The following is a 72,089-nucleotide window of genomic DNA, read 5'->3' on the forward strand; positions in this document are numbered from 1 at the left end:
CTGTAAAATATTTAGCACAGTATATGTGTTTAATATACAATATTAAGCAGGAATATAATAGATGATTAATAATTGCTTACTCCTTCCCCACAGAGAGGGGATGATACAAGTGTTTCCCCAGAATCCTGTCATTAGTAGTCATAGAAGGGGTAAAATAAGACAGAGGGCCTAAAATAATTTTCTTGTTTTTTTTTAATTAATTGATTAAATTAATTTTTACAAAAAATTTATGCATAGGTAATTTTCCAGCATTGACAATTGTAAAACCTTTTGTTTCAACTTTTCCCCTCCTTCCCCCTACCCCTTGCTCCAGATGGCAGGCTGACAAATACATGTTAAATATGTTAAAGTATAAGTTAAATACAATATATGTATACATGTCCAAACAGTTACTTTGCTGTATAAGGAATCGGACTTTGAAATAGTGTACAATTAGCCTGTGAAGGAAATCAAAAATGTAGGCAGACAAAAATGTAGAGATTGGGAATTCTATGAAGTGGTTCATAGTCAACTCCCAGAGTTCTTTTGCTGGATGTAGCTGGTTCAGTTCATTACTACTCTATTGGAACTGATTTGGTTCATCTCATTGTTGGAGAGGGCCTTGTTTATCAGAATTGATATAGTATTGTATATAGTATATAGTATATATAGTACATCATATAGTATTGTTGTTGAAGTAAATAATGATCTCCTGGTCCTGCTCATTTCACTCAGCATCAGTTCATCAGTCTCTCCTAGCCTCTCTGAAATCATCCTGTTAGTCATTTCTTACAGAACAATAATATTTCATAATATTTGTACACCACAATTTATTCAGCCATTCTCCAATTGACGGGTATCCATGTAGTTTCCAGTTTCTGGCCACTATAAAGAGGGCTGCCACAAACATTCTTGCACATACAGGTCCCTTTCCCTTCTTTCAAATCTCTTTGGAATGTAAGCCCAGTAGTAAAACTGCTGGATCAAAGGGTAGGCATAGTTTGATAACTCTTTGAGCATAGTTCCAAATTGCTCTCCAGAATGGCTAGATGTATTCATAATTCCACCAACAATGTATCAGTGTTCCAATTTTCCCACATCCCCTCCAACATTCTGTATTATTTTAGCCAATCTGACAGGTGTGTAGTGGTATCTCAGAGTTGTCTTAATTTGCATTTCTCTTATTAATAATGACTTGCAGCATCTTTTCATATGGCTAGAAATAGTTTCCATTTCTTCGTCTGAGAATTGTCTGTTCATATCCTTTGACCATTTATCAATTGGAGAATGGCTTGATTTCTTATAAATTAGAGTCAATTCTCTATATATTTTGGAAATGAAGCCTTTATCAGAACCTTTGACTATAAAAATGTTTTCCCAGTTTATTACTTCCCTTCTAATCTTGTCTACATTACTTTTGTTTGTACAAAACCTTTTTAATTTGATGTAATCAAATTTTTCTATTTTGTGATCAATAATGACCTCTAGTTCTTCTTTGGTCGTAAATTCCTTCCTATTCCACAGGTGTGAGAGGTAAACTATCCTATGATCTTCTAATTTATTTATAATCTCATTCTTTATGCCTAGGTCATGAACCCATTTTGACCTGATCTTGGTGTATGGTGTATGGGTCAATGTCTAGTTTCTATCATAATAATTTCCAATTTTCCCAGCAATTTTTGTCAAACAGTGAGTTCTTATCCCAAAAGCTGGGGTCTTTGGGTTTGTCAAACACTAGATTATTGAAGTTATTGGCTGTTTTTTTTTTTCTTTGAACCTAACCTATTCCACTGATCAACTAGTCTATTTCTTAGCCAATACCAAATGGATTTGGTAACCACTGCTTTATAATATAATTTTAGATTTGGTAAAGCTAGGCCTTCTTCAGTTGATTTTTTTTCATTAATTCCCTTGAAATTCTTGACTTTTTTTGCATATGAACTTTGTTGTTATTTTTTTCTAGGTCATTAAAATAGTTTTTTGGGAGTCTGATTGGTATAGCGCTAAATAAATAGATTAGTTTACATAGTATTGTCATCTTTATTATATTTGTTTGCCCAGTCCAAGAGCATTTAATATTTTTCCAGTTGGTTAGATCTGACTTTATTTGTGTGGAAAGTGATTTGTAGTTTTGCTCATATAGTTTCTGATTTCTTGGCAGATAGATTCCTAAATATTTTATACTATCAGTAGTTACTTTAAATGGAATTTCTCTCTGTAGCTCTAACTGTTGGATTTTGTTAGTGATATATAAGAATGCTGATGATTTATGTGGGTTTATTTTTTATCCTGCAACTTTGCTAAAGGTGTGGATTATTTCTAATAACTTTTCATTAGAATCTCTGGGGTTCTCTAAGTATAACATCATATCATCTGCAAAGAGTGATAATTTGGTTTCATCATAACCTACTCTAATTCCTTTAATCTCTTTCTCCACTCTTATTGCCAAAGCTAGCATTTCTAATAAAATATTGAATAGTAATGGTGATAGTGGGCAACCTTGTTTCACTCCTGGTCTTATTGGGAAAGGATCCAATTTATCATCATTATATATGATGCTAGCTGATAGTTTAAATAGATGCTCCTGAGTATTTTAAGGAAAAGTCCATTTATTCCTATACTCAAGTGTTTTTAATAGGAATGGATGTTGGATTTTATCAAATGCTATTTCTGCATATATTAGATGATCATATGGTTTTTGTTTATTTGGTTATTAATATGGTCAATTATACTGATAGTTTTCCTAATATTGCACCAGCCCTGCATTTCTGGTGTAAATCCTACTTGATCATGGTATATTATGCTGGGGATGATTTTCTATAGTCTTTTTGCTAATATCTTATTTACGATTTTATCATCCATATTCATTAAGGAGATTGGTCTATAATTTTCTTTCTCAGTTTTCAACCTACCTGGTTTAGGTATCAGTATCATGTCTGTGTCATAAAAGGAGTTTGGTAGGACTCCTTCATCCCCTAATTTTTTCAAATAATTTATATAACATTGGGGCTAATTGTTCTTTAAATGTTTGGTAGACTTCACCTGTAAATCCATCTGGTCCTGGCTATTTTTTCTTAAGGAGTAGATTAATAGCTTGTTCTATTTCTTTTTCTGAAATGGGACCATTTAAGCAATTTACTTCCCCCTCTATTAATCTGGGAAGCCTATACTTTTGAAGGTAGTCATCCATTTCACTTAAATTATCAAATTTATTGGCATAAAGTTGGGCAAAGTAACTCCTTATTATTGCTCTAATTTCCTCTTCATTGGTGGAAAATTCCACCTTCTTATTTTTAAGACTAACAATTTGATTTTCCTCTTTCCTTTTTTTGATCAGATTTACCAAAGGTTTATCAATGTTATTGTTTTTTCATAAAACCAACTCTTAGCTTTATTCATTAATTCAATAGTTTGTTTTACTTTCAATTTTATCAATGTCTCCTTTCAACTTTAGAATTTCAAGTTTAGTATTTGATTGGGGGTTTTTAGTTTGGTCTTTTTCTAGCTTTTTAAGTTGCAAGCCCAATTTATTGATCTTCTCTTTCTCTATTTTTTTGAAGTAAGCTTCTAAAGATATAAAATTTCCCCTTATTGCTGCTTTGGCTGCATCCCACAGATTTTGGTATGATGTCTCATCATTGTCATTATCTTGAGTGAAATTATTGTGTCTATAATTTGCTGTTTCACCCAATCATTCTTTAAGATGAGATTATTTAGTTTCCAATTAATTTTTGGTCTCTTTACCCCTAACTTTTGTTGAATGTAGTTTTTATTGGATTTTTATCTGAAAAGAAAGCATTTACTATTTCTGCCTTCCTGCATTTAATTTTGAGGTCTTTATGTCCTAATATATGGTCTATTTTTGTATGCTTCATCAAACTAAAAAGTTTCTGTACAAATAATACTAATGCAAACAAGATTAGAAGGGAAGTAACAAATTGGGAAAATATTTTTACAGTTAAAGGTTCTGACAAAGGTCTCATTTCCAAAATATATAGAGAACTGACCCTAATTTATACGAAACCGAACCATTCTCCAATTGATAAATGGTCAAAGGATATGAACAGGCAATTCTCAGAGGAAGAAATTGAAACTATATCCACTCACATGAAAGAGTGTTCCAAATCACTATTGATCAGAGAAATGCAAATTAAGACAACTCTGAGATACCACTACACACCTGTCAGATTGGCTAAGATGACAGGAACAAATAATGATGAATGTTGGAGGGGATGTGGGGAAACTGGGACACTAATACATTGCTGGTGGAGTTGCGAAAGAATCCAGCCATTCTGGAGAGCAATCTGGAATTATGCCCAAAAAGTTATCAAACTGTGCATACCCTTTGACCCAGCAGCGCTACTACTGGGCTTATATCCCAAAGAAATACTAAAGAGTGGAAAGAGACATATATGTGCCAAAATGTTTGTGGCAGCTCTTTTTTGTAGTAGCTAGAAACTGGAAGATGAATGGATGTCCATCGGTTGGAGAATGGTTGGGTAAATTGTGGTATATGAAAGTTATGGAATATTATTGTTCTGTAAGAAATGACCAGCAGGAGGAATACAGAGAGGCCTGGAGAGACTTAAATCAACTGATGCTGAGTGAAATGAGCAGAACCAGAAGATCACTGTACACTTCAACAACAATACTGTATGAGGATGTATTCTGATGGAAGTGGAAATCTTCAACATAAAGAAAAACCAACTCACTTCCAGTTGATCAATGATGGACAGAGGTAGCTACACCCAGAGAAGAAACACTGGGAAGTGAATGTAAATTGTTAGCACTAATATCTGTCTGCCCAGGTTGCATGTACCTTCGGAATCTAATGTTTATTGTGCAACAAGAAAATGATATTCACACACATGTATTGTATCTAGACTATATTGTAACACATGTAAATTGTATGGGATTGCCTGTCATCTGGGGGAGGGAATAGAGGGAGGGGGGGATAATTTGGAAAAATGAATACAAGGGATAATATTATAAAAAATATATATAATAAAAAATTATTAAGTAAATAAAAAAAAATTTGTATGCTTCCATGAACTGCTGAGAAGAAAGTATACTGCTTTCTATCACCATTGTTTTCTCCAAAGATCTATCATACCTAATTTTTCTAATATTCTATTTACCTCCTTAATTCCTTTCTTATTTGTTTTGTGGTTTGATTTATGTAATTCTGAGAGTGCAATGTTGAGATCTCCCACTATTATAGTTTTGCTATTTCTTCTTACAACTCTCTTAACTTCTCCTTTAGGAAGTTAGATGCTATACTATTTGGTGCATACATGTTTAGTATTGATATGGCTTCATTGTCTATGCTACCCTTTAGCAGGATATAGTTTCCTTCCTTATCTCTTTTCATTAGATCAATTTTTGCTTTTGCTTGATCTGAGATAAGGATGGCTACCCCTGCTTTTTTGGCTTTACCTGAAGCATAATAGATTCTGCTCCAACCTTTTACCTTTATCTGTATGTATCTCCCTGCTTTAAATGTGTTTCCTGTAAACAATATATTGTAGGGTTCTGAATTTTGATCCAGTCTCCTATCCACCTCTGCTTAATGGGAGAGTTCATCCCATTCACAGTTATGGTTAAAATGACTAATTCTGTTTTTCCTGCCATCATATTATCCCTAGATTATGTTTTTTTTTTCTTTGCCCCCCCGAACTCCTTTCCCAGTATTAAACTTATGGGCCCCACTTGTGTCATGCAGCCCTCCCTCTTTAGTATCTCTCCCCTCCTCTCTTTAAATCTCTTCCCCTTTCTTGTACCTTTCCCTTATTACTCTTTTCCTTTTCCCTTTTCCTCTCCCACTTTTTAATGAGGTGAGAGAGAATTCTCTGTAAAACAAATATGTCAATTATTTTCTCTTTGAGCCAACTCTGATGAGAGTACGATTCATAGTGTTCCTCCCCCTTTCTAAATTCCCTCATATATTTTCCTTTGCCTCTTCTTGGGATGCAGTTTCCCTCTTTTTAATCTCCCCTTTCCCCTTTTTCTGACACTATCCCCTTTCCCTTTCTACTTCCCTTTTTTATGTTATATCAGTAAAATCAAATTATACATGTGGTCTTTATGTATATCCATAACAGAAATACAGTTCTCAAGAGTTCCTTTTACCTTTTTTCTGCTTCTCTTGAGTCCTGTGATTGGAGATCAAATTTTTTTTAGATCTGGTATTGTCCTTAGAAACAAATGGAATTCATCTGTTTTATTAAATGTCCATTTTCTTCCATGGAAGAAAATGCTCAGCTTAACTGGGTAGTTTATTCTTGGCTGCATTTCAAGTTCTTTTGCCTTTTGGAATATCAGATTCCAGTCCCTTTTGATTCTTTAATGTGGAGGCAGCCAGATCTTGAGTGACCCTTATTGTGGCACCTTGGTATTTGAATTATTTTTTCCTGGGTGCTTGTAATATTTTTTCCTTAGTCTGATAGTTCTGAAATTTGGCCACAATATTCCATGGAGTTTTTATTTTAGGGTCTTTTTCAGAAGGTGTTTGATGAATTCTTTCAATGCCTATTTTCCCTTCTGTTTCTATTATCGCTGGGCAGTTCTCTTTGATGATTTCCTGTAAAACCGTGTGTAGGCTCTTTTTTTCATTATAATTTTTGGGAAGTCCAATAATCCTCAGATTCTCTCTCCTAGATCTATTTTTCCAAGTCTGTTGCTTTTTCCAAGTAGATATTTAATGTTTCTTTCTATTTTTTTTTTCATTTTTTTTTGTTTTGATTGACTGATTCTTGGTGTCTCAATGGATCATTCATTTCTATTTGTTCAGTTCTGATTTTTAATGAGTTATTTTCTTCATTAGCTGTTTTACTTCTTTTTTGTATGTGTCCAATTAAGTTTTTAAATGAGTTTTTTTTGCCCTATGGAATTTTTTTCGATTTCATTAATTTTTTTAGTGGGTTATTTTCTTTTTCTAATTCACAAATCCTACTTTCCTGGCAGTTCTTTACCTTTTCCAATTCACAAATTCTGTTTCCCTGCACTTCCTGGGTGTTGTTTACTTTGTCCAATTCACATTTCAGGAAGTTATTAGTCTCTTTGAGAGCCTATCTTTCTTTTCCCCATTTTTCTTCTAGCTCTCTTTTAAGGTTTTTAATAGCCTTTTGTGTTGGGGACCAACAATTGTCTGGAGACTGTCTGCTCTTAGTCTCCTTGGAGTTGAAAACCTGCTCTGTTTCTGTATAGAAGCTATCACTTGTCCTTTTCATGGTTTTACTCATTTTTTAAAGCTTGTAGGGTCTGCCTCCAGGGCCAGGAGGTTACTAGCTTCCTCTGCAGAACAGGGATAGGTGTATGGACCACCTACCAACTGGCTATAAAGAGTGGCCAGTTACGTGAGTGTTCTGGGAAATAGTTTCCCATCAGAATTGATTCAGGCCTGCACAGCTGAGCTGTCAATGTGTCCTGTAAAGAACCCCTGCTGTGCAGATTAACAACTGTCCTGAGGCAAGAGGCTGAGCAGTGAATGTGTCACTACCCCAATCCAAAAAACTGCTGTGGGTATTAGCAGTTACCAAGCAAATAGTTCCCCAAGGTACTGGAAGTGGCTCTACCCAGGGAAGCATAGTTGTGCTGGGGAAGTTCTATTGCCCTAAGCCGAGCCCCCACTGTGCAGATTAGAGGCTGCCCTGCGCTGCACCCCCCTGCTGTGTAGATTTGCAACTGCCCTGGCCCTGCTGCAGAATGCAGCTGCACAGCTGTGCTGCTCTATGCTGAGTCACTTCCAGTTTGGGGTGGGTACAGCCAGATCCTGTTAGATTCTGGCATTTTTAGAGCACCTTGTACCTCTGGCTCTAATCTCTCTGCTGGTCCACTGCTTTACAATCAAGGTAAAGCAGTCAGCTTGATGATTTTTAAATAAGAAAGATAGGGTAAAGACCATAGAATTATCCCTTCTACATTGTAGGGGCTGGGGCCATGGTAGCCCCTCAATTCTGGAACATCCAAGTAAACATTTTTGCACCTTCCTTCCTACCAAAGTAGGAATGGGGTGTTTATAAAAGTATACATATATTTTAAGCACTGCTGAGTTTCTAAACTTTTCTTTATTATTGGCTGGCCTTCACCTATCATCTGTGGCTTCTGCAAAGTTTCCCCCAAATTACCATTTAATTTCTCATGCCGACCTTTGATATACAGAAATATGAGGAAAGTCTTGAAGTAGAAGGGATAACACTGAGGAGGAAAAGGCAAGAAATTGGGGAACTTATCTTATATAATGATGAGTAGTGCAACTAGAAATCTTTAGAAACAAGTTAAGAGGCCATTTGAACTTCACTTTTATTGGAAATGATAAAAAGAAGATAGAACACACACATACAAAGGTTAGTATATCAGTCTATTTACATCAACAAGGAAACAGGAAAGAACTTAGAGAGGGGAGGCAGGAATGCAAAAAAGACAGTCATAATTCAGGGAGAAATTAGTCATAAACAAAACAAACCCTAAGCTCCAAGTTGGGGTTGTAAAGACAAGTTTAAAATGTAAAGAAAGGTGAGATTGGGGTCTGGCTGAAAGGAACAGAAGAGGGGGAAGGGAGGGGAAGCTGACTGCAACAAGCATAAGGCATTGGTGCAGAAATTATTTCTGGTCCACAACTCTCCTTTGTCCAGGAACAAATAGTATACTAGAATAAGATAAAGGGAAATACACAATCAATAATCCTAACTATAAATGTGAATAGGGCAACAATAGTTTGGAAATCTCTGTAGATTTTCAGGATGAAAATGCAGGCTGAAGAAATCACATTAGTAACATAAATGTCATATTCTTTGCCACAGCAATCCCATTTTCAGGCTCATACTCTCAAAAGGTTAGTGAAACAAAAAAAAATCAAGATCTATCGGAACAAAATTATCGGAACAAATATTATGCATGATAATAGATGATAAATATGAAAAATCAAAAGAAATATGTGAAGACATTCAAGTGACATTGAGTGACAGTAGCAAGAATACAAACATTAATCTCAATTATGTAAAAGAGATATAGTAAATAGTGTAAGTCCTAGCAAATAAGAACATTGGCCATCATTGGTGCTACTTGTTCAAAGTTAATGTCCACGTTCACATTTTAAAAACCAACTGGTAGATGGCAGAAAGGCATAACTATTCGAAATCATTTCTACAATGTTGTTTTTTGCTGGAATTGTTTATAGGTTTTAGGCTTTTTCTGCTGTTGCTTTTGTTTTATGATCGGTTTCATTTCAGAAAAAAACAATTTTTTTTTAAATGAAGGGGCTAAACTAGACAGCATTGAAGGTCTCATTCAGTTCCTATGAGTGCAGAGATGGAATACTCAATACATTTTCAAGAGTACACCAAACTAAGACAGAGAGCTACAAAGTTGGGATTCAAAAAGATTTCGCCAGTCCAGAGAATTGGGTTGAGTTTAATCAGATGAAATTCAAGAGGGATCAAATTAGGCTCTAATAATCATCTTCATGAGTATAGGATGGGGGAAGAGCATGATTACATAGAAGTGTGCCTGAAAAAGATCTTGGGGTTTTAGTGAACTGCAAACTCTGTAGGGGCCAACAGTATATCAGTATAGTATAGCACAGAATCAAGAATATAATAGATGCTTAATAGTTTTGTATTCTAGGAGTTAAAGATCTGATAATTCTTTTGTAGTCAGTACCTGGACCCCAGGTGAGCTACAGTGCTCAGTTTTGGGCAGCACAATTTACTTGGATAACTACAAATTGGAGTGTCCAGAGGAAGAGCAAACAGGATGATGAAGAGCCTCTAATAACGATTCAGTTGAAAGATGTAAGGAGCAGGATGACTTCAAAGAGGCCTGGAGAGACTTACATGAAACTAATACTAAGTGAAATGAGTAGAACCAGGCAACAAGAAGACTATACTCTGATCAATTCTGATGGACGTGGCTCTCTTCAACATTGAGATGATTCAAATCAGTTCTACTTGTTTAGTGATAAAGAGATCCATCTACACCCAGAGAGAGAAACATGGGAACAGAGTGTGGAACACAACATAGCATTCTCACTCTCTCTGTTGTTATTTGCTTACATTTTGTTTTCTTCCTCAGTTTTTTTCTTCCTTCTTGATCTAATTTTTCTTATGCAGCAAGATCATTGTATAAATATGTATACATATATTGGATTTAGCATGCATTTCGATATATTTAACATGTATTGGACTATCTGCCAGCTAGGGAAGGGGGTAGGGGAAGGAGGGGAAAATTTGGAACAAAAGGTTTTGCAAGGATCAATGTTGGAAAAATTACCCATGGATATGCTTTGTAAATAAAAAGCTTTAATAAAAAATAAAAAAAAGAAAGATGTAAGGAAATTTTGATTTGGGAAGGGAGTCGGGGAGGACATATAATTTCAATCTTCAAGGATTTTGGAATAGATGGATTAGAATTTTTCTTTTTGGTCCTAGTAAGCAAATGCAGAAGGAACAGGCAAACATTATAGAGAGGCAGATTTAAGCTTGAGGTCAGAAGTGTTTCAACAAATAAGTCATCTGGAAGTGGAACAGACCATTTTGGGGATACTGGATATTTTTGAAGCCCTAAAGCCCCAATGCAGCTACTTGACTCTTCTTAGTTAGGTCTCATTGCCTCACTGGGATAATGTAAGTGTGTGGACGGAGTCAAAACCATTCTACTATATTTTAGCCTTCATGACCTTAAATGAAAACATATCTCTCTCCCTCATGTCTCAGACTAATTCTAAAGGGCACCTGACACAGAATGACATTGCATAAGGAAACCTAGCCATGCCCTAGGCATCATCTATAAATATTGTGAGGTGAGAAGGGATTGAAATCTACAAATTGAACCAGAATCCTTGAAAGACCCATTTGGAGGAAGCCTCAGTTTAAGTCTTTGCCAGGTCTCCCTGGCCAAAATGTCACATTTCAACCACCACAAATAAAAAGTAGCTGACATCATATTCTAATAGATTATTAGCAACTTGGGAGCTAGGACTATGTCTTAAACACCTTTTGAAGCTCTCACAGACAATAGAACCCTCTGTTTTATCTCATAATATATAGCTCTTTAAAGCTCTTTCCTCACAGCAACATAAGGAAATAGGTATATAAACATTATTATGGAGATTCAAAGAGCCTGCAAGAGTTTGGACTCCCCCTCAATGTTCTAGAAGCATACCTCCAACAAGTGGCAGCAGTTTCTGCACTGGGAGCCAAGTCCAGATGGATAAAGATTTGCCAGGCTTAAGGGAAACTTTTTGAGTTCCTTACATTCAGGAGAAAATTACTTCCATTTAACCAAGTGCTATGTTACCCTTTTGTGCTCCCTAAGCTTAAATCCACTTTCCCCTGAACTTTGCGCGTACTTGTGGGAGGGTGGCACAGACTTTGAGGAGGAGAGATGTCTTGTACCAATTGTTCTTACCTGACCACCTTTCTAAAAGCTGAATCACTAAATGATAACTGATAATCTTGGGGCAAAGCTCATTGTTAGGGGTTCAAGCTGATGATATTACAAGATTACCCTGGTCCATTCAGGGCTACTCCTAGTACTCCTCCTACTGAGGTGGGAAATGTGGAAAATGTAACCAAGCATTAGGGACCTGACTTAGCAGTAGAAATGGGAGTTGGAATAAGAGCATACATGGGCCACATAAGCAAGTGATCAAACCATGGCTGATCATTACCTACAGAATGGTCACATAAGCCCAGAGCCCAAGGAAATAAGAGAAAACACAATGAGGAACAGAATCCATTCTTCACATGTATATTGTACCAACAGGAAGCAAATGGGAAAGAATTCGTATTTGCATATTTAAAATATTCCAATGTGATTTGCAAGATGGTAGTTTCAATAACTCAAAAAACTCATGAAAAGGAGTCGTGTGTCAGTTAAACAGTAAATAAAATCCATAAGGCAGAAAAACCACATAAGATAAGAAAAAACCTGCCAATTTTTGGTTCTCATACCAAAGAAATTAAATACTTAAAAGCTCCCACTAAGCATCCTTACCTTCACCCCCACTCCATTGCCTTCCAGAATAATAGGCACAGTAGGTGTAAGCAACCTCTCAGACTTGTAATTCAGGGTCAGAATGGGAAGACTATTGCCTAGTGCTTTCCCCAAGCAGAATTAAGCCTTAATTCTCTCTTACCCAACAAGATTTGGAAAACACTGATTTTGCCCAACTACTAAAAGGAAAGGAAGAGGATGGAGTGGAGTGGGTAGCAAAGAACACAATGCAGAGCTAAAGGGGAAAGGTGCAAAAAAGAAATCCACTGAGGGTTCTCTCTCTCTGTCTCTGTTTCTTTCTCTCTATCTTTCTCACTTGGAGGCACACCAATCAACCTTGCCCATTCCAAGACAAAGATGCCCAGCATGGTCAATTATGGAAGGCTATGCTACAATAGAAAGGGGTGAGGCGCAAAGAGTGAGATAAATCATAGAGAAGTAATGGAAATATAAAAGTAGGTCTGAAAGGCAAAAAAAAAATTCAAGGAGAAAGCCTGAATAAAAATGGCCCTTAAGCAGCTAAACCAATGACAAGAAGGATGAATGAGTAAAGCCTCAAAGAGAATCCAAAACATTATGAGGTATTATTAATATACTATTAAATAAAAAGTACACAATTATACAATAGAAAAAGATAACCCTATAGAAATCACTGAACAAGAAAACACAGAATAATTCAAAAGAGAATCAAAATGTTTACCAAAAAATAGGAATGAAATTAGGTCAGAAGGCAAAGATTGCAAAGCAGAATTAAAACACAAAGAGCAGAGTAGCAAAAAGGAATATATGACTGAGAAATTCTCCACAACAGCAAAAGTTCTGAGTGAAACCGTGTTTATAATACAAAAATAAAGAAACAGAAGAAATTACAGTGGAAGATAAGCCAAAGTCAACAACATTATGAAAACTATGCAAGTCAAAGCAACTGACCCTGAGCATAGATTTGCTGAGATAAATAGAACAAAAAATAGAACAAAATATTGCAGGAAATGACAGGAGAAAGCTATCTATAACTTTTGAAAGAGACAGCAAAGCAAACCCACAGATTTTGGAGAGAGGGTTGGGGAGGGCATGCTTTAGAATTCATACACAGTGGCTAAATTTTACCATTTCAATAACAAAGACATCTTGTGAGCAGTCAGGAAATAAGAATCAATATAATAACTAACCAGGATTCCAGAGGACCCATTTATGATGAAGCATGCTACCCTACCTTCTGACAGAAAGGTGAAAGATAAAATGGAGGTGTAGAATTGGATAAAGCCAATGTTGGAACTTGCTTTGCATAATGAAAGAGGCAGGGAAAAGAGAAAGAGGAGAAAGATGAGAGATGAGATAAGACAGAGGAAGAGAGAGAGAAATAAAAATATGAAGGAATAACAATTCAAATAACATAGAATTATTCCGCATTGAGAAATCACAGCAGAATGGAATAATATATTGCAAAAAGCTAAAGAATTGTAATCCAAAATCATGTACTCAAAAAATCTAAGCTTAATCAATGAAAAAGGATGGACCCAAGAACAACAAAAAATACATTTTGGGCATTCTTGATAAAATTAAATAAACAAAAAACACAAAGGAGAGCTATTTGACTTGTAAATACTTTCAATGATAGGAACATAAGGAAAATAGTACAATTATCAAAAAACAAAACAAAACAAAACAAACAAACAAAAAAAAAAACCACTGACAAATAATTTGCTGGTGTATTAAAAAAAGATTGAATTGTGTGGTTTAAGAGGGCTTATCAAGAGAAAAAAGACCCCTAAATATTTAAAGGGAAAGATTTACGGGGAATTAAAGGAATCAGGAGAAAGGAAGGAGGAGGAGATGAATGACTAGACTTTCAAGTCTCTGAATTCGCTGTAAGTGAATAATATATATGGAAAGAGCAAAAAAATGGAAATTAATCCCTGTATAATTAAAATGGCCAAACTTTGTCCTGAAGGCACGTGCCTCCCTCAATTGAAGAAGTGGAGATGAAGAATATCACATGTATTGTCAACCATAGTTGAGGCACTGGTTAATTTTACTGAACTGTTTTCCCCATTCTTTAAAAAAAAATCTGGGTTACAGGGAACTCCTTGGGTAGGAGAAGCGGGAGGAACATATTCAGAAATAAACATCATAGAAAAGCAAAAAGTAACAATATAAACAAAATAACCTTTCAAAATAAATTAAAGAAAATTTCCAGGGAGTGATCACGGGTAATTCCAGTTGAGTATACCCTTGGGTCATGTATCTTTCCTTGTCACAGATTATGAGGCTTGGTGGAGCTGAGCCTGGATTCACAGTCACGGCATCTGTAAAAGAAAGTCACAGCATCATACTTATCCCTTTCCCATCCTTCAGCCTCATGGAACTTGTTTTATTTTTTGGGAAAGATGAATTCATTTCTTTGCTTATAGGGCTTTGAGATGATGGGCCAGGAAGCCTCTTTCCAGGAGGAGGGATTCCAGTAGGGAATAAGAAAATTGCATATTCTGAATGAAGCCAGCTCGGGAAGCAAGCCTGAGGGTTTAAGGGCACATATGACATTTGTCCTTTTAAGGTTATGACTGTTTTTTGTTCCACGTCTGGCACACAGTAGATACTTTATAAATGTTGAATTCAAAAATAAAATTCAAGAAATCACCTTCTTCTATTAAGACCTAGAAGTGAATAGCATCTTCCAGCTAAACAAGCACTAGAAAGAATGAAGGGGGCAGGGAGATAGGAAAAATCAGAGTATTCTATTATGTGAAACAATTTTATTTTTAATCTAGCTGGTTTCATTTTCAGAAACAACTCTTTTCCTTAAGACACATTCTCCTCAGACTTCAATGAGAATCCAATAAGAGTATGTTCTGGGGTTTCTTTGTCTAGTTCTTTCCCATCTCCCCCACAGATCCTCAAAAGGAGTCCTGGTAGAGTTCCCTTCCAAGCAATATCAAGGCATGCTCTAGGAATGGGCTATTTTTAAAGTTTGCAAACTTCCCAAAAGAAGCAGTTACTTCTCCACATGTACATATGCCAATTTTGATTCTTTAATCAATCTTTAATAATGTGAAAAAACAATGATAGGCTAAAAACAACCAGGTACTTTTGTCACAGTAAGACTTTCTGGACAGTTTTCTAGATGTGGAAAATAAGGGATTAAATCCAAAAGGAAAAAGCGGCATAGGATGTGACTTTCCTTCTGATAGGATCATTTATTGAGGAACTCAGACTGGTGGGTAAGTCATTGGCCAAAGCAATGACATTTTCAATCCCCATCCCCCCAACCAAGGAGATTGAAGGAAAGCTTCAATAATTCTGACTTTACTAATTTGGAAGTGAGCATAACTTAATTTGGCTTGCACATTGGCAAACTCTATGTCTCTATGAATGTCTCTAGAACAGGGCGACCTGGATAGATACCGTTTAAAGAAGGGATATGGGATTTTCATTGTGGAGAAGATTGGGGAGTTGGAGGATGAAGAGTTATAATGACAGTCTTTGTGTTCTGGTAAGGTCACCATGGCAGGAGAAATTGGGCATGCTCTTCTTAGTCCTCAGAGGACTGAATAAGTACCAGAGTTCAGTAATAAGGAAGCAGATTTGGACTTGATGTAAAGACCTTCCTAGCAATAAGGAGATTGTACAGAGATAATACGAATTTTCATACTTGGTAATGGGCAGGAGCCCATTAAGACTGGGAATCCTCAAGTGGAGGCTAGATTGATTCCTTACTAGTGATGGGGAAGATGTTAAGGATGGACTGAATGACCTCTGACATCTCTTTGCATTTTGAGATTTTTGTCACTTCTTTGTACTATTCTGGAGAAAAGAAGTTATTAAGCAAATGAATGTTCTATGGGATTTGGGGGACTATAAAATCTTTCTCTAGGTCTTTTCTGATGCTTTTAAAACCTGATATTGAACTAGCCTTGCATTCCTGGTATAAATCCCACTTGGTCATAGGTATTATTCTGGTGATAAGTTGTTGTAATCTCTTTGCTAATATTTTTAAGATTTTTGCATCAGTATTCATTAGGGAAATTGATCTATAATTTTCTTTCTCTGCTTTGTTCCTTTCCGGTTTAGGTATCAGCACTATATCTGTGTCATAAAAGGAATTTGGTAGGACTCCTTCTATTTTTCCAAACTGTTAAAATAGTATTGGAATTGTTCTTTAAATGTTAGATAGAATTCACTTGTAAATCCATCTGGATCTAAAACCCATCTGCTGCCATTCATGCTAGAATGGTGGTTAACAATTATTATTACCTATGAGTCCCCTCTATTCATTAGGTAAGTACTGGAAGAAGTATGAATTCTTGCTGTGCATTGCTGTATGTCTTTCAAAGTAATATTTTTAAATAAAATACTCTAAATTCAGAATTCTCCATTGAAAAAAATTAGCACAATTTTACTGTATTGTTAAATATTAATATAATGACTCCATCTATTCCAGGTTGAGTCAGTGAGGGTAGAGAAGAAAAGAGATGGAAAGAGGGTGGTAGAAGTAGCTGGGGTTTTTTTTTTTTCTGTGCGGCTTGGGGGCAAACAAGGAATTTCTGACTGAAAATCCCATTCTAATACAATGGCACATTTTCTTCCTCATTTCTATCTCCCACAGTTTGGCATGTGTACACGGATTGCTTCATCTGCAGGGAGTAATGGGATTAGCTTCCTTCTCTGGACTCCAAATAGGCCCTTAAGAAGAATATTCTGCCCATCACCAGTTAAGTCAATGACCTTAGACAGAAGGACAAAGATTAGTCAGGGAAGTTTGATTATATTTTTCTATTTCACTGTACCCCAAAGGCGTACATTTCTTCTTGATGCCGGCCTTTAGTTCCAGAGCCAGCTGGCTGGCTTGAGGTGAACACAGACTGTTTTTGCTTTGGGGCCAGATCAGGCAATGCATCTCCTTCCCCTGTTAGGCTCCCATTGGGGAACTCGGCAGGTAGCAGCTGGTCACAGCTCCATGGGGTGTCAGGCAGTGGATTTTTCAGAGGCTTACTCAAGGCACTTTCAGTTGTAGGCTGAATACAAGTATCTTCCATGGAGAGAACATTGAGGTCTGGTAGTTTCTATCTTAGTAAAAAGGAATGGTGGGGGAGGGGAGAGAGAGAGGAAGAGAGAGACAGAAAGAGAAACATGAGAAGAAACCAAACAGTCCAGACAGGTGCTGGAACAATCTCCCCTGCTGGCACTTGCTTTGAACCCCTGCCCCACGCCCCCAAAACATTTCTACCACTTGCCAAAGATCTTAAAATTTCCATCCATACAGATTCATTCTTTTGGGATAAGACACTTTACCCAAGAATATTCTTTTAAAACACAGCCTGGGGAGGGAGAGAATTCAGAATTCAACATGTAAAAAAATGAATGTTAAAATAAAAAAAAAACCTCATTAAAATAAGCAAAATGAAAAATGGATAAATAAATAAAACAGTTTGTCTCCAAGATGAGGAAATACATTAATGCACAGACACGACTTGAGTGAAGCAGTAGGATAGCATTAGGAAGCCAGTCACGTCTCAAGGCTCCATGGGAACAAGACAGAACAAAGAAGCTTTAATAAGAGTTAGCAGGGAGCCATTGAAATGGCACAAAGGATGCTGGTCTGTGTGTGGGGCCAGAGTGAAGCAAAAGGGGGAGGGGAAAGGAGGTAAAAAGCTCCTTCCTTCTAAATTCTGCCTTAAACTAGTTCTAATGCAGATTCATCTCATGATAATAGGTGGGCTGTCAATCTTTCAGTTATCTTTTCCCAACTTATTGAGGTTTTTTTCCACTCCCAGCAATATATCCAAAAGCTGAGAGGAAACGGGATCTGATATGCTCAGGATATATCTAATTTTTAGAACAAAAAAGAGTTTCTTGCTCAGTCACAATGAACAGAAAAGCAATGCCTTACTCGAACAGAACTGATTCACTCCTACAGTACAAGGAACACGCCTTGATAAAGAATTCTCTTTCACAGGGGTCTTTCGCTCCCCTTCTCCCTTCCACACCTGTCTCTATTTTGGCCTGTTCTCCATCAGCTTCTTTATTTTGGACAGCATACTGCTATTATTAGAACAGACTAGGACAAAATTAGCTTTTTTTTGGCTGCCAAGTCGCCTAGTAACTTACACTAAGCTTAGTGTCCACTGAAACCCTCTAGCTTTTAATACATGGATTGGCATTAAGCAATAGCTTCCTCACCCTTCAGTTAGCCTGTGAATTTTCAGAATCCAAGTGCAGGACTTTCCATTTCTCCCCATTCTATATCACTCTAAGGGAACCTAACTGATGTGAATTTGAATGCAATGCCTAAAACCACTTAAAATTCTGCATTAAAAGGGAGCACTTAAGGGAGCAACCTTGTAGGTGGGCTAGCCATGCTAACTGAGGAAAGAAAAAAGCCCTTATCTTTGAAGGGCCCCAGACACTCACAGTCTCTAAGTGTGTCATGTCCTCCTTTATCTTCACTTGCTGATTGAGAAGATGGAGGAGATGGTTCAGCATGCTCTGTTTGGGATGCATCCCTTTGTCAAACCGATGGTACATTCCACACCAGAATCTTCAAAAATACAAGGAAAGTTATGAGGGTAGCCACCCATACTGGGGCAGAAGGTCACAGATAATTCTTAATGACCAATTTCCACCCACCAAAAAGAGTCACTGAGGAAGATTCCAAACAGAAGTTAAAAGGAAGACTTTTCAACAAAGCCTTCACCACAAGATATTTCTAGAGGAAAAAAAAATGATTCAATGAACATTTCAGTTGTGAAATATTTTTATTGATGCCCTTTGTTTTTATGTCACATTCTCTCTGAATAGATCCTTCTTTCCTTTTCTCCTAACCAGCAAGCAATTCCTTATAAAAGGGAAAAAAAGCAAAATGAATGCATGGATTGTTGATGATTGTAAATGTAGTACTTCACACCCATGGTCCTTCACCTCTGTAATGGTGTATTTTCTCACCTCGTCTCCAGGGCTTTGCTTTCCCTTTCCATAGTTTGCATAGTTGTACTGTACTTTGACTCCCACAGAATGATGCCATTTGGGGGCCTGGAGTCAGAAAAGTCCCAAATTCATATCTGGCCTCAAATACTTATAAAATTGTGTGAGACCCTGCCCAAGTCACTTAACGTGCCTGCTTCAGTTTCCTCAACTGGAAAATGGGGATTATAATAGCCCTACCTGACAGAGTGGTTATAAGGATCAAATGAGATAATATTTGTAAAGTGCTTAGCACAGTGCCTGACACTGGTACTTCATAAATCTTTATTTTATCTCTCCCTCCTCACAATTCATCCATTTCCCCGAACAATAGAGCTTTATTTTGCTTCCAGTTCTTTGCTTCTACAAAGTGTTCTTATATGTATCCAAACATTTAAGCCATTAAAGCTTTAAAAGCTTCAAATTGCACTCAGGCTTTGGGGAGACTCAGTATTTTACCTTCTTGGAATATATGCCCAGTAACAGAATTTCTGTGTCTAAGGCTATGCGCATTTTGGTGACTTTTTAAAAAAAGCATAATTCCAAATGGTTTTCCAGAATGATTGTGCCTCAATAAATATTGATTAATCAATCACTCACCATTTGCAGAAACCGCAACCCAGATATTGAGGGAAATACAAAATTCAGATAGGACAATCCTAAACTTCATAGCACTTATAGTTTAATAGAAGCATAGAATTTACACAATTAGAATATTCAATAATACATGATAATTATGTTCAAGAAGTACAAAGCAAAGTGTGTGCCATGTAATTAAGGAGTTTTAGATAATATTGGCTGAAGAATCAATACTGCTATTTTGAATGCACAATAGTAAAGTACATATTATTTTTAAACACAACTAATTCTGACTTAATCAAAGTTCAGAAGAAGGTGGTAGGTAAAAAGGTCCTTTGTGTTTCTTCTTATATTTGCTTTCTGGACATTAAGCAACTAGCTATACCCTTAGGTGAACAGGTATGGGGAAAAGACCCCAGATCAGGCCATTCTTCTACTCTGCTAAGAGAATAAGTAAGCAGAGATTTAAATGACTGAAATTACAGAAAGATCAGGCTTCCTACCTCTGGTATACCCACACTCATAATTCACTGTTTTCTTAGTTTCTTAAAATGTGGTTCATGACCTGATATGGAGTCTTTTTTTTTCTGAGGCAACTGGGGTTAAGTGACTTGCCCGGGGTCACACAGCTAGGAAGTGTTAAGTGTCTGAGGCCACATTTGAACTCAAGTCCTCCTGAGTTCAGGGCTGGTACTTATCAACTGCGCCACCTAGCTGCCCCTCCATATAGACTCTTGTAACTAAATGTGGGGTTGCAAAATTATGGTTTATTATCAGTAAATGTTTAATTTCTATACATATTTTATGTACCTGGGGTCATGTAAATATTTCTTGGTCTTAAAAGGGTCATGAGTGGAAAAAGTTTCAGAAGCCTTGCTCTATGTCAGTGGTTGAGCAATTTTCCTAATAAGAGAGGATGACTGTTAATTGTTACTTAGAGAAAACAAAACAAAACAAAAAATCTCATCAGTGACTCTCCATAGCCTACTGAACAAAGTAGCATTTTACTGCTATAGCATTCTACATTCTGGCCCCATTCTATTTCTCCAACCACATGTTCTGGTCAAATGGAGTACTCTTCATTTCTCTTTCTTATCCAACTCCCTCCCACATTCACATCTTTGTTCACATTGGCTCTCTGCCCATAATGGGCTCCTCTTCCTCCATATCTATTTGCTAATATCCTTCCCTCATTTTTCAAGGTCCAACACTCTGAGGCCACATTCTTTTTTTTTTTTTCCTGATACTTCCCTATCTCTTTCTTTATTCCTCATATGTTTCAGAGTATTCTGCCTGGATGTCTCATTTACATAATGTATTTCTGTCTGTATCTAATAGTTATTTGTGTATTTGACACTACTCCATTACTCTTTGAAGCTTACTATCCTTTATCATGTCCATTCATAGCACTTTGCAAACATTATCATGTACTTCATAAATATTTGTTGAATCAAAATTACTTTCAAGGTTAAAAAGAGATATGTGGATTTCCATTTATTGCTGTTGAGTTGTTCAGTTATGTCTGATTCTACCTGCTCTCATGGGCAAAAATCCATGGGGTTTTCTTGGCAAAGATACTGGATAGGTTTGCCATTTCCTTTTCCAGAGTCACCATTTTACAGAAGATGAATTGAAACAAACAGGAATTAAATAACTTGCCTAGGGTCACACAGCTAGTCTGAGAGTCTGGATTTGAATTCAAGTCTTTCTGGCTGCAAGCCCAGTGCTCTATCTACTGTACCATCTAGCTTCCCTTAATGGATTTCTATTAGCCATGGCTACTTTGGCACAGAGATTAAGTTAGAACTATCTGCAGAACCTAATTTTTTTTTTCCATGCAAGGTATGACCATCTAAATCAAAGCTTACAACCCCATTTGGAGTCACATGGCTGAATGTGGGGGTCACAAAAAATTTAGCAAAAGTAAAAGGTATCAAATATGTTGCCAAGATTTAATTCTTTATGTAAAAATAAACAAGCACATCCACTTCAATAGTATGCAAATTTTCTTTCATCTTTAATAAATATTTTAAAATAAATTATAATTTTTATCAGTAAATATTTGATTTGTATGCCTATGCTACACACACACACACACACACACCAGGGTCACATAAAAATTTTGCAGGGAAATGGGATCATGAGTGGTAAAATTTTAAGACGCTCCGATGTAAATGAAGCTGTCAGTAAATGTGGCCCCTGTGTTGTGCTTCTTGATACGGCTGACATGCTGACCAAAAAAGTCAATTTACATTTATTTTCCTTTCTTTTAAATTTTTTAGAGATTAGTCTCCCTATCTCACCCACTCCAATCTCACTGTTGCTTGGCACAGAAGCTTTGACCTGCCCTGTTTCTGCCTTGGGCCAGCTTAGTTGACTATAACTCAGAACTCCACCAGCTTCAGCTTCTTCCCAAGCAAGGTGCTCAGCACCATGTATTTTATCTCAGTATCTTCCATGTATTTTAGCTCAGTGTTTATCTTTTCCCAATTCTGGCAAAGTGGTACTTATGGGGGAAAGTTGGCAACTTACAAAAAGTTGCTGAATCCCCAAAACAAAACAAAAAAAATCATTATCTTTACTCATTTTACTCTGAAAGAGGACAGGAGAAACACAAATTAAGAACTTACTGGAAGCTGAATGGTAAGGTGTTGGGATGAAGTACCCCATAAGCAGCAATGCCCTTGTACAGTGGATTCCTGAACTCCGTTTTCTTCTGTAACAGGAAAGGCCACAAAGAATGGGTTCTCTCAAAGATTCTGTTTAAAAAAGAAGCAACAAAGTCCAGTTGAACTGGCAAATCAATCAAGTTTTTGTAAGAAGTGATATAACTCAAGTGGAGGGGAGAGTGAGGGCAGACAGGGAAATAAAGTGAGAGATATCATCATTTGGAACACTTATTAATAACATAGTATTGTCAAAAGTGCCCAACCCAATACTTAACTAACCATGGGATTTTGGGAAGTCTTGAAAACATTCTAAGTTTGGGGCAGCTAGGTGGTGCAGTGGGTAGAGCACCAGCCCTGAAGTCAGGAGAACCTGAATTCAAATCTGGCCTCAGACCCTTAACAGTTTCTAGCTGTGTGACCCTGGGCAAGTCACCTAACCCCAATTGCCTCAGCAAAAAAAGAAAAAAAGAAAAAATTCTAAGTTTGAGATTATCTGTCCAAAAAAATGCACTCTCAAATATTCCAAGATAGGTTTTGTCATTGATATGGATATGGCCTCCAACACATTCATGCTCTCAATGTCTCTGAGTCCTCCCATTGGTTCACTCTGGGGCTTCACACAATGTTCTGTGGTCCCATTCCTTGATCTTGCTTGATGTCAAAGAGAGAGCAGCACTCTTGCTCTTGCCACATGACAAGCCTATCTTCTTATCCCACCTTACATTTTTAATAGCATCTATTGCTCCATTTCTCCCGGTTCCTCTGCACCTCCACCTTATACACTGTGGCTGATACTAATTTTAATGTCAATTTAATTCAACAGGTACTGTGTTAGGTGCTGGAATTCAAAGACAACAATAACGTCTTCTTTGCCTTCAAGGAGCTTATCTTTAACTTGGGAGATACAACATGAACAAAGACAAGTAAATATAAGATGCATACAAAGTAATTTCTTTAGTGGACGCACTAACAACAGGGGTGATCGGTAAATTAGGCCTTTTGTCAGAGGTGGTACTTGATCTGAATCTTGAGAAAAGCTAAGTGTTCCAAGAGTATTTCAGGCATGGGAGGTAATATATATCCTACCCATCTACCCACAGAGCTGGGTGATGAGATATCATGTATAATAATGGTGTTAAAAACAAATAGGAACTAATCCCTGTGAACTGCATATTGACTGAGAAAACCACAATTATCTATGTCTTATTGTATTTGTATTTATTTTGTTAAACATTTTTTCAATTAGACTCTAATCTGGGTCAGACACAAGGGCCACAAATTCGATACTTCTGATATACAGTGGACAGCATTAGCTCAATATGGCCAGAAAGAGAGTACATATGCCTGGAAATAAAGATTAGATGTACATTGTGAAGATGTATAGGCATTCACAGTGACTTGTGACCAAATACTGCCACCAGTAGAAGAAAGGCAGAATGTCATTTGAGAAAATACATGAGGTCATTAAATGAAGTCTGCAACTTTCCAAAGCCAATTCAGCTTGTTGCTCTGTATTTCTGCAATTCTATAAAGCTATATTTTGTTCTACAGAATCAACTTTCCATTTTTAAGAGCTAATAAACAATAAAGACGACAAGATTTTGTATCCTCCAAATCTCCCAGTTATATGATGGTATATACTGTGACAGTCTGCCTATTTTTTGGCTCATTAAAATATTTTCAGTACATATATAGTTTATTTTCATAAGCAATTTTATATGGATATGAAAGAAGGATATACGCCAACTGTTGCTGGCATTCCCTCAGTCAACTTGTGGGTTATTTACGAGGTCTGGAGTCTATAAGTACAGACAGGGACAGTGCCAAATTCAACAGAATTTTTCCAGCTATATGGTCACCAGTGGTCATTAGAGAATGATCTCACATTTAGAGTAGCAACAGTTAAGTTGAAGTGAATAGATGGCGTGAGTTTTAGCATCCTCTGCTTTCTTTCCCACCACCCCATCACTCTCAAAAGAAGGTTGCATGGCACTGAGGACAATTTTAAAATCCTTTGTTTTATGGATTACCATAACAAAAGAATCCATAACCAAATAGCTGGCTGGATGACAACAAGCCTAAGCTGGTCCTCCGAAGGCAGATGTAAAACTATTGCTGAGAGGGAGCTTGCATGCTCCTACCACTTCAGAATTCACTTGGACTTACAAGCAGCAGGCAGGTTGTTTGTGAGTTTGCTGATGAACCTCTGATTCTCCATCTGTAAAATGAAGATAACACTACTCCTCTGACCTATGTCCCAGGACAATAAGGGAGAGAGGCTGGGTCAAAATCCAGACCTTGAGTTTCCTAACTGATCATCCTTTGACTTCAGGGTAATTATTCAATATTTCCATGTGTACTGTGGACATGTTGTTGCTCGATTTGTAAATAAGCTACAGACAAGTCATCAGCTTCCAAACCTCCTTCTCCTTGGTACTTCCCTCTCAGGCTCTTCTCTAAAATCAGCCACAAAGGTCTCAGATGACTACACCCCAGAAACCTCTTCCTCAACTCACCTCAGCTCCTCTCGCTCCTTGTGGCAGGTTCCTATGAAGTTTCCAAATTGGCAGGAGAAAATGTGATCATGGATCTCCAGTAAGAAAAGCTCATTAAACTCAAAAGCACAGGGAAATTGCTCCATCAATTGCCAGATACACTCCAAAAATTGGGTGAAGACAGGGGAGACTTCTTTGGGGTCCCCATCCAAGTGACCACATCTAGAAATTAAAAATAAGTGAAAAAGTCATAAGCCTCAACATTATATCTTGTCCAGGAGAGAAGACTGGATTTTAATGCCTCAGGTTACTAATATACCTAGATGGTAACAGATTAGAAATCCAGCTAAAATAAAGAAGAACAATATCCAAGAACCAATCTAGAACCAGCCAAAAAACTCCTTCTAGGCAGGGGTCATATCTCATATTTCCTTTGAACTGTCTATAACACAGAATACATAGTACCTTTAGCCCTTTCATGTTGTCTTTCCCAATCATGATTTCAAGTTACTGCAGGTCAGCAAAAGAAATTAAATAGGAATCTTTTGGGAGTTTTGTGGAAGCCACAGATGACACAGAACCAATGACTACATATTTAATCAAAATTTTACAATGAGGTACTATAAACACCCCATAAAAGAAAAAGAAAACATCTAGACTTTTTCTCTGGTTTGAAAGGAGAACCAACATTTTTACTCAAGATTCCCCAGATTGTGATGGTGCTGATCCCCTAATCCCCATGATGTGGAAGGGATAATTGCAGGTGCCACGAAGTATATAGTAGGAATCAAATAAATATTTGTTGATTAATTTCTTTAAGAAATGAACAGTGACAACAGAAATTTGCACTCAGTTTTTTTTCCTCCAAAAGGAATTTATCCTTAAAGAGGAAATATGCTCCATTCAAATTTAAGGCTGTCCTGGAATTTAAAAGGCTTTCGATAATTCAAGCATTACTTTGCCTAATATCCTTATCTGGTTGCAAGAAAACCTGACAGTAAGAGAAATAAGATTACAAGGGACTAATAGTTCCAAAGGAACAATGTTTTAAATGGACAATTGCCAGAATTGGTTATGATGTAATGCTCCTGAGAAATTAGGTTGGGTCAACTTTATGTAGAATATGCTTGTTCTTATTTTACTACCAATACTACTGAACTCCCACCTCCAACAATATGTATATGTTTTTACCTTTGTGAAAACTTGTGGCCCATAGAGATCCATTCCCTTTCTATGAGGACCTGATGTTTCATGCCAAAAGAGAAAAAGAGTTAACATCAGGGAGATGCTCTGACTGTGATTGAAATATTCATGTGATTTTCCTTCAATGAAGTTCTCACAACTTGAAGCTGCATTACTGATGGAATATAGTGAATTTCCCAAGCAACAACTAAGTTACTTAGAATTCATTTAAAGGGCTCAATATGCTCCCCATAAATTTCAGATTCCTCCAAGAGAAAAATATTCTGCATTAAATATAGTACGGTTTCTTTTATCTCTTGTACTATGGTAGGTCAGGCCATTTAAGTCATCATTAAATGCAATTCCAATGAACACATTAAAGTGAAGCTTTAAAAAACAAAATAAAAAAAAGCCAAAGCAATATTTCTGTTGAGAACTTATACCAAGAATGAAATAATTTTTATAAAAGATTAGATTAAATGCCCTTACCATAAAGACAATGAGAATAAGCCTCTCTATTAATTACCTACTGTGTTCTGGGCACTGTACTAAGCACTTTAAAAAAAATCTCATTTAATCTTTATAGCAATCCTGGAAGATTTTTATTATCATTATTGCCTTTTTCCAGATGAAGAAACTGAAAGAGATAGGAGCAGAGTCACTTGCCAGTGGTCACACAGCTAATAAATGTCTGAGACCAAATCAAGGTATCCCTGATTCTAGGCCCGACAGCCACTGTAGCCCCAGTTGCCTCTGAAGAAAGTAAAGCTTTTCTGTTTTGATTTCAGGTTTTTAGAAATCAATTAAATGTGATTTTCACAGTAAATGTAAGATCTCTAGTTGTAGCTGTCTGGAATTCAAAGATCAGACATCTGAGGCATGATGCCCATGTACCCATTTGAGGGAGCCATATTCCCTGCTCCCCACTCTTTCCCTAAATTTTCAATTGCTCCCACAGCCCTGCAAATATCTTTACAGGAGGGCCTCTGCACAAAACTTTTGTGTAATGGATGAGATCATGTTAACTATATGTGCCTGACAAAGGAAAGGCAGCGATAGCCAAAAATCTAAAATAAGCCAAAGAATCTGAAGGCATCATAGACATGATGTAGTCCAATCGCCTCATTTTACAAAGAAGGAAACACGCCTTGCCAAGGTGAAGCGGGTACTTTGAAGAGAGGTCAAGTATACAGTCATCCCTTCTAAATTGGGATTTTCTCCCCATCAGAGTTCCTATATATTGTGGGTCAACATAAGAAATTAAATGGCAATTTTTGAGTTTTGTGGAAGCTACAGATGACACAGAGCCTATGACCAAATCGTTAATCCAAATTATATTGTAAGGCATGAAAGAAAAAGAAAAAAATTCAGACTTCTCTGGTATGAAGGGAGGACCAAAATTTTTTATGTGGATTTTCTAGGTTATGGAAGCACTGTACCCTGGTGATGTGAAAGGGAGTTAGGAAGATTTGGCTTCAAGTTTGCCTCTGACACATACTACCTGTGTGGCCAGACACAAGCCAATCTCTCACTGATGCAGGCAACAGCCAAAACCTTTATGTTACAGGCAAGGTGCTAATCCTTCTAACAGATGAAATTAGAGATCTGGATCAAAATAAAAATTTTCAAAGGCCAAACTATCTCCCTAGAGGTAGACTATTTTGGTAAGAGTCAACTTAGAATTCCTCACAAACAGAAAAAAGGATTTCTTACCATTAGACCATCAAATGTCCGATAAAATGGATCAAGAAGGATGCCAGCCAGGGAGCATACTTGGGCCGTGCGGTCCCAGCCATCAGAGCAATGGACCAAGACACTGGATTTTTCCACTTTCACTGCCTGAAAGGAACAAAGAGGGTGGAAAGGAAGCATGATAACTTCTGCATGGCATACTGACTTCACCAATAGAAAAATGAATGTTGAAATGACCTGTGCTAATCAACCAGTAAGAACCTATTATGGCCTTAGCAACAAGCTAGATGTGGGAGAAACAAAGTGAAACAGTCCTTGCTGTAAAACTAATAGTAATACATAGTAATACAATAGCAGATACTGAATACATACAAGAGCTAATACAAGGTAGCCCAGGAGAACCTACTGGTAACAGAGGAGACCAAGAAAACATTCACAGGTAAGGTGGTAATTGAGGTATTTCTTTTTTTTTCTTTTTTATTATAACTTTTAGTTGACAGAACATATGTCTAGGTAATTTTTTACCACACTATTCCTTGCACTCACTTCTGTTCCTACTTTTCCCCTCCTTCCCTCCACCCCCTTCCCTAGATGGCAAGCAGTTTTATACATATTAAATATATTACAGTATATCCTAGATACAATATATGTGTGCAGAACCAAACAAATCTCTATGGAAGAATTGGATTCAGAAGGTAAAAATAACCTGAGAAGAAAAACAAAAATGTAAACAGTTCATACTAATTTCCCAGTGTTCCTTCTCTGAGTGTAGCTGCTTCTGTCCATCATTGATCAATTGGAACTGAATTAGATCTTCTCTTTGTCCAAGATTTCCACTTCCATCAGAATATATACGCATACAATATTGTTGCTGAAGTGTATAATGATCTCCTGGTTCTGCTCATTTCACTCAGCATCAGTTGATGTAAGTCTCTCCAGGCCTCTCTGTATTCCTCCTGCTGGTCATTTCTCACAGAGCAATAATATTCCATAACCTTCATATACCATAATTTACCCAACCATTCTCCAATTGATGGACATCCATTCATCTTCCAGTTTCTAGCCACTACAAAAAGAACTGCCCACAAACATTTTGGCACATACAGGTCCCTTTCCGCTCTTTAGTATTTCGGGTATGCACAGTTTGATAACTTTTTGGGCATAGTTCCAGATTGCTCTCCAGAATGCTTGGATTTGTTCACAACTCCACCAGCAATGTATCAGTGTCCCAGTGTTAGGATTATTAAGTGAGAACTCAGGTTTTCTGGACAATTACAAGGTGAGAACTCAGGTTGACTTGATAGAGGGGGCAAGCTCATTGGCTGGGGTGGTTCTTCCCAGAAGCCCTTGCATTATCCCACGCCCATTCTCTGGGAGAATAAAAGAGAGGACTCTCAGAGAAAGAGGAGGACTCTGAATTGCATCAGGCTTGACGGGGCTCTCTGCAGGAAGGGAAGTCACTTCTTTGGACAAGAGTTAACAGCAACTGCCTGGAGACAACGGTTCATTACAGGAAGAAGAATCTGTCGGAGAGATTTGAGTAGAAGACACAGCAGATCTCTTCCCAGAGAGCGATCCAGCAGCTTCTGGAGACGACAGCTCGTTACATCCCAGTTTTCCCACATCCCCTCCAACATTCATTATTATTTTTTTCCTGTCATCTTAGCCAATCTGACAGGTGTGTAATGATACCTCAGAGTTGTCTTAATTTGCATTTCTCTGATCAGTAGTGATTTGGAACACTCTTTCATGTGAGTGGATATAGTTTCAATTTCATCATGTAAAAATGTCTGTTCTAATTTCCTCTTCATTAGTGGCAAGTTCTCCTTTTCATTTTTAAGACTAACAATTTGATTTTCCTCTTTCCTTTTTTAAATCAGATTTATTAAAAGTTTGTCTATTTTGTTGGTTTTTTTCATACAACCAACTCTTAGTTTTATTAATTCAGTATTTTTTTACTGTCAATTTTATTGATCTTTCCTTTTATTTTTAGAATTTCAAGTTTAGTGTTTGACTGGGGGTTTTAATTTGTTCTTTTTCTAGCATTTTTAATTGCAAGCCCAATTCATTAATCTTCTCTTTCTCTATTTTATGCAAGTAGGCCTCTAGAGATATGAAATTTCCCCTTATTACTGCTTTGGCTGTATCCCACACATTTTGGTATGACGTCTCATTATTGTTATTTTCTTGGGTGAAGTTATTAATTATGTCTATGATTTGCTGTTTCACCCAATTGTTCTTTAGTATGAGATTATTTAATTTCCAATTATTTTTTAGTCTATTTTCCCCTAGCTTTTTATTGAATGTAATTTTCATTGTATTGTGATCTGAAAAGGATGCTTTTACTATTTCTGCCTTATTGCATTTGAATTTGAGGTTTTTATGTCTTAATATAATGGTCAATTTTTGTATAGGTTCCATGAACTGCTGAGAAGAAAGTGTACTTCCTTCTGTCTATATTTAGTTTTCTCCAAAGCTCTATCATATATCTAACTTTTCTAGTATTCTATTTGCCTCTTTGACTTCTTTCTTATTTATTTAGTGGTTTGATTTATCTAATTCTGAGAATGCAAGGTTGAGATCTCCCACTATTATAGTTTTGCTGTCTAGCTCTTCTTGCAGGTCTCTTAACTTCTTTTTTAAGAATTTAAATGCTGCACCACTTGGTGCATATGTTTAATATGGATATTGCTTCATTATCTATGCTACCCTTTAGCAAGATATAGTGCCCTTCCTTATCTCTTTTAATTAGATCAATTTTTGCTTTTGCTTGATCTGAGATCAGATGGCTGCCCCTGCTTTTTTTACTTCACTTGAAGCATAGTAGATTCTGCTCCAAGTTTTACCTTTACTCTGCTTTAAGTGTTTCCTGCAAACAACATATTGTAGGATTCTGGCTTTTAATCCAGTCTGCTAACTGCTTCCTCTTTCTGGGGGAGTTTACCTCATTCACATTTATAGTTAAAATTACTAATTCTGTATTACTTGCCATCTTGTTAATCCCTGCTTATGCTTTTCTCCCTTCCTTCCCCCTTCCCCCCCCCCCCCAGTATTAAACTTACGAGCACCACTTGCTTCTCAAAGCCCTCCCTTTTTAGGATCCCTCCCCCGACCTTAGAGTTCCCCCTCTATCTTATCCCTTTTCCTCACAATTTCTGTATTCCCTTCCATTTAGCTTATTCCTTCTCTTTTCACTTTTCCCCTCCCACTTTTCAATGAGATGGGAGAAGTTTCACCATAAATCAAATATTTCTAATATTTTTCTCTTTAAGCCAATTCTGATGGCAGTACGATACATACCATGTTCATCTCCCTCCGTTCTTTCTCTCAGATGTAATAGGTTTCCATTGCCTCTTCATGAAATGTAGTGCCCCCACTTTACCCTTTTCTAGGTACAATTTCCTTTCCACCTCTAGTTTCTAGAAGAATGTATACATGTGTTCTTTATATATATCTTTATAGCAGAAATATAGTTCTCAAGATTTCTTTTTGCCTTTTTAGGTTTCTCTTGAGATTTGAGCTAATTCTTGAAAAGAACTGAGGGATTGATTCCCAAAGGTCAAGGTGAGAAGGGAGATTGTTATTGCTGTTGTTCAGTCATGTCTGACTCTTTGTGACCCCATTTGAGGTTTTCTTGGAAGAGGTATTGGAGTGATTTGCCATTTTTTTCTTGAGCTCATTTTATAGATGAGGAAATTGAGATAGACAGGATGAAGTAGTGACTTTCCCAGGGTCACAAGCTAATAAGTATCCTAGACTGGATTTGAACTCAGTACTTCTTGACCACTGGCCCAGTGCCCTATCTACTGTACCAGCTAACTGCCCTGGAGTAAGGAGTACCTTTTAGGAAAAGGAGGCAGGCAAATAAGAGATGGGATGTCTGTCATATGTGAAGAACACCAAGGAAATAAATTTGGCCAGACCATAAAGTGAATGGGAGAATAATGTGCAATTAGGCTAGAAAAGTAAGACAGATTGAGGTTGTAAAGAGCTTTAAAAGCTGAACCAGAGGGAGCCAATGGAGTAAGGAAGTGATGGCTGAACCTGAACCCCAGGAATACCATTTTGGAAGGTATATGGAAAAAGGACTAAAGTGAGGAGAGACTTGAGGAGACCAGTTAGGAGGGCTTTGCTAACATTCTCGGTGAAGAGATGAGGGCTTGAGTTAGGGTTCTGGCTGTGTGAGTGCAGGAAAAAGGATGTATAAAGAGATGCTGCAGAGAGAGGAAAAAATGTAGCTACTGAGTGGGCTGAGGTGATCTAAGGGGATCTAAGGTGATCTAAGTGGGCAGAGGAATCTAAGATGACTCCTAAGGCTATGAATCTAGAGGGTGCCAATAACAGAAATAGAGAACTCAAGAAGTGGTGTGGTTTTTTTAATGGATAAAATATCATGTGTCAAGGACAATGCTAAGTACTAAGTATACAAATCTAAAAGTAAATACTGTCCTTGCCCTCAAAGAGCCTATATTCTAATGGGGAGATGAGTCCATGGCCCAGGAGGGAAACTTTATGTTAAGAGGAGGTACAGAATTTTGTTCTGAACATCACTGAGCTAGAGGAGGATAGGAGGACATGAATTGGTAACATATTTGAGAGTTAAAAGCTGGACAGACTAAGTGGATTCTCTGGATATATTACTAAAAAAATGTTCAAGTTCTAGAGCTAGAAAAGGCCTTTGGAGCTATATATATATCAGTGCAGTCATGATATTTATCTATTCTTTAATTATAATTTTTCTCAAAGAAGATCCACCTTCTCTCCCTCCCATCTCTTCCCATCCTCCTTGAGAAAAGCAAGAAAGGCAAAAGCTCTATTATAAATATGCATGGATTCCTTCAGTGGTCATATCCAAAAAGAAGTGCCCCAATCTGCACCCTGAACCCCTCACCTCTCAATCAGGAGGTGGTCAGCAGGTTTCATCGTGAGTCCTCTGGAATCACAGGTGGTCCTCTAGGATATTTCAAAGTATCCCTGGTGCATTATGTTTTTGCAATGCTAGTACTATGTTATAAAGATGAATTCAGACAAGAGGATAAGGAGAGTGGCAACCACTACTTCTGGCTACTCAAAATAGCTAAAAAAACTAAGCATCTCTGTTTTTGACTAAGAATCTGAAACCTTACTTCCCCTCAGCAAAAAAAAAAAAAAAAAAAAAATTCTGCTTTCATATAAGTGACCGAAAAAGTTTGTCCCTAAGCTAGGATCTCCTTTCCTAAAGAAAGCCAAGTAGGGAGACTGGGAGAAATACTAAAACCATGCCTGTCTATAACTCTTTACAATTGATTATACCTTGTAATATTAGCATGATTCCAACAGTACAGAAGTGACTTTATGATAAAGCCAGGCTTCTCTAATCAATCAATTGCTGATGAAATACATATGCAAATGTACTGAGAATTACCTTTGCAAGGAAGATTCCAGCATCCATAATGGTTTTAATGTGTCGCAACCACCCTGAGTTCTCCAGGCCAGCAAGAAAGTCACTCATAGAAGGAACTTTCATTTCACAGACTTAAGAAAGAAAAAAAAAAACAATGACTGAAATGAAGTATTTCTAGTACCGCCCTTGCCCCCAAAAGCAAGACAAAGGAACACAGGCTACAGAGTCACAAGGTCTGAACAAAAAAAGACTGTAAATAAATCACTGGGGATACCAAAATATGGCATGGTATAAGCCAAGATGTTTTTTTTTTTTTTTTTCCCTGAGGCAATTGAGGTTAAGTGACTTGCCCAGGGTCACACAGCTAGGAAGTGTTAAGTGTCTGAGGCCACATTTGAACTCAGGTCCTCCTGACTTCAGGGCTGGTGCTCTATCCATTGCACCAGCCTAGCTTCCCCGTACCTTGTGAAAAATCTTGACAGTATGAAGAAAATTCCCTAAGACAAGGGTTCAATAGGATCCCAAGTTCCTTTTCTTTTCTTCATATTTTTCACAAATTTGTTATTGTTACTCTGCATTTTCATGCCCATCTTCTCAGCAATAAGCAAAATAAAATGACCTTAATACATATTGTCTAGCAAAACCAATCCCCACATTACCCAAATCTCAAAATGAATGCTTCTTGTTATGTTTTAAGTTCATCACCTCTCTAACATGAAGTGAATGGCACTATTATCCTTCCAAGTTCTTAAGCCTTCCAAAGTTGTTTTTCTGTTATTGCTAATGTATAGACTATTCTAACTCTGCTCACTTCAATCTGTATTAGTTCATGAATGTCTTCCCAGTTTTCTCTGAAACTGTTTAATTTCTTATGATTCATTAATATTCTATTACATTCATGTGCCACAGTTTAGCCATTCCCCAATAGCACACCCCCTAGTTTCCAATTTTGGTTATTATGAAAAGAACTGTTATAAATATTTTTATATATACATATCTCTTTCCAGTTTCTTTGATTTGTGTTGGGCCACAGGTCTAGTAGCAGTACAGGTGGGTCAAAGAAAATAAACAGTTTGGCAATTTTCTGACCATAGTTCCAAACTGCTTTCCAGAATGGCTGAACTAATTGACAGTTCCATCAAAAATGCACTTGTTTTCCTACAGCCCCTCCCACATTTATAACTTTTTTTTGGTATTTTCCCTCACCTGCTAAGTATGAGGCAGAATCTTTAAGCTGGTAGTGTTTTCATGACTGTTAATAGCTTGGATTTCTTCCTTTGAAAATTGCATGCTCATATTATATTGAAAGATGGCTAAGTCTTTTAGATTTGAATTAATTCCTTGGATGAGATCCTTTTCAGAGAAACTAGGTACAAAGATTTTCTCCCAGTTGTGTATCCCTTTAAATTTTTATTACACTGGATTTGTTTGTGCAAAAACTTATACAATTTCATAAAAACACAATTTTCCACTTTATCTTGTGTAGTCTTTTCTATGCCTTGTTTAGTCATGAATTCCTCCTTTCTGCACAATCTGGAAGAAATTTTCTAAGACCAGAATTCTAAATGATTGTCCATCTTTCCTGAAAGATTCTGTGGTGATGGCAGGTGACCAAGATTATGCTCAAGGCTTTGTTTCTTACCCAGTAGAGCAAAAAAATGCAGATGTAACTTGGGGAGCATTCTCCCCTAACAAAGAGGTTAAACCACAAAATTCACATTTCTTTTGCCACAGGACTAGGCTACCATTCCTGTAGTTTAAGTATTCTATTGATCTCCACAAACACAGATGCTCGCTTGTTTCTCAACTATGGTGTGAAAATCAATGGAAAACATTGAATAATAGATTTTGAATAACAGAGTTGGAACAAAACCCGTAAGGCAGTCTATTCCAACCATTATGTGACAAATGAAGCATGAATCCTGTTAGCAAACTCGAGATCATAAAAATTTAGAGCTGGAAGAAACCCTTTAATTTTTTAAAAAATTTTTCATTTTTTTAATCAATAAGCTCTCTCTCTCTCTCTCTCTCTCTCTCTCTCTCTCTCTCTCTCTCTCTCTCACACACACACACACACACACACACACACACACACACACACACACACACACACACACACACCCCTTCCCAACTGGAAAAAGAAATAAAAAGAAAAATTCTTGAAATGAATATGCATAGTCCAAGCAAGATAAAATTCCCTCATTGTAGAAGAAACCCTTTACAAATCATCTAGTCAAATTATAGTTATCCCTTCCACACTTGACTTTCCCCTATCATGGTCTCAAAAACATTGCAGGTCACCATAGGAAAATTAAATGAGAATTTTTGGGGGAGTTTTTGCAGAAGCCATAGAGGGACATGTGAATGCCAGCAGACAACAAAGAAAAAAAGTGAAGAGACTCAGAAATGCATAAAAATACATGAATATGCAGTATTGCATAATATCAAACATGTTTTCATCTTTTAATGGTATTTTAATTCAGATTTCTTCTCTGGTACAAACGGGAGAGCCAAAAAATTTCATGTGGATTTTTTCATATTGCAGGGGGCATCTGCCCCTAACCCCTCTCAATGTGGAAGGGATAAACTACTTTATTTCAGAGAGATAAGCACCTAAAATCAAGGCTACATGGATGGGCATCAGAAGTCAATATTGTGGGCTACTCAATTATGTGGGCTATCATCCAGATTCCCCTCAAATGTGTTAAAAGATGAATAAACCTACTGGAGCACCTCACCTCATTTCCAGACGGTTCTATCATTATTGATTTTACTCCTGACTATACTAAGTTGAAATCTGTTCCTACCTGGCCCCTACATCATAAACTAATCTAGCCACACTTCAGGACCATATTGACCAGTAACAGTGATGAGGTCCTGAGTAACTAGATGGGTTGGTAGAGAAAGTCTGAAATACTGATAAGATTACTTTCTGAGGCAAGCAGGAAAGGGCACTAATGGGGATCAGCTCAATCTTACAGGTCTACCCTCCTGGAGGTCTTGGGTAACCCTACCCAATCAGGAAGCCAAGTTATGTCAAACCCCCAAGGTTAAATTTCCTCTCTAAACCTGCCCGTGGCCCACACTATCTTCGCTGAATCCCTTTTGAGTTAGCCTGCCACAGCATTCTGCCTCGTGCCTTCCCCCTTCTCTCTCCCCTGCTTCATGGTGTCTAACCATAGACTCTCCCAAATATACTCCATATTTTACCACTCCTGATGTCTATTGTATCTCTTCATTTTGTCTGTAACCTCTTCTCCTAAGTAAATGTCCCTTTGGCAAAGAGAATAGCCATTGTAAATTCATCACATGACCAAAACCCAACACTTGGTGTCAAGTGCTCTCCTCAATCTCAATATTTGGTGTGCTGAACCTCAAACATATTAACGGCACATTACATCAGATGCTACATGGCAACTGATTCTCTTCCTCTGGTTATATCTCTGGCTCCACCTTCAAAGCACATGCTTTTTGTGTGTATATTAGGAGATATACTATGGCAGATTCTTCTAGATCCCAGTTCTTCCTTCCCCACCTCCCCCTATTTAAGACCAAGCCTTCATACCTTCTAGGAGTTTCTGTAGGCTGCTCCGCATCACATGGATATTTTCAATACCAATGAACCTGAATCGAATATTGGTATAATTATCCTCATTTTCATAACCCTTGCCAGCTGCTCGGTTGGCAATGGCATTCAACTGTAAATCAAGAACATTATAGGGCAGGTATCAACAGGCTGGGTGAAGAAAGGACAATGCTTGTACATCTAGGAGCCTCAAGGATGTTGTTCTTTAGTTTCCAAATCATTTGAAATGCTGCCCATAAAAGGGAAAATCAACTAGGGCCTAAATTAGGGGTTAGGGTAAGATTTCACAGGTTCTTCAATCTGAAACTTTAGGAAATAGCAATATACTTTCACCAATATGTTATGCTAATTGTGTCCTTGTGTATCACTGTAGCAGTGCAGATGCTAAGTTCTATTGGCCTTATCAGATAGGCAACTACACAGACTGAGTGGTTCATATTAATAAGAAATATGCAAAACACCTAAGGTTAACTTATGTACATTAACTTGGGAAGAGAGAAAACAAATGTGCTCTAAAAAGAGACAGTGGCTAATTAAGATCTCTTATCTTAGAGACACTGGGGAATTAAGGAGCCATTAAATAAATAACAAATAGAATATAACACAGGGGAAGAAAAAGTCATGGCTGCAGTGGGTAGCAAGTGATCTTGTTAGGACAAATGTTACTATAAATCAGAAATTCTTAATCTTATTTCTGTCATGGATCTCTTTGGCAGTTTGGTGAAACCTATGGGCCTCCTTTTCAGAAAAAAAAATATTTTTAATCAAAGGAAATGCTAAATTCATTTAGCAGTGAGAAGAGGGAAATTTGATTCCCATCCCATTCCTGGGTCCCCTCAAATCTATCCATGGATCCTTTGAGATGGTGTCTGTTGACTTGAGGCTAAGAACCCTTTCTACAAATAAAACAATAATTACAAGCCACAACAATAGAGCAGGGGTTCTTAATATGTGGTCCATTAACTTGGGTTTTTAAAAATATTGTAATAATTGTATTTAAATATATTCAGTTTCCTTTGTAATCCTAAGGATTTTCTTTTATGCACTTAAAAACATTATTCTGAGAAAGGGGGTATGGGCTTCATCAGACTTCCAAATGGAGCCAGGATGGGAAAAAAAAAGTAAAAGTAAGAACTCTTGTACCAGAAAAAGTAGCTGCTAAAGACATTTGGCTGCCATTTCTAATATGTCTAAATGGTGGACAAAGTACTGGACTCTAAAGTCAGGACAACCTGGGATTGTTTTCCACATCAGACATAGCCGTGAATAGGAGGAAAATCACTTGATTTGCAGGTGTAAATCTGCACTTCAATTTGCTCATCTTGTAAAATGGGAATAATACTGTCTGTAGTATTCACAGGAAAGACAGCTAAAAAGGTCTTTGTAAATTTAAGAGCTCTATACGTCAGTTATTATTACAGTACTTAACACTGTAATATAATAAATATCATACAATACAATATAATACAAATAATATAATATATAAAGGACCTTAAAGACCATCTAATTGAAAGTCACTATTGCTTATTTTCTTTCTTTTAATAATCATAATAACTAATTTTTATATAGTGACGTAGCTAACATTTATATAGTGATCACTCTGTGCCAGTCACTGGGTTAAGCATTTTAAAACTGTCACCTCATATGATTCTTACAATAGTCCTGCGATAGATGCTACTATTAATTCCATTTTACAGATGAGGAAATTGAGGCAGATAGAGGTAAAGTGACTTAAGCAGGATCACACAGTGATCAGACAGTAGGTTTGAACTCAGATCTTCCTGACTCCAGGCCTGGCATTCTGTGGAGTGTGCCACCCAGCTGCTCCTAATGCTCTTATTATATGTGTTATTGCTCTCTGGGAGATTTCCTCCCTATTAGAATGTATGCTCCCTGACAGCAGGAATCATATCTTGCCAAACTTGGCATCATGACAGCACAGTATTTGCACATAGTAGGTGCTTAATGAATATCTGCTACATGAATGGATGAATGAATAAGACATCTGGGACATATAGATAGTGAAAAGGTACACCAAGCCCTGAGTTTGGGAATTTCAATGAATCGCCTCAGAAGGTACCTTTGGTCTTGTATCTACCACATAGATGAATGAGCTTGCTGGGTTGGCTTGGCTAATGGCCTGTAACATCTGTTCATCCTCCAGACAGCGGGACCCAAATCCAGAAAGGGGCTGACTGCAGCGGCATATGGCAGCCTGCAATGAGTAAAAGCCACAGGTCAGAAGTTTGCACCTTTCTTGAAAGGATGCACCAACTCTAGGAAAAAGATGTCTTACCTACATTAAAACTTTTGATGATCTAGATTTTAAGAGAAAAGGAACCTGAGGCTCAGAGAGATTATAAGCAGCTCATATTACCAGCAATTTCTTTACAATTCAATTCAACAAACATTCATAAGTTGGGTACTACAGGCAAGGTCTTGTGCTCAGAATTTTAGGAAGATAAAAAATGACAGTATCTACTATCAAGGAGGGTAAGACAATAAGATCACTAAATCAACCAACAATTATTCATAACTGGCAATCAACGTGGAAGTGGAACATATACACCAATGGTCCTCAAACTTTTTAAATAGGGGGCCAGTTCACTGTCCCTCAGACTGTTGGAGGCCGGACTATAGTAAAAACAAAAACTTACACTCTGTCTCCGCCCATCAGCCCATTTCCCATAACCCAGTTGGTTGTATAAATGTCCTCAGAGGGCTGGCCCACGGGCTGTAGTTTGAGAACCCCTGATATACACAATACAAGGCAGAATACATATCATTTTTTTCATTTTATCTCTGTTTCCCCAATGCTTTGCATATAATAGGCACTTAATAAATGCCTGTTGGATTAGATTAGGGGCGGGGGCAAATCCAGATTTGACTCTAGAGAACAAAAGACAATATTCTTAGAAAATGTGAAGATGGGAGAATCAGGGGAAATTTTCTGAATGAATAGTGCCTGAAATATCTCATTGAAAAAACAATTGACCTGGAAAATAGATCAAGGAAAAATTAATTACTACACTACTTGAAAGCCAAGATAAAAAAGGGCCTAAACATCATATTTTAAGAAACTATCAAAGAAAACTGCTCCAATATTTTAGAACCAGAGGGCAAAATAGAAATGCAAAGATTCTACCAATCACTTCCTGAAAAGAGATCCCAAAATGAAAATTACCAAGAATATTATAGCCTAATTTCAGAGCTTCTAGGGCAAGGAGAAAAATAGGACAAGAAATAAGAAAGACTGCCAAAGACAGGATCACACAAGACTTAGCAGCTACCATGTTAGAAGAATGGAGATTTTGGGATATAATGGTCCAGAAAGCAAAGAAGCTAGGAGTGCAAACAAGAATAATCTGCCCAGCAAAACTGAAAATAATATTTCAGAGGGAAAATGGTTATTTAATGGGCTAGAGGACATTCAAGAATTTCTGATGAAAAAACCAGAACAGAATAGAAAATTTGACATTTAAACATAAAACTCAAAAGAAGCATAAAAAGGTAAACATGAAAGAAAAATCATAAGGGACTCAATAAGGTTTCTGTTTCTACATGAAAAGATACTTACAATTCCTAAGAATTTTATCATTATTAAGGCAGTTAGCAAGAACCCACATTGAGAGAGATGATCTAAAAAAGTGGAGGGGTGGGAAGGAGGGCTGCACAGGGAGAAGAAAAAGTGACCAAGAAAAGTGAGACTAATTTCTCTAATGAATAATGATGTAAAAATTATGAATAAAATACTAGCAAAGAGACTACAAGATATCAGAAAGATCATATATTGCGACCAAGTGGGATTTATATTAGGAATTCAGGAAATTAATATAACTTAAATATAACTGCCTGTATCAATAACAAAACCAAAAAAATCATATGATCATCTCAATAGATGTAGCAAAGTTTTTTTTTTTCAAAATATAATATGAATTCCTACTTAAAACACTAAAAATCCTAGGAATAAATATAGCATTTATTTATAATAAATAACGTTAATCTACAACCAAGAGCAGGCATTATCTATAATGGGAATAAACTAGAAGTCTTCCCAATAAAATGCCATTTTCCAGAACAGATTCATAGTAAAGATTAATTGAGTGAATTTCCACCAACTACCCTATAAATTATACCAAAAAAATTAGGACAACAGGAATCTATGGTTTCCATGATATAACTGGAAACCCCAAATTCTGGAAGGATACTGCAGTACATTAAACTAGGAGAACATTGTACACAGCAACAGTAATATCGTAAGAATGATCAACTTTGAAAGTCTTAATTATTCTGATCAAGACAATGATCTAAAATAATTTCCAAGAACCAGGATTAAAAATGGTATTCACTTAGAAGTGGAATTGACATGAATTGATTAATTGATTGGTTATAGAAGCAGAGGGAAGAATGAAACATAATTAATACCTGAAGGTGACGGAAGCTTTAATGGAAACAGAATCTTTGGAAAGAGTTTTTGAGAGGAAAGACAATGATCTTGGGTTTTATACAAAAAAGTGAATTTAGGGACCAAAAGGACTATTCAGCAGGCAAATGGTAAGAGTCACTTAACCCCTCTGGGTCTCAGTGTCCCCACTTGTACAATGAGAAAATCTTAGACAAGATGAACTCTGAGGTCATTTTCAACTCCATGTCCTATGTAAAGATCATACGATCAAAAAACTCAGAGCTGAAAGAGACCTTATAGATTATTTTAGCCAAGCCCAGTTTACAGATGGCAAACTGCATCCAAGTCCATTTTATAGATGGCAAAACTGAGTGCCAAAGATTTAGTAATTTTCCCAAAGTCCCACAAATAGCAAGTAGCAGAGGCAGGATTTTAACCCAGATTCTCTGACTTCTGATCTAATGCCACTTCTACTATACTACAGTATAATTTATAAATGTAGGACTGGAGGTGGGGGAGAGGGAAGGTTTAAGCTGGAAATATAACTTTGGAAATCAACTTCAAATCTAACACAGCTGGAGCCATGAGAGTGAATGAGAAGACCAAAGATGCTCATTTACTCTTTTAATTTATGGCTTCCCCCCATCCCCCAGGCTAAAGTCAATAAAGAGGAAAGAAAATCAATTTAAATGTCAGAGTATGTGGGAAGGAAGTATGTTCCACTTACATTGTTCTCTTTGTAGAAGTAGGAAAGCACAGGGATACGTCCTCTACTTCGGAACTTAGAACAGCCCATGACTATCGCCTTGCTAGCCAGTTTTGGAATGACAATTTCAGGAGGGTATGTGCTGCAAACCTAAAAGTAAGAACTACAAAAATCAACTTAATTCTTATAATATTTATTTGGTAGTAGCAGGCCTAGCAGCAATTATTCATAGGATCACTGGATTTAGAAATAGAAAGAACTCTAGACACCATACAGTTTAATTCCCTCAAGTTTGTAGATGGGGAAATTGAAGCTCACAGAGGGGAAGGAACTTGTCTAGGTTTTTTTTTTCAAATACTGCTATTAATTTCCAGAAAGAAGACATAGTAAGATTATACAGCAACAAAATATATTCTCAGAATGTCTGGAATTTGAGGCAAAGGAACACCATGTATGCTCACATATACAAATCACTGAAATCCACACACAAGGAGGTCTATTAGAGTCTACTAGACATGAGAGTTGATACAAATAGATTTATGCCCAAATGTGCAGATCCTTTGACCCAAATATACCATTACTAGGCTTATGTCCCAAAGAAGAAGAAAAGGACCCATATATACAAAAATATTTGGAGCAGCTCTTGTAAGCTTTCATAATTACCTCATAGTTTTTGTTTGCATTTGTTATTTCCCAGTAGTCATTTGGGATTCCCATACGCTTGTAGTCTGATTTTAAGTCAATCATTTTCCATCCAATTTCTCTGTCATCTTTTGAAGATTTGGGGTTATAAGAAAATGCATAAAGTTCTTCTGGTCTCACTAGAAACAGTAATGAAATTGATGCAATTATCAGGAGTTTTAAGGAATTAAGAGATTTAAGAATTAGTTCTCAAGGATTTAATGTTGAAAGGAGGCCTTAGAGACCATCTAATCCAACCTCATGGTTTTATGAAAAAGGAAACTAAGGCCCATAAAGGTTAAGTGACCTTCCCAATATCACACAGGTAGGGATCACAGACTCCTAGATTTAAGACTGCAAGGGACCTCAGAAATCACTTTTGCCATTTTACAGATGAGGAAAACAAGGTCCAGAGTGAATCACTTGCTTAAAGTCACACAGGTGGTAGGATTCACACCCAAAGTATCTGAATCCAAATCCTGTTTTGTTTTTTTCCCCTACTAATTCCAGAATCTTGGAGTCTGAAGGATCTTCACAAACTGTAATCCAAGTGGTTCACTCTCAGGGACTCCCCTCCTCAGTATCCTTGACTACTTGAAGGAAGGAGAAACCCCACACATTCCACTTGTTAGAAATTTTGTCATTAAGCCAAAGTAGGTCTCTTTGTAACATTTATAAACCAGTTCTATTTCTATATTCTGAATCCAAGAACAACAAAACTGTTTCCTTTCTTCCAGTCAAAATACTTGGAAAATAACTATTAGATTCCCTCTATATATATATCTTTTCCTCAGACTAAGCACCTTCAGATCCTTCAATCAGCTATCACATGGAATGATATCTACTTCCATCACTATCTGGGAACCTTCCAGTTTGTCAAAGTCCTTCTGAGATGTGGGAAAGTAGAACTGAACACAATACTCCACATAGTTTGACCAGGGCAGAATACAATGGAACAATCACCTCTCTTGCTCTAGACCCTACGTTTCTCTTAAAATGGTGCAAGATTCTGCTTTTTGGCTTCTGAGTCCTATCATTATCATATCCTATCCAAGTCATTGTAGAAAATGTTGATCAGCACAGGGGCAGCAAATTGTTGGGGTATTCCACTAATTACTTCTCTCTAATTTGTCATCTATGAGTATTCTTTGGGTCAGATCATTCAACCAATTCCAAATGCTCCAAATTCTACTATCACCTAACTCTCAACTTTTTAAACTGTGTTTCACAACACCCCATATGGGGCCTCATAACTGAATGTGGGGGACATGAAAAAATTTCTTGGGCAAAAAGAGGTCACTAGTAAAAATGTTTTAAGAAGCCCTCTTCTAGATTTTAGTTTCTTAAACTGTGGATCCCCCATATGAAATCACAAAACTGAATGCAGGCATCAAGAAATTATGATTTAAATGCCCAGGGTCATGAAAAAGCTTCTCAGGCAAAAAAAAGGGATTGCAAGTGGAAAAGTTTAAGAAGGCCTGATCTAATTCACAACTCATATCTCTCCATCTTTTCAGCAAGGATAGAAGGTAACTTTGTCAAATGCTTTGATGAAACTTAGGTATAAGACATCTACAGCATTCTTCAATATAGTCTAATAAACCCATCAGAAAAGGAAATGAGATAAGTTGGGCCTGACCACTACATTAAACTGCCTCTTCCTAAAGTCATTTTTGATATGCCCAGATAGCCCTAGGGAAATTTTTTTTTTACATCAACTTTGCCTTTGGGTACAGAGAAACATTTTGAATGTTATAATGTACATTTATTTTTCAAAACTGTAAATTTCTTGCAAAGAGGCAGCATGGTGATAATGGACAGATCCCCAACTAAGGGGTCAAGAAAGCCTGAATTCAATTTTTGCATCTGGCGGTGTGACCAAGGGAGGGCATTTAATTTTTCAATGTCCTTGTAAACTCTTCATGATGAAGTTGCTGGAATACAGTGGTTGGAGGCATTTCCTTTTGTGAACTGAAATCATAGGTCTATCATCAATAAAAACAAATACCAATTTTTCAGAGGAGCAAAGTCTTCCAGAGAAATCAGGCAGATAAGCATATTTTTAGGTTACAGCTAATTGCTGACAACAGGGACTCTCTTTTTCAGAAGTTCCTCTACCCTCTTAAAATCATAGGTCTGGATCCCCAAAAGTTATTCATGACACCCAAACTTGGAAGAAGCAATCAGCCTGTATTTCTGTACAAGAAAGAAACTTCATGTTCTGATACAGTTTTCAAAGCCAAGGGGAAACATTTTTAACATATTAACATATTTAACATATTAGTGAGGTTCATAGAAAGGCAACTACCAATTGTCATAATTTCCATGCCCCATTCCTTCTTGTTCCCAAGTTTTTCTATTATTCACCAAGCCTAACTACCTGGTTGAGAGAGCTTGAGTAAGGAAGCATATACTTCATGACATTCCCAATCAGACCCAAAGACAAAGTGTACTGTCCGAAAGTTTTTGCAATGTAAGATCAGAGGATGCCCCATGGAGGTAAGGGCTAACTTCTCCACAACAGCAATGTGGTGGTGCAGAATCTGTAAAAGATGAAATATGAATCAGCCTTTAAGTAGCAAATTTCTTCAGCAGTGAAATTAAATGCCCAACACTGACTCTCAGAATGACGATTCTCAGATATTGGCAATAGTTTAGGTGGCCAAAAGCATCCGTTAGAAAATCATACTTAGGTAGGTAAGCAAGGAAAGATGTCACTTACAATATCACTTTATCTTAGAATAAGTTTTAATGAATTATCATATTAAAGAAGGCAAATAAAATAAAAAAGACCTCTTGAAGGCCATTGTGGGCCACAACAAATCCACAATCTGACCCAAAAAAAAAAATAAAGCCTATGGGTGGAAAGCACAACAGACTTGGAGTGAGCTGACCTCGGACCAAGTCCTGACTCTACCAATTTGGGATAGTTGGATTTAGTTCTGAAAGATTCCTTTAGTGATCACTTTTTCTAACTCAGTTTTCAGATGAGGAAACGTATTCACTATATGACCATGGCAGCAAGACATGCTAGAAAGAGCATTGGATTTGGAGAAGATCTAAGTTCCATTCCCACTTCTACTTCTTAGGTATGATCATCAGAAACTCAATTTTTTCATCTGTAAAACAAAGGGAGATTGGCCTACATCAGGGCTTTGTGCAATTGAATGTATACCTATATTATATGTGTCTATATACCTGGGGTTACACAAAAATTTCTCAGGTGGAAAAAGTCTGCAAGTAGAAAAAGTTTAAGAAGCCCTAGCCTATAGAGAATTGATTCAACTTTATAAGAATTCAAGCCATTCTCCAATTGACAAATGGTCAAAGGATATGAACAGACAATATTCAGATGAGGAAATTGAAACTATTTGTAGTCATAAGAAAAGTTGTTCTCAATCACTATTGATCAGAGAAATGCAAATTAAGACAACTCTGAGATATCACTACATACCTGTCAGATTGGCTAAAATGACAGGAAAAGATCATGACGAATGTTGGAAGGGATGTGGGAAAACTGGTGGAACTGTGAACGGATCCAACCATTCTGGAGAGCAATTTGAAATTATGTCCCAAAAGTTATCAAACTGTGCATACCCTTTGATCCAGCTATGTTACTACTAGACTTATATCCCAAAGAGACCTTAAAGAAGGGAAAGGAACCTGTATGTACAAGAATGTTTGTGGCAGCCCTTTTCGTAGTGGCAAGAAGCTGGAAATTGAGTGCATGCCCATCAACTGGAGAATGGCTGAATAAGTTATGATATGTGAATGCTATGGAATATTATTGTTCTATAAGAAATGAGCAGCAGGATGATTTCAGAGGCCTGGAGAGACCTACATGAACTGATGCTGAGTGAAATGAGTAGAACCACCAGGAGATCATTATATACTTCAACAACAAGACTATATGAGGAACAATTCTGATGGACGTGGCTCTCTTCAACAATGAGATGATTCAAACCAGTTCCAATTGTTCAGTGATGAAGAGAGCCGTCTACACCCAGAGAGAGGCCTGTGGGAACTGAGTGTGAACCACAACATAATATTTTCGTTCTTTCTGTTGTTTTCTTGCATTCTGTTTTCTTTCCCAGTTTTTTTTTTCCTTTTTTCCCTTCTCAATCCAATTTTTCTTATGCAGCAAGATAACTGTATAAATATGTATACATATGTTGGATTTAACATATATTTTAACATATTTAACATGTATTGGACTAACTGCCAACTAGGGGAGGGGGTGGAGGAGAAGGAGGGGATAATTTGGAATAGAAGGTTTTGCAAAGATCAATGCTGAAAAATTACCCATGCATATGTTTTGTAAATAAAAAGCTTCAATAAAAACAAAAAAGAAGCCCTGGCCTAGATGACCTTTTAAGGTCTCTTCCAGCTCCCAGGTCCCCAATTACTCCATCTCTCCAAGCCTCAGTTTCCTCACAAATAAATGAAGAATATTAATATAATATTATATATATAACTATACAACTCTTGTACTTCTTATTTCACAGGACTGTTAGGGAAAATATGGTCTAAAATAGGAAAGCACCATATGAGTGGAATTACTACTTATTGCTGAGTCCATTCCACATTAAAAGGACTAGTGTATTGGGTTGGAAGGCTTTATTCACTGTGTGAATAGAACTGTTATTTGCTACTAAGTCTTATCTATTGGAAGCTGCACAGGATGACCCACATAAGAATGATTGGCACTGGCCTGGGATACAACATACCAGTGCAAGGAATGCCTGTACTTATCAGAAATCATAGCTCCATCTAAGTATTACAGCATTCAATTTAATTCTAGGGGCACTTCCATTGGTTAGTTAACTTTTGTCTTTTTGTCTTGTGAGTCTTAAAAAAATAATTAAGTTCTTGTAAGGATGGATCTAAGGCAAGAACAAAAACTAGGAATAAGCAGGTCTTATTTTATAACTCCCTACCATGCTAAAGCTGACTGAGAAAAAAAGAAAACAAAACAGAATGAGGAGAGAGAAGAAACTGTCCAGATGACATTGTTATTTCAGCTTCCCTTTGAAACGATCAAAGAAAGTACAGAGGAAATTGGGGGAGGATTTTTCCCTTTGAGATTCTTCCTTTCTCTGTGCCTCATTCTCTATTACTATAGGCTCCATCACCTTCCTTTCATTCAAGCCTAAACTGCCCCCTGTAGTGTTTCCTCCTTAAAGATCTAGAACAATGTTGTCAATTTCTTTTATCTCATTCTTTTTTTCAGCTTCTTCCCAAAAGAGCTGTTTCTCTCATGAAATCTTTCAGTTAGAAGTCTTGAGAATATATGAAGATTTGGTGGGGCAGGGTGGATGGGGAAAGAAAACAAATATGCGAATCTTTCATTGCTGAAATGTACACTCACTCATGTGGTCTTCTCTAACTTTCTCCCTTTCTCTCATTATTTGAAGTAAAGAGCTTTTATGAGCCACACATACAAAGATACTGGTGATATAAGTGAGACAGCCTGGGCCCTCAGATGGCTGGGGGTGCCAGGCTTGCCTTGGGCATGGCCTGGGCAGGTCACCTCATCTCTTAGTGACCTGAGCAGCTCTAAATGGCAGGGCAATATGCTATTCTGCACTGAGAAAGGGAGTTTGCTCACCAGAAGTCCCCCGTTTATCCTTATGGTCTTTCCTTTGGGGGATTTTCATTGCTTTTAAATTTTACACTTTAGGCAAGTGCTGCTCTGCATTAGTAGAATTGCATTGGTAAAATTCCTCACTAGGAGTTCCCAACATGGATGAAATGATAGGTCCTGCCCAAAAAACACTGTGTTGGGAGCCAGGCTAGGGTCGTTGGGCCAAAAGGCAGATAGAAAACAAAAGGATCTACAAAAACAAATATTGAATTTCCTAAGTCCAGGTCACCCCGATAAACCAGGGAGCAGCAACTCATCCTGTCCTATAGGGGGTGATGGGAAAAGCCCTAGGTAACTCCACTAGTATGTGACTCTGGGCAAATGAGTTTACCTCTGTTTGTCTTAATCCACTGGAGAAGGAAATCACAAACCACTCCAGTAATTTTGCCAAGAAATGGCAAGTGGACAGTACAATCCATGCATGAAAAGTTGGACACGACTGAACAACAATTCTACTCATAAGGCAAAGTAGCTTCCTTGGCCAGGATTTAAGAGTCTGCACTGTCTTCCTCTTCCACCTCCTGGGCAAGATGGCCAAAAGGAACAATAGGGCACTGAACTGAAAATATAGTTGAAGAGGAAATCCCTGTAAAGATTAAAGATGATGTGGCATAGTAAGCAAGAGTCTTCTGAGTCAGAAGACCCAGGTGGCAATCTTAGTTCTGTCACTTAATAGCAGGTCTTTCTCCTCTAGATTTCAGATGTCAAATATGAGCATTATATTACATGACTTTTAAGCAGAGGAAAAAACTATCAACGAACAATTAGAATATATCTCAGAGATATTCTAGTCCAGTGGTCTGCAAAAAGGTATATGGCAAGAAATTTTGGAGATTATTCTACTGCAGAAAATAGAAAATTTATAAATAATATTGTTTACTACAAATTTTATTTACCTAGTATATATAGTGTGATAAATATAATATTTTTAAAATAATCAAGATTTGCCTATTACAAAATACATCACCCTTGGAGGTGTGAGAAGCTAGCACATAGTGCTGTGCAGGTACTTAGAAAACATCTGTTAAAATACAATATCACTGGTCACTGCATCCTATATCTCTCATTAAAAGTAGTTCACCTGAATAGTGTTCTTTGGAGGAAAGGATCTACGTAATTTAAAAAATAAATTAATTACTAAAACCTGGTGTTCTGGGGAAACCTCTATATGTATGGCCAATAAGAAAAATTCATGTGCAAGTTCATGTTATACTTTCTTATTTCTTAGCGGGAATACAGACCCAGATTTCCTTCCGAACTTCAGCTGAAGTATCTACATAGATCAGATGGGTTGCAGTAAGATAGAGAGTCCCGTTAGCTGGTTTCGTGTTTACATAACGATTCAGTAATAGGACATTTTCAACCTAATTAAAAAAAAAAAAAAAAGAAAGAAAGAAAAAAATTAAGTCCCAACTTGCTACCTGTGACTGAAACATAAGAATTAAACATTTCTTTCATTATCCTAGTGGCTCTCCTCTTGACTTTCTCCAATTTTACCAAATGAGATACTTCCAGTTACAAGTAGATGTGATCAAGGCAGAGGACAGCAGAACTAACATCTTCCAAGGCCTCAAATGCAGCCTAAGATCATATTGGTGTTCTTGAAAGCCATGTCACATTGAGAGTATAACCTACTAAGGCCCCCTGAAGAAACTGTTGTTGAGGCATATCTCTACTATCTTGTGCTTGTGGAGCTTTTTTAAAATTTACATTTACTCCTATTAATTTTCACCTTATAATATGTGACTAAATATTTCAAGATCTTTTGATAAGGATCCCTTCATCCAAGTCTTTTGTAAAAATGATCACTGAAGCACTCCAAAACAAATCTTTGGGTCTGAATTTTCCATGCATGTATGGATGGATCGGGAGTGGATGGGTGTCTTGGACTGCCTGATAGAAAGAATCATGGAGCAATGAAGGCAGCAAGTACTAAAGGGAAAGTGTTAGACTGGGAAAGGTGCGATTCAAGAATACTTGCTGAAGGGACGGAGGAAGCTGGGGCAAGAACTGAGCCACATGAGAGGGAAGGAAGGAAGGAGAGTGAAAACCCCAAACTCCAAACTATTTCTTAGCCCGGGAATGTATACTGAACTGTACTATACACTGGCAGAAATACAGTGTACAGAATATAAGAAAACAAGGCATGGTGCCTGCTCTCCCGAACTAAGCCCCAAAATCAAAATACAAAACTGTATTCTCTGCCTACAGGAACAAGGAAACAGCCTGCTTTTCAAGTGATTACCCTGGCTAAGTAGTGTAGATGGCCCTGTCCTTCTGAAAGCTGCTTGCCCAATGCCCTTCTCCCACATGTCCTTGACCATGACCATACCGGATGTTGTGACATTTATAAGAACCCTGCTCTTAGAGAAGCTGTGAAACATGAAACATGGTCTTTTCTATTTCCCTTCCAGGAAGAAAGGAAATGAGGTACACTTCCGAGGTTTCTTAATCCATTTACTACCCTGATTTGCCATAAATATTGGCAATAGCTCAAATCTATGTTTTTTGTTTTGTTTTGTTTTGTTTTTTAAATGAGGAATGTGGCTCCAGAAGAACTTTCTGGCCTAAGAATATGCATCAGACATACCCTATACTATCACTGACCATCATCATATTACTTTAAACAGCATTCATCATGAATATTATTGGAAAAACATAGGGTTTAGAGGTTACCTGAGTTTAACTCCCACATTTGTAGTTGAGGAAAACTGAGGCGCAGAGTGGCGAAATGACTACAGTCACTCAGACAGTAACAAGAATGAGGATTTAGGCCCAGATATTGTGACTCTAAATCCTGTCCTCTTTTTCTTTTCACATTTTCAAAAGACCTTTTCTTATTTAGATCCCTCCTTTACTAGGATGAGCAAGGAAGTACAAAACATCAACAATGTAAGGAAGAAGGGAGAGAGGGAAAGTGAAGACTGAAGAAGTATTTTGAGCCAATATGGAGGCAGTGCACTCTTGTTCTATGGTGATCCAGCAAAGACTGGAAGACCACTTGGCTGGATCATAGAACAGAGATTCTGAACTTTTGGTGTGTCCTGGACCCTTCCCCTTGGATAGACAGGTTGAGGAAGCCTACAGATCCATTCTCAGAACTATGTTTTTAAATGCATAAAATAAAATACTAGGATTATAAAAGAGGCCAAAGGATAGTGAAATAAAGAGGTAATTTTTTTTTTCATTCAAATTTGGATCCCCCTGAAGCCTAGCCACAGTTGACCACAGGCTAAAAAACCCTTGCAGTAGGGAGTAAGGGTTCAGATATAAGTTGAATCAGATTGCCTCCTAGGTCTCTTCCAAGTTCGAAATGCTGTTATTCCATTCTTCTGAAAATAAAAATCCAGTGGAAAATTCTACAAAAAAGAGAGTCCTGGTATGTGCTATTAGTAGATGCTGAAGACATTTATTAGATCAGGTAACAAGTATGTTGGAAGCAGCACAATCATCAAACCTGCATTTAAATCCAAGCTCGGCTACTTACTGTGTGACTTAGGGCAAAATAATTTCTCTTCTCTGGGCTCAGTTTTTTCATTGGTAAAATGAAGTGTTCTGACTAGATGAGCTTTAAGGTCCTTTTCAGCCCTAAGTCCTATCATTTAAGAAATCTACATGTCTGAAGCCAGAACCAAAGTCTTTCTGGACTTGAAATTCAGAAAAAAAAAAGGCAAAGGAAAGATTGTACAAGAACTGATTTTACTTCAGGTTGTATTGTCTGTGTCTGTTTTCTCCTTAGAAAAACATTTTTTTTTCAAGTTAAAAAACCATCAAAAATAAGGTTAGCCCTTGTATTATATTTTCAGAAAAGTTGGTCTTCTGTTCTAGGCCCTTGCCGTTCCAATAAATATGTTCTCCTGGTACCTAAGTGACCCTCTTTAAGCTTTTCAAGATAAACCTCCTGTAAATGGGGAACGCAATGGGAGCATGCCTTCTGTTTACTAGAAAAGGCATGCTTACCAAACTTTTTGTAGTCCTAATTTTCTGAAAAGCTATCCATAGACAGGCCCAATTTCCTTTTTATATATACATATTCAGACCTTATCACATGGCAAGTGCTGAATAACTACTTCCTCTTTTGTTCATACATTCTGCAGAGCATCCCCAGTCCATTCTTTTCTACCTAACTTCATTCTTGGTGATTCTTCCCAACAATCTGGAAAAGCAGGATGACAATCCTAGCATTCATCACCTTCTTCATAAAGTGCTAAAAAAAGTTCAAGTTGCTCACCACCAGCCTTAGTTTACTCAAAGCTTTTGTGCTCCTGATGCTATTCTTCCAGGCCTAGATCATGCTTTCAAACTCAGGTTTAACCAGCTTTTGTTTTTCTCTTTGAGTTAGCCCTAGAAACAAGAGGGGGAAAGAGTCTAATTCTTTGAAAATGTGGAGGACCACAGGTGGGCAACACTTTAATGTCGGTCTTTCTTGACATGTTGTTAGTCTTGCTAATTTTTTTCCTTACTTTTAAAAAATTCTTTATTAAAAAGGATGATTCTCTGGGAGGGAAAGAGACACAATGGTAAATAGGGAGGGGAGGAATAAAATAGGAAATGTAAGTGATGTAAAAACATAAACTAGCAATAACATTTATTTTTTAAAAACTTCCTTGGTCATATTAATCTTTTTAGATAGTTATTCCCTTTCATCTCTTCAATGGAAATGTTTCTCTTTCTATCTTCAGAATGGAACTCTTGAGACTCTTATGGACACATATTAATAATACTAGTCAACTTTATATAGCACTAAGCACTTTACAACCATTCTCTTATTTGATCCTCACAAAATTCTTTCAAGGTAAGTGCTATTATTATCCCCATTTTAGAGATGAGGAAATTGAGGTAAACAGAGGGTAAATGATCTGCCCATGGTTGTGCCCTTACTAAGTATATGAGATTGAACTTGAACTCAGGTTTTCCTGATTATAGGCAGATTTCTAACAAATAGGCCATCTCAATGCCTCAGCACTGTCTACCCTGTTATGAACCCTCTGAAATGATCTTTCTCCAAAAAATGGGGGTACATGTCATACTATGCCCAGTTTTCTTTTTTTTTTTCACAAATTTTAATATTGGTTCTTTCTCCCTAAGGTTCTCCTCATTTCTATTTCAGCAAATCACATCCCCCTCCTTTTGATTCCTCCACCTTTTGAAGGATCAAATTATCAACAAAGTAAACCTAGAATGGAGTTCCAATAGGGTTTCAGCTATTGCTTCATGCCTCCACCCTGGGCTTTTGATCTGCCTCCTAAAGTCCTTTCTTCTTTCTCATTTTGTCTGGTCTTTTGTGATGGATTTCTCCCTCTGCCAATGTTCACTCCAATGTTTCCACTCCTCTGGAACACATGAGTATGTGTTTTTCATACACAAAACTGGGTTGGGTGCTTCCTTTTATTTATGTTTTTCTTCTAAAGTCAGGTAAATCCTCTCAGAGTCCTTCCCAGATATTCCAGCACGTCACAGAGATGTCCTTTTATTTAGGATCACCTAGTTAAAGCTGAGGAGTATCTTAGAACCAATCCAGTCCAACTTCCTTATTTTACAGAAAAAGTAACCTGAGTCTATTATCCATTGATAAAAATGTCAGCTACTATGAATGAGAGCTGGGGTTGGAGCCAGCTGTTGACTACTGGCAGGCATGCTTAACCAGTTCTGTATATCCTATGGAGTGGAGTGGGGGGGGGGGGTTTCTTTCTTTTTTTTTTTTTTTTTTAAAGAATATCAGAGGGAAGATGGTAGGGAAATGTAAAGAGTCCCCCTCCAATCATCAAATCTGTGAGCGCTGCCTCTCCCACAACTAAGGGCTACTCATTTAACATCTTACTGCCCCAGGCAGCCCTCTAAGATTACGCTCAGATTTGCCCGGGTGGAAAGGTTTCTCTCACTGCGAATTCCCTCCACCAATGAAATCGCAGGTTTTGTTTTCTCTTTCTTTTTTTTTTTTAAACAAAACTCCCTAAGACTACATAAAAGTTGCAGGGGAGTTGTCCTTCTACTTTGGCTGAGGGAGTTTCTTCATTGGATAGTTCTTTCCCTACACGGAAATGACGAGTCTCCAATCAGAGTACCAGGGGCTTTGGGGGATCCAGTGTTAAGGCCACATTTTACAGAGGGGGAAACTAAGGTGCAGAAAAGGGAAGGGCCTAATCCACGGCCCATGTAGCCAAGGGACGGCCGGATCTGTACTCAGAGGCAGCGAGCACCCCTCCCACTGCACCACACTGCTAGGGTTAATTTAGGGAGACAGTACTGAGTGGAGAAAGTTCAGTGGAGTCTCAGGCGTGGCGGGGGGAACCCCGCACGCCAGCCAGAGGGGAACCCCGAGCGCTTGTTTGGGGCGGGGAGCCTTCGGGGAGGACAGGGAGAGGATACCCTGGGCCCGGAAGTGGCCCCGAGCTCCAAGCCTTACCTTGGGCAGCGTGATGTACTCCATGGCTGCGGCCTCCTGCACTCTAGGTCCCAGGTGGTGGGCTTGGCCCGGGGGTGCAGGGGCCCGGACTGGCAGGCTCAGCCGCTTCCCCACCCCCCCTCCTCCTGCTCCTCCCCTTCCTACCGCTCCAGCTGTCCAACGGCCACGGCAGCCGCCGCCTCCCCCTCCCCTCGCTCTCCGCAGCTGTTTCCAGAGGCGCGCATCCCCGCCTCCTCCCCCGGCGCGGCCTCCCGGCCCCCGCCCCGCTCTCAAGAACTTAGGCCACGCCTCTTGGCCTCAAGCCCCGCCTTCTCAGGGTCTCACCTCCTTCCCTCCTTCTGGCCTGGGCATCTCTGGTTTTCTCTGTATCCCTTGTCCAGTAGGACCTCCAGAGCCGCTTAAAGCCTGTGCCAACCCTCCTCCACCACCCCCAATCCCTGGCCGGTTCCGGTCCAAAGATGGCACTCCCGTGGGTACTCACTGGCACCCTCAGTGGTTAGAAGCGTTGGGTTTGTGGAATGGAAAGGATTTTAAAGTTCAGACAGACAAGGCCAAGCCTCCTCGATGTCTAAGTGCTGTCCCTCCATTTCCCAACTGCACACTTTGGCAAGGCATACCCTCCGTGCCTCTTCTTGCCTCTTATTATCATAACCACTTTTCCCCGTCGGCACTTCTCCATAATCATTTCTTCAAGATGTTCAACCTGACTCCCCCCAACTCACCCCCTCCAAAGGATGACATCATATACTTACATATACAGAATGGAAGCTCCATTAGGACAGTCAGTCAGCAAGTCAACATTTATAAAGTGCCTACTATGTGCTAGAAACTGTGCTAAGAACTGAGGATTCAAGAAGAGGGGAAAAAAGCCAACCCCCACCCCTGCCTTCAAAGAGAGTCACAATCTGTTTACTCTACTGGGTAAACAACTTGCAAATAAATTAGGAACAGGAACCAGAGAAGGCTGGATTGATTCTGAAAGAAGATGGACTTGAGGCTGAGCCTTGAAAGGAATTCTGGGAAAGCCGGAGGCTTCAAACCCTGCCTGTGTCCCTTAATGCCCCTGTTAGATTGTAAACTCTTCGAGTCGAGGGAGTAGCTTTTTCCCTTTCTTTGTAAGCCCACAGTTTAGCACAGTACCTGGCATATAGTTGTTTTTCAAGTGTCTCACTCTTCACCACCACAATAGTGGAGTTTTCCTAGCAAAGATGCTGAAATGGTTTGCCATTTCCTTTTCCAGTATGTCCCAATTCTAGAAATGGGAAACTGAAGCAAACAGGATCAAGTGAGTTGCCCAGGGCCACAGAGCTAGTAAGTGTCTGAAGCTGGATTTGAAGTCAGATCATCCTGACTCCAGTCTATCCCTAGCATATAGTAGGGGCTTAAAAAATGTTTACTGACTGATAATAATCACAACACTGCAAATGGAAATAATAAGAACAAAAAGATGAAACCAAATGCTATTTAATCATGATGGTCAAGCTTGATCCCATAGGCCTAGATAAAAACTAGACTCTTGATTTCTTCAGTACCGAGAATTCTCACGGGAGTGGGGTGGGAGCTCCTTCCAACAACACAGGTGAGCACTTTCTCTGCCACTTTTAGTAGCAGAGAGTAGCCTGAACATTGAAAGGATGAAATGACTTCAGGAAGAAGAGATGGAAAAGTGGACCACCCTTCCCTTTATGCAGGGGTGAAAGTCCATGAGGCTGGGACATTGTACATATCGTCAATCTCTGCTGACATGTAGGTTAGTGTCATTGAATTTCTTTTTCTTTTTTATTCTATCTCATTCTTCATTTGTAAAATTAATCATTCCCTATTGCCTGTAGACTGAAATCCAAAATCATTAGCCAACAGTAGAAGACCTTCTCTACTTTTCCAGACATAACACATTATTTCTCCCCATGCATCTTTATTCCAGCCAGACTAGCTTACCCAATGTGTCTTCCCTCCACGCTTTCCTACATGCCCCACTGCTCCCCCCCCCACCTTAGCCTCTTTCAGTCTTTAGCTTCATTCAAGGCTCTTCTCAGGTTCCCCCTCTTACACAGGTCTGCCTTGATTCCCCAAAGAATAAGTGCTGTTCAACAGCACCCCCACAAATGGCTTTCTATTTTTTCAACTGTTTACAGGTGGTATTCTCCAGAAATAACTGAATCTTAAGGGAGGCAGGGACTATTTTGTTTTGTCTTTGGTACCTAGAACAGTGTCTTGTATAACAGTAGATACTTAACAAATACTTGTTGAGAGCAATCTAGAATTATGCCCAAAGAGTTATAAAAATGTGTATACCCTTCAGTCCAGCAATATCTCTGTTTCTCCAGGTGATCAGGGAAAAAGGAAAAGAATCTAAATATTCTAAAATGTTTATAGGAACTCTCTTTGTGGTAGCAAAGAACTGGAAAATGAGGGAATGTCCATCAATTGGTGAATGGCTAAACAAGTTTCGGCATATAATTGTGATGGAAAACTACTGTGCTGTAAGAAATGATGAGGTGGTTGCTTTTAGAAAAACATGAAAAGACTTGCCCAAAAGAGTGGAGTGAAATGAACAGAACCAAGAGAATTTTGTACGCAGTAATAGCAATATTATTCTAAAAACAACTGTGAAAGTTCAAGTTTTTCCTGAGTATTATACATACTCAAATTAATTTCAAAGAACCTATGAAGAAAGATATCTACCTTCAGAGAAAATTTTATAAATGTACATGTAGCGAGCTGTCGTCTCCAGAAGCTGCCGGATCCTAACATGTACATATACACATATACATATGTATATGTGCATGTATACCACATACATATGTTTGTGAAGTGCTGGTTTTCCTTAGTACAGGGTGGCAAATAGTTCAGAATTTAAAATGTAACACAATAAATTAAATAAAAAACCAAATGCTTATTAAACTGAATTAATTTATTTTGCACATGGTTAAAAAAATCAAGCCACATGAAAATTCCATTTTCCATAGTAAAATTTTAACTTTTACATATGGTAATGCAGCACATTTGCAAAACAATTTAGCTCATTCTGGTATAGATTATGATAGGTAAAATATCTTTGGGTTTAATTAGATAACCACAGCAGCAACACCTGAATTAGAATTAAGTAATTAGTTAACAAGCATCTGTTATGCTATGCCAGACACTTTGCTAAACACTGGGGATACAAAGAAAAACAAAAGATGGCCTCTGTCCTCCCGGAGCTCTCAATTTAATCTCAATCTCAATGTAAGACAACATACAGTCATATGCAAACAAGGTAGATTCAAGATAAATTGGAAATAATGAATAGAGGAAAAGAACTAAGATTAAGGAGGACTAGGGAAATTTTACTGAAGGTGTGACTTTAGCTGAGACTTGAAGGATGTGGAGATGGGAAGGGAGAGTGTTCCAGATAAGAGGGCAGCAGGGACAATCCAATGTTATTAGATTGCTGAGGTTGGGTGGCAGGGCAGCAGAGGAAGGGGAGGAAAAGTGTAAGAAAACAGAAAAGAAAGGGGACAAGTTATTAAGGGCTTTCAAAGACCCTTTTAAAAGGAGTTTTGTCCTAGAGGTGATAGGGAACTACTGGGATTTACTGAAAATGGAGGTAACATGGTTATATCTGCCTTTAGGAAGATCAATTTGAGAGGTGAGTGGAGGGTGATTGGGGTGGGAAGAGATCTGAGACAGAGAGACCCTCCTTCCTTCCAACAGACTATTTCAATAGTCTTTGTATCAGTGATGATGGCTTGAACCTGGGTGATGGTAGTTTCTAGAGGATAGAAAGGGGCATATACAAGAGATGTGACAAAGGACTTGGCAAGTCACTGGTTATGGCAGGTGAGGGAGGATGAGGAATTTAGAATGACGCCTAGATTGGGAGCCAGGATGACTGGGACAATGGTGGTACTTTCAATAATAATTGGAAAGTTACAAAGAGGGGAGAGTTTGAAGGGAAACGTGAGTTCCATTTTGGACATTTGAATTTAAGATATCTATAGTACATCCAATTCTAAATGTCCAACAGGAAGTTGGAGGTCAGAAGAGGTTGGGGCTGGACAAATAGGACTGAAAATGATCTGCATAAGGAGGATAATTAAATCCATGGGACCTGCTTAGATCACAAAGCAAAATCATATATAGAGAGAAGAGAAGAAGGCTGAGGACAGAACCTTTGGGATCACCCCTTGTTAGTGGGTCTGACTGACCTGGATGAGGATTCAAACGGTAACTGAGATAGAGGAGAATAAAAGAAAGGGGTGTCATGAAAACCTAGAGAAGAAAGATTACCAAAGAGAAGAGGCCAACCGTGTGGAAAAAAAAAACTGATGAAGATTGAGGAAAAAAACCCACTATATTCGACAATTAAGAAATCAGTATTAACTTTGGAGAGAGCAATTAGAGTAGCCAAGGATGGTAACACATGCCTTTAATCTGAACTTCTAATGAGATTGAACCTCGAGAATCATTTGGCTTGAGTAGCCCAGTTGGTAAGGCTAAATAAAGCCCATCCAGTGTATTAATTTTGGGAACAATATAGGGAGTGCCCAGGATTGAGGGACATAGCATATAGTAGTCTGTCTAAGGAGGGGTGAATAGGCCCAAGTCAGAAACAGCAGTTAAAGCTCCCCTGCCTGTAGGCACCAGCTGTGACTGCCCTGCTGTACTTCCAGCCAGAGAGAGAGACAATATGGTAGAATAAATGGATAAATGATTATGTAAACTATTTCTTTCCTTCCTCCCTTCCTTCCTCCCTCCCTCCCTCCCTCCCTCCCTCCCTTCCTTCCTTCCTTCCTTCCTTCCTTCCTTCCTTCCTTCCTTCCTTCCTTCCTTCCTTCCTTCCTTCCTTCCTTCCTTCCTTCCTTCCTTCCTTCCTTCCTTCCTTCCTTCCTTCCTTCCTTCCTTCCTTCCTTCCTTCCCCCACAGAAGAACTTCCTGAAACTATTAAAAAATAACATATGGTAATGAATAGAATGATAATGAATAGAAAAACTGCATTTTTACAAAAGTGGACATATAAAAATGTTCTTCCATTTAGTATTTTCTTCATAATCATTCATTTTTACAATCCCATTCAAGATCCAAAAACACTGTCATACCCATGTAATATTAATTTAACAGATATGTTCTGCATTCACTCTTTTTTGATGTTTAGTTTTAATGAACCATATTTTTTACACTTAAAACTTAAATAGAAAAAGAAAATAAACATTGTCATGTGCACAGTAGAACATGTGAGATTAAAAATATGTAACAATAAATATTTGTTTCAAGAAAGCATATATAATAATAAAACACATTGTATTAAGAACATCTTTCTTTCTTATAGGATTTCTTTTATTCCCTGCTATGTATTTTATACTTTATTCTTTCCCCCCTTTCTTTCCTCTGCCCCAAGAAGGCTACAGTTGAGCATAGATATATTTATATAAATACACATATATACATATACATCCATATACATCCATACATACACACTTATACATGCATACATATACACACATATATACATGCATATAGATGTATTATCTCTTGTTTTTTATCCCTGCTAATTTTTCTACTTTCTTTCTACCTGTTAGCCTGCCTTGCTATTATTTCTCTTCCCTCCCAGGATTCTTCTCATCCTTTCCCTTTCTCTTTATCCCTTTCCCATTAATCTATACACCTTATCCCATTCTTTTTAATCTACACACCCTTCTGTATCCTGCCTTATCCTATTCTCTCCACTTCTTATTTCTTTATAGATTTTGAGGGTGCTATACCTTTCTTGGTATATATGTATATTGTTCCCTCTTTAGCCCATTCCCAATATGAGTAAGATTTCAGAACTACCAGCCCTCCTCTCCTATCTAATTCCTCTGCGTTGATTTTTGCTCCCTTAACTCATTTGTATAGCATAATTACCATTTTTGCCCTTTCCTCTACGTTTTTACTTTTTAGAATTACATCATATTCAGCTGTACCCCAATCTTTCGTTTGGACTACCCACTTACTAATGACAATCTTAGATACATGGTTTACATTTCTACATATAAAGCATGAACAGTTTGTCCTTATTGAGTACCTTGAAATTATTTTTTGATGTTAGCTCTTATATGTCAGAATTTCTATTGGGCTCAAGTTTGTTTGGAAAAAATTCCTGAAAATCTGACAGTTTACTGAATGTCCATTTTCTTTTCATTGCATTTACTCTTCCAACCTAAAATAAGATGACAGGGTTAGAGCCCTAGAGCATGTGTGGATGCTTATCCCTTCAAGGTTCTAGGTGAGGGATTGGAGGTAGTTTCTCTAGTGTTATTACTCATGAACTCTCATCTGATGTGTTTCTACCCTTACCTCTATTATAAATCCAGCAATTAATAAACTCTCCAATATCATTTAGTTGACATTTCCTTAATACCAATTAACATCAATTATTATTTTTTACAAAGAAATATGTACTGAAAAAGTAGAGTTAGGAGAGGATCCCAAAAATAAGGTCCTGAATTGGGGTATGCTCGCTCCATTACATATTTACTCAGTCCCTGGGAAGAATGTACCTAAAAAAAGTGGTGGCAATAAAATATTCACCTCCCAAGTTCATTTCTGGATGTGGCTAAGGTGAAAGAAGCTCTCTTACTTCCATGACTCAGGGGCTCAGCTGCCAAGTTTATTCACTGGTGGATTGTACCATTGCTATATCTACTGTCAGATTCTGTTATAGACTCCAGTATCTGGGTGTCTGGTGACTTTTTGACTTTTCAAAATTCACTAGGTCATCTCTTGGTCGAATCCACCTCTGATACTAATTCACGTAGAGTTAGACACAAAAGATACAGACCATGTATTCATGGTGAAATGGCAGCTGGGTAAGAAGAACAGTGAGTGGAAGAAGGCCACTACTAATTACCACATACCTCCACCTAGGGGCTTACATTTATTTTCATCCTTCCTCAACAGTTAGTAGGAAACTTAATTACTTCCATTTGAATTAGGAAATTCTGACAATTGCCTGACAAAATAATAGAACAAACACTGAGGTCCTTTCTCAAGCTGACACTCAAGCATTCAAAACCTACTACAGAGCTGCAACTCCAATGGGCTAGACTAAAAGACCATTTTGGACTCTTGTCTCAAAGCATTCAGTAATGCTTTGGATTCCAGAGACTCTTACAGAGCTCCAGCTATCAAGGAAACAAAGGCAAGGCGGGGGAGCAGAGCACTGGGGAGAAGAACTCCAGGAAGGACCATAACTTTTCAGTTCTGACAGGTTGGGGGGGGGAGGAAGGAAGGGTCATAAATTCTAATAAGTGAAGAGCTAGGAGATATGTGAGAACATGTGAGATCAGCCACCTGGAGTTTTATGACACTTTGGAATGCTAAAGTGGCCAGGGATCACAGCCCTTATTATTTCAGTCTTAATGGTCAGGAAGGAGGGGTTGCCACCAGGAAAACTGAGACAGAACAATTCAGAGAAACTGAGGGAGGGAAACTGAGGCATAACATTCTTTCTTTATCTCAATTCAATGGGGCTTTGTCAACACTCCCAAGTTTTGTCATGCAGTGGAGAGCTAAATGTCTTGGTCTTTTGGGGCTTCTGGGGGATTAGGGGCTGGTGAGCCAGAAATTAAAAAATAAGGAACCGGCCCCAGCTGGTCAAGCTTGGGAGCAGCAGGGGGGCAGGAGAGAGGACAGGGTTCCCTACTCACCAAACCTCAGAGCCAGATTTCGTGAATGAGCTCTCCTTCAGGGGGGTTGTCTTGAAGAGACATGATTAGCCCCAAGCCCCCAATTCAGGGAGAATCCTTTCAGGGCCATTTTCAACCAATCAGTTCAGTTCAACAAATATTCCTTAACTGCTTCTGGGGATTCAAAGAGGAAGAAAATGAGTGTTTCAGCTCACCCAGGAGCTCCCAATCTCCTTGGGGGAGGAGACAGGAGCAGAGGAACTGTGTGCCAGTGCTTGGGATTTTCTAGGAAGGGGATCAGACCCTAGGAGGAGGAGATGGATTGAAGCCTTGAGACTTGGAGGGAGGAGTCACTCACAGCAGAGGTGGAGCCCCAGAGGGCTTCATGGAGGAGCCATCCCTGCCTTGAGAGTAGACAGGGATTCCCACAGCTTCAGGAGTGAGGTAGAGGCCCCTTTTAGGCTGAGGCTGAGAGACAATAGCTGAGGTCTCCCCTGGGAGTGATCTTTTCTCTCTCTTCTCCCCCTTTCTCTCATTCTGCTCCCACATCTGTGTCTTCTTGCAGTCCCTTCTCCTACTCAGGCCTCAGCTTTGTTGGGGCACCTCAGGGCCTCCAGGGAATTGCCGGGTGGACAGAACCCAAGAGGGATAAAAACGTTGGAGCCAAGGGCCTCTGAAAGAGAGAGAGAGACAGAGATAGAGAGACAGAGACAGAGAGACTGAGAGAGAGACAGAGACAGAGGCAAAGACAGAGACAGAGAGAGACAGAGACAGAGATAGAGAGACAGAGACAGAGAGACCGAGAGAGACAGAGACAGAGACAGAGAGACCGAGAGAGACAGAGACAGAGGCAAAGACAGAGATAGAGAGACAGAGACAGAGAGAGCGAGAGACAGACAGAGACAGAGGCAAAGACAGAGAGAGAGAGAGAGAGAGAGAGAGAGAGAGAGAGAGAGAGAGAGAGAGACAGAGACAGAGACAGAGAGACCGAGAGAGACAGAGACAGAGACAGAGAGACCGAGAGAGACAGAGACAGAGGCAAAGACAGAGATAGAGAGACAGAGACAGAGAGAGCGAGAGACAGACAGAGACAGAGGCAAAGACAGAGAGAGAGAGAGAGAGAGAGAGAGAGAGAGAGAGAGAGAGAGAGAGAGAGAGAGAGAGAGAAAGAGAGAGAGAGAGAGAGAGAAAGAGAGAGAGAGAGAGAGAGAGAGAGAGAGAGAGAGAGAGAGAGAGAGACAGAGAGACAGAGAGAAACAGGGAGGGGGGGAGGGGAGCCTCTCTTTGTCCATAGGCCCCACCTTATTATAGATGGAGACTGAAACTCAGAAGGGGAAGTGCCTTGTCACATGCCACTCCACTCCCAAGCCAAGCATGGGTTGTTCCAGCTGGCTCCTCTCTGACTCCCCAACAGCACAAGCCCCTCTCTGCATGCCCTGGGGAGTGCCCCCGGATGGGGCCGCCTTGGTGGGAGGGAGGGGGAGAAGAAGGATAGGAAGTCTTCCCTGGCTCTAAGGAGGAGCCTGTCTTCGGGATCCATCTTAGATCCATGGCAGACATTTTCTGTCTGTCACCTAGCAACAGAAACAACAGAACAAAAGTAGGTGCAAAAATAGCTGCCTTGCTCTTTGTGGTCTGGTCCTTCCCCTGGGCCTCCTCCCCATGTGGCTGCATCTGCCCAGAGTCCCTGGGCTCTGCCAAACCCAAGTGCAGCCCTCTCCCTCCTACTCCATGGCAGGGGACAGTGGGGCCTTTGCTAATGGTCTTCATGTGATTGACAAGCCTTTTTTAATCCTGTCCAGCAAGACTGACTGCCCTTCTGTCAGTCCAGAAGCTTTTTATTCTGCTCCAACAGGTGTCTCCTCCCACTTCTCTAGCACTAAGGAGACAAGGAAAGGTCAAAGCATTCTCTGCCCTCAGGGAGGTCACAGTCCAAGGGGGAGACAACTCGCAAAGAGCCTCGTACAAGCAAGCTACAGACAGGAGATGATAGAAAAGCAGCAGCAGAAGACACTGACCTTGTGGGGGATGGGAGGAGGCTTCCCATGAGAAGGTGGCCCTTAAAGGGAGCCCTGCTGGAGATGGAAGGAAGCCCTGCAGGTGGAGGCTGAGTGGGCGGGCCTGACAGTCCTCTTCTGCAGCTGCCACCATCTGGGGTGCACTAGAGCAAGGCCATGATGGCCAAGGGCTCCAGAGGACACTGCTGACAAGCTCACATTCCTCTTGTGGGCGCATATGGAGCTGATGGGGTAATGACCCCCCCACCCCTGCAATCCTGGTCTTTTTCAGATGCATCACCATCTTGAGATCTGGCCATTGGGAGGTTGATTGGCCCAGCCCAAGTCCTGCCTGGCCTATTACCCTGTGGCCATTTCTTTTGGGTCCTGACTGTCATCTAGTACAGTACTCACCACACTGGACACCTGGTGTGTCGTCTGTAGCAGCTGACACTGCTGGTGGTTACCCTTGGGATGCATACCTGGTATACAGTTTTCTATATTCATGTTGCTTGTCTTAATTACTGCATGTTTTGCTTGCATTCTGCTCTTTTCTCCTTCTCAATGATAAGCTCTTGAGGAGAGTTTCCTCTCTTGGCAATTAGCTGCCCCTGCCTTTGAAATGACTGGCACAGTGCCCTTCCCTCTCCTACCATACCATCATCTCAGTCTCTTTCCTCTGTGCTTAGGTGCTGCCCATTCTTTTTTTTTTATTAATTTTATAATTATAACACTTTTTGACAGTACATATGCATGAGTAATTTTTTTACAACATTATCTCTTGCACTCCCTTCTGTTCTGAATTTTCCCCTAATTCCCTCCACCCCCTCCCCTAGATGGCAGGCATTCCCATACATATTAAATATCTTATAGTATATCCTAGGTACAATATATATGTGCAGAACCGAATTTTGTTGTGGTTGTCATTGTTGCAAAGGAAGAATTGGATTCAGAGGTAAAAATAACCAGGGAAGAAAAATAAAAATGCAAACAGTTTACACTCATTTCCCAGTGTTCCTTCTCTGGGTGTATCTGATTCTGTCCATCATTGATCAATTGGAACTGAATTAGCTCTTCTCTTTGTTGAAGATCTCCACTTCCATCAGAATACATCCTCATACAGTATCATTGTTGAAGTGTACAGTGATCTCCTAGTTCTGCTCCTTTTACTCAGCATCAGTTGATGTAAGTCTCTCCAGGCCTCTCTGTATTCACCCTGCTGGTCATTTCTTACAGAGCAATAATATTCCATAACATTCATATACCATGAATGTATAGGAAGTTCTTCTGTGGGGGAAGGAAGGAAGGAAGGAAGGAAGGAAGGAAGGAAGGAAGGAAGGAAGGAAGGAAGGAAGGAAGGAAGGAAGGAAGGAAGGAAGGAAGGAAGGAAGGAAGGACAGAAAACGACACACCTATTGTCTAGCCAGTAGTGGACACTATTTATAAATGCTGATTCCCTCCCTTCTCTCATGAGACACAAAAAATTTTCTTAGGATTTGATGCCTCAAAATGAACATGAGACAGATTAAGAAATCAACATCTATTAAGCACTTACCAAATACAGGCATCAGAAAGATTAAGCATTATGAGTAACCCACCTCCCAGTATCACCTTAAGAACTGATGTTGCCTTGACCACTCTGGTGACAGTGAACCTTACGTGAGTGGATACCCAAGTGAAATGGAAAGATCCTGTAGCTACTTTTTTTGTTATATAAATTCTGTAGTGAAATTTTTGCCATCCCATCTCTGCCTTTTCTAATTGTTTTTTTTTTTTAATGGAACCAGCTTTCTATTTCTTATTTTAAAAAAATTACTTTCTGAGTTGGCCAAGGGTCCACAAAAAGAAACCAGTCTTGCTATAATATAATTGTATAATTATTGTTATATTATTCAGGCAAAGAAGAATCAACTAAGCCAAGGGTTACAAAGATGAATACAAAAATGAATTCTTTTTTATTTATTATAAATTTTTATTGACAGTACATATGCATGGGAATTTTTTACCACATTATCCCTTGCAGAAACTTCTGTTCCGACTTTTCCCTTCCCTCCCTCCACCCCCTTCCCTAGATGGCAGGCAGTCTTAAACATGTTAAATATGTTACAGTATATCCTAGATACAATATATGTGTGCAGAACCAAATAAATATGTTTGGAAGAATTGGATTCAAAAGGTAAAAATAACCTGAGAAGAAAGACAACAATGCAAACAGTTCACACTCATTTCCCAGTGTTCCTTCTCTGGGTGTATCTGATTCTGTCCATCATTGATCAATTGGAACTGAATTAGATCTTTGTTGAAGATATCCACTTCCATCAGAATACGTCCTCATACAGTATTGTTGTTGAAGTGTATAAAGATCTCTTGGTTCTGCTCATTTCACTCAGCATCAGTTCATATAAGTCTTTCCAAGCCTCTTTGTATTCATCCTGCTGGTCAAAAAATGAATTCTTTTGCAAGACAATCAGCATTGTGACTTTGCCCAAAGTCATACAACTGGTAACTTTCTGAGGTTGGATTTGAACTCAGGCTCTTCTAACTTTAAGACTAGTGCTCTATCTACTGTGCCATCTAGCTGCCTCTAAGAATAATTCTTTCTGAAGTATATGGTTATATGCAATTCTACTATCCATTAGCTGATTTACCCATAATCACACTAATTAAATGTGGGACCCTAGACAAGCCATTTCACAAACTCTGCCTCATTTTCCTCACCTGTAAAATGAGCTGGAAAAGGAAATGGCAAATCACTTCTAGTGTTTTAGCCAAGAAAACTCCAAATGTGGTCAGGAAGCATCAGACATGACTGAACTGACTAAATAATCACAAACTATCCATTCTACTAGTATCCCCCCTTCCCATTCCCCTTTCCTTACTGTATAACAGATTCAAAGAGCCTCCTCTCCTTAGAAGCAACAAAGGAAGATATTGATTAAGAAGAAATCCCAACCATGAGGGGAAAAGCTAAAAAAAGAGTGGGTCTTCCTACATAATGTGCAGGGAGGAGAAAGAGGGGATGTCCAACTGGAATAGTGAACTTATCTGTAACTAAACCAAAAGCACTCCAAGCCTGCTGGAACTCTATCTTTCCAGAAATCAGCAGGAGTCAGGATCACTAAATGTTTTTATTCTAGATCTTTTCCGTCCCCTCCAACGCCAGGTCACGAGTGCAAGTGAGCGTGAGTTCCACCACCCAAGTTTCTCTTACTCCTCCCACACAAGTCACTTCCCTCTCTTTGTCTCACCAATCAAGTTAGCACAGAACAGCTGGGGAGGGTCAACCTTAAACAAGTTAATAGGGAACCGTCCAATTGGCAATTAGTCTCACGTGCTTCATCATCCAAGTGCATTGCTAAGTTCTAGCCCTTTACACAACCCCAAGTTACTGTTATAGCTTCAAGGACCTCAAGTGAAGGTCTATCATCTGAGGCAACCCATCCCACTTTTTATTACCTCAATTCTTCAGACGCTTTCCTTCATACCTTCTTTGTCACTTCTATCTGTTATCATGGTGCTGTCTGTGAAATTGAACTGCTCTTCCTTTATCAGATCTTCAAATGCTTGAACACAGCTGGCCTATACTGCCCACTCTGGCTTTCTTTCCTACAGGCTGGGATTCCTTCCATTATCCCTAAGATGGCATGCCTACCACTTGCTGCTTAAACTTTACTGAACACTCTGCAGCTTGTCCATGCTCTTTATAAAGAATGATGCCTAAAATTGAATACACTATTCCAAAAGTGACCCCATGATTCTCACTCCTAGTTTTCTGTTACCTGCAGATTTAGATTGTAGGCCATCTTAGCTTTTTTCTAAGTTGGTGACAAAAAAATGTTAATAGAGATTGCTGAGATACTCTATTGAAGACTTGTTTCCAAGCCAATATCACAGTAGTAATGGCTACTTGGGAGCCTATTGTTTTTATTTTTCAAAATACATATAAAAATATTTCTCAACATTTATTTTTGAAAAAACCTTATGTTGCAAATTTTTCTCCCTCTTTCCCTTCCCCCTCCACCTCCCCAAGACAGCAAACAATGTGGTATAGGTTAAATATGTGTAATTCTTTTAAATATTTCCATATTTGTCATATTGTGCAAGAAGTTCACATCAAAAGGGAAAAAAAAACGTGAAAAAAATAAGCAAACAAACAGCAAAAAGGTGAAAAATACTATGCTTTGATCCACACTCAGTCTCCATAGTTCTCTCTCTGGATGTGATTGGCATTTTCCATCTCAAATCTGTTGGAATTGCCTTGAATCGTCACATTGATGGAAAGAGACAAGATCATCATAGTTATCATCACATAATCTTGTTTCTGTGTATAATTTTCTCCTGGTTCTCTTCATTTCAGTCACCATCAGTTCATGTAAGTATTTCTAGGCTTTCCTGAAATCAGGCTGCTTATCATTTCTTATAGAACAATAATATTCCATTACATTTACATACCATAACTTATTTAGCCATTCCCTAAGTGAGGGGCATACATTCAATTTCCAGTTCCACTAAAAAAAGAGCTGCTATAAACATTTTTGTACATGTGTGTCCTTTTCTCTCTTTTATGATTTCTTTGGGATAAAGATCCAATAAAGATGCTATTTTTATAGCCCTTTGAGTGTAGTTACAGATTGCTCTTGAAAGTTTATTATTTTCACCAATCTTAATTTAATACTAAGTTCACACCTCTCTCTCCCCCTGTCCTTTCAACTCTTCCTCAATCTCCCATAAGAATAGCATGAGAGATTTTTTTCACTAATTGCTTATAGAGGAAAAGAAAAGAGGGAAATGAGCATTGTTTAAAACCATCAGAATTGGCTCAAAAAGAAATTAACATATATATGCACTTGGGTATAGAAATTTGTCTTATCCTATAAGGGAAGTAGAAGGAGAAACAGGAAAGAAAAGGGAGGGGTGGATAGAAGGGAGAATAGATGGAAGGAGGTGGTGGTCAGAAGCAAATCCACTGGTGAAGAAGAACAGGGTGCAAAAAAAGAATAAAGTAATAAACAGGAAAGAAAATAGGATGAATGGACATATACAGTTGGTAATCATAATTGTAAATATGAATGGGATGAACTCTTCATAAAATGGAAACAGCAGAGTGAATTTAAAACCAGAATTCTATAATATATTGTTTACAAGAGACACATTTGAAGTAGAGAGATACATACAAAGAGATATGAAGTAGAGAGATACATGAAAGGCTGAATCAGAATAGATCATACTTCAGTTGAAGCAAAATAAAGCTTGGCTAGCAATCCTGATCTCAGATAAAGCAAAAGCAAAAATAGATCTAATTAAAAGAGATAAAGAAACTACATCTTGCTAAAATGCTAAATCACAATGAAGTGATATTAATAAGTATATGTACATATATGTACCAAGTGGTATGGCATCAAATTCTTGGAGGAGAACTTAAATAAGTTACAGGAAGAAATAGACAGCATCAAAAATGAAGGATAAAACAATAGTTTTCAAGGTCTGGGATTTTATGGCAATGTGCCAATCTGATATCCCATCATAAAATAAAATATACTAGTGATGAACCTCAACCTATCCTGCTCAGAATCAAATAACTCTAACCACAAAATAAATAAGAAGTTAATGAGGTGCATAGAATTTTAGAAAAGTTATATATGATAGACCTCTGGAGAAAATTAAATAGGAATAAAAAGTAATGTATCTTTTTCTCAGAGTACATGGCAAATACACAAAAATTGATCTTGTATTAGGGCATTAAAAACCTCAAAATCAAATACAGAAAGACAGAAATATTAAATGAATACTTTTAACATCATGATGCAATAAAAATTACATGCAATAAAGGGCCATAGAAAAAATAGAATAAAAACTAATAGGAAATTAAACAATTTAAAGAATGAATGGGTCATCCCTATATTTTTTGTCTGCCTACATTTTTGATTTCCTTCACAGGCTAATTTGTAAGGATGCGGTTCCCTCAAAACAAGAGAAGGGAATTGTAAGATCCCTTTAAATGGGCGGCGCCACAGCGCATTGGGAGATTGAGGCCTGGAAGCAATTTCTGTGGATATTAGGACTGCCTTGTAGGTGGGATCTTGGCCACAATGAGATAGCTTCTGTAATGGGTGACTCTCTCGCTGATTGGCTGTGTGTGTGACCTCACAGGTCCTATGTAAGCCCACTGCAGGCAGCAGTCGCTCTCTTTAACCTGGTGCTCTTCACCCTGGCTCCCTAGCCTGGGTGGTCAAGCCAAGATGGATAGCCAAAAGAGGTAAGGATTTTGGTAGTGAACACATGGGTCTTTTGACCAGGTGTTCACTCGGGAACCAACAAGTCAGGGCATCAGTCAGGGCATTATGTGAGTAAGTCTAATAAAGGCTTTTAAGGTTACACGTGGCTGTTCTTGAGCACGCTACCGGTTATTAAACTATAGATTCAAGAGATTGTGGCCAGAGACCTTTGAAGGCCTCAGAGAAGGCGAGCCGGGTAGAGTTCACACTGCAAAGGACAATGGTCAAAGGCACTCTGTTGGGCCTAGGACAGACTAGTAATTGTAACTGCCAGGAGGGCACATTACAAATGGTGCCCAACATGGGGCCTAATTGTACACCATTTCAAAGTCCGATTCTTTTTGTACAGCAAAATAACTTTTTGGACATGTATATATATATATATATTATATTTAACTTATACTTTAACATATTTAACATGTATTGGTCAACCTGCCATCTGGGGGAAGGGGTGGGGGGAAGGAGGGGAAAAGTTGGAACAAAAGGTTTTGCAATTGTCAATGCTGGAAAATTACTATGCATAAAATTTTTGTAAAAATTTTTAAAAAAGGAAAAAAAAACATGGAAGAATGAATGGGTCAAACAACAACTTATAGAAACAATCTCACTCAAGAGAATTTTCATTTTTGCCCAAGAGAAGAAAAATAATGAAACAACATACCAAAATTTATGGAATACAGCCACCGGTTCTTAGGGAAAATTTCATGTCCATAAATGCTTACATGATTAAAATACAGAAAGAGGAGATCAATAAATTGGGCATGCAACTAAAAAAGAAAAAGAACAAACTTTACGTCCTCAATTAAATATCAAATTAGAAATTCTGAAAATCAAAGAAGAGATTAATAAAGTTGAAAGTAAGGAAACTATTGAACTAACAAATAAAAAGAACTGGTTCTAAGAAAAAAAATAAGATGGATAAATGTTGAGGTAATTTGTTTAAAAAAAAAGAAAGAAGAAAACTAAATCACCACTATCAAAAATGAAGAGTGAATTCACCAGTAATGAAGAGGAAATTAAAAGAACAATTAGGAGATATTTTGCCTAGCTGTATGCCAATAAATCTGAAAATCTACTTTAGTTATTCCATGCCATAACAATCAAGCTGCCAAAATATTATTTTATGAAGCTAGATAATAAAAATACCTTTCATTCTCCAATTGACAAATGGTCAAAATTATGAATAGGCAGTTTTTAGATGAAGAAAAAAATCTATACTTATATGAAAAAATTATCTAAATCACTATTGATTAGAGAAATGCAGATTAAAACAACTCTGAGATACTACCTTAAACCTATCAAATTGGCTAATATGACAGATAATGATAAATGTTGGAGAGGATGTGGGAAAATTGGAACACTAATGTTATTAGTGATGGAGTTGTGAACTGATTCACCTATTCTGAAGAACAATTAGAAACTATGCTCAAAGAGTTATCAAACCATGCATACCCTTTGATCCAGCAATACCATTATCAGGTCTGTATCCCAAAGAGATCTTTAAAAATGAAAGACCCACATGTACAGAAGTGTTTAAAGCAGCTCTCTTTGTGATGGTAAATAATTGGAAATTGAGGGGATGCCCATTAACTGGGGAACAGTTGAACAAATTGTCATATATGAATGTAATGGAAGCTATTGTTCTATAAGAAATGATGATCAAGTGGCTAACAGAAAAATCTGGAAAGACTTACATGAACTATTTCTGAATGAAGTGAGCAAAACTGGGAGAACCCTCTAACTATTACTGTTGCTATTCAACATTATGTGATGATCAACTTTGATAGACTGATCTTCTCAGCAATACAGT

The 72,089-nt window shown here is 38.3% G+C and overlaps 1 protein-coding gene across 2 annotated transcripts; it reads right to left on the minus strand.

Annotated features, from left to right (window-relative positions):
* Positions 1-13,563: 13,563 nt before the first annotated feature.
* On the minus strand, positions 13,564-54,512 carry MTMR8 (myotubularin related protein 8). Of its 2 annotated transcripts, none has more exons than XM_074278489.1 (15): positions 54,359-54,512; positions 49,194-49,316; positions 44,689-44,851; positions 42,291-42,448; positions 41,649-41,777; positions 38,597-38,731; positions 36,496-36,628; positions 32,952-33,061; positions 27,569-27,694; positions 25,865-25,914; positions 24,695-24,895; positions 22,140-22,268; positions 18,382-18,508; positions 16,771-17,033; positions 13,564-14,279 (listed from the first exon to the last, which is right to left on the minus strand). In XM_074278489.1, exons 1-15 carry the CDS (start codon positions 54,380-54,382, stop codon positions 14,228-14,230), a joined length of 1,923 nt encoding a protein of 640 aa, XP_074134590.1. In that variant the 5' UTR covers positions 54,383-54,512; the 3' UTR covers positions 13,564-14,227. The 2 variants fall into 2 exon arrangements, with proteins under 2 accessions (XP_074134590.1, XP_074134589.1); XM_074278488.1 differs by having other exon boundaries at positions 14,153-14,279; positions 16,758-17,033; positions 54,359-54,507.
* Between the last annotated feature and the right edge of the window lie 17,577 nt (positions 54,513-72,089).

Source organism: Sminthopsis crassicaudata, chromosome X (assembly GCF_048593235.1).
Source record: "Sminthopsis crassicaudata isolate SCR6 chromosome X, ASM4859323v1, whole genome shotgun sequence".
In the NCBI taxonomy this organism is placed as follows: Eukaryota; Metazoa; Chordata; class Mammalia; order Dasyuromorphia; family Dasyuridae; genus Sminthopsis; species Sminthopsis crassicaudata.

Bases quoted from the DNA above. Each gene is read 5' to 3' on its own strand.
- MTMR8 (XM_074278489.1), bottom strand. From the start codon at position 54,382: ATGGAGTACATCACGCTGCCCAAG. The intron at 36,629-38,596 runs GTACCTTCTGAG...CTTGATTTACAG, and splicing joins TGGTAGATACAAGACCAAAG to TTGAATGCCATTGCCAACCG. The intron at 18,509-22,139 runs GTAAGTTCTTAA...GTATTTTTGAAG, and splicing joins ACCTTACCATTCAGCTTCCA to ATTCTGGTGTGGAATGTACC.